Source organism: Triturus cristatus, chromosome 10 (assembly GCF_964204655.1).
Source record: "Triturus cristatus chromosome 10, aTriCri1.1, whole genome shotgun sequence".
Lineage (NCBI taxonomy): Eukaryota > Metazoa > Chordata > Amphibia > Caudata > Salamandridae > Triturus > Triturus cristatus.
The window spans coordinates 233,607,012-233,679,100 of record NC_140593.1 but is presented as its reverse complement, the minus strand read 5'-3'; positions in this window follow the sequence as shown (position 1 = coordinate 233,679,100).

Sequence of the window (72,089 nt, the reverse complement as noted above, 5' to 3'; positions counted from 1 at the left end):
GGTCAGGGAAGTGCCTTTTGCAGGTCTGGTGTCAATCTGTTCAGTATTTCCTGAGAAAATAGTATTTAAAAGCATATAAATATCTATACGCGTGCACCGTGTGCGCACGGTGCGTGCACGTGTGCGCACCGTGCCGTGCGCGAGCGAAATTCTGATTGGTTGTTAGATGTCAGTCAAAATTCGAATCGGTCGAAATCAGGAAGTGTCGGCCGCCATTTTGTATCTCGCACTGAAAAGGAAGGGGGGAAAAAAGGTGGAAAACATGAAAAGGGGGCAGCGAAGAGAGTTCCTGACCCCCTAGCCTTTGTCAGGGGGTCACAGAAGGATCCCCATGGGTAAAATAAACATATTTTTTTTTTTTTATAAAAATCTTGAGGTGCGCGCGCGGTGCGCGCACGGTGTACGGTGCACGCAGAGCAAGGTATGCCCAAAGCGCGCGCACGGTGTGCGAAGCGCACCGTGCACCCACGGTGCGCGCACAGTAAAAAACCTTTAAAAAAATATATATATTAATAAATACATAACTTAGCATTTAAAAAACCGTACAAATTTACTTAAAAAACCATAGGTTTCACACACGTTATAGTTAGGAATTAGCATTTAAAAAACCTTGCAAATTCACTTAAAAAACCATAGGTTTCACACAGGTTATAGTTAGGTGGACATTTCACTCGTAAAAAACCAATGAAATTCCCCCGTTATAGTTAGTTCAGATAACTATAACTCGCGCGACCGCCACTCTATCACAAGGATGATGTCATCAGTGATGTCATGAGTGATGCCACTGACCATGTCATGAGTGATGTAATATGTGATGTCATGAGCAGTGGATCGCGGGCGCGCGAATTATAGTTATCTGAACTAACTATAACGGGGGAATTTCATTGGTTTTTTACGAGTGAAATGTCCACCTAACTATAACCTTTGTGAAACCTATGGTTTTTTAAGTGAATTTGCAAGGTTTTTTAAATGCTAATTCCTAACTATAACATGTGTGAAACCTTTGGATTTTTAAGTGGATATATATATATATATATACATATATATAATGAAAGTAGTTATAGTCAGGATGTAGTTTCCATAGTAAGAATGTTTTTTTATTCTTCAATAACTTTGCCGTTGTTTGATGAATCTACATGAAATTTCCAAAACTAGTTTGACGCTCACTTCAGCTGCAATCTTCAAAGTTACAGGGTGATCTGTTAAGCGAGGGCCAAATAAAGCGGATCCCAAAACACACTTCCAATGTTAATCTCCATAGGAAACTTTAGACACGGCTACAGCCCGAACTGCTGAATGGAATTACACCAAATGTGGCAGAAAGGTAGCTGTTGGTACAGAAAGCAACCTCTTTGGAAAATTGGTGTAAATCCGCTCAGTAGTTGTGGAGTTATTCAAAGAAATTTCCAGTTGTATATATAGGTACGTGAAGGATCCGTGACCCCTCTCGATCTCGTGCTAAGATCTGATTGGCTGACAACACTTCAAACCAGGAAGTGTTGGCAGCCTTCTTGGGGCTCGGCTTGAGCCGAGTCCCAGAAAAAAACATTTAAAAAATAGAAAAGGGGGCAGGGTAGAAATACCCTGCCCCCTAGGCTTATGGTGGGGTCCCACAGGGAATTAAAAAATCCTTAGAAATTTATTGAAAAGAACAAAAGTTACAGGGACACTATAGATAGGCTCAGATTTCACTCGTACAAAACTAGTGAAATTCAGCAGTTCTAGTTACCTGAGCTAACTAGAACTTACGCCCCCGCAATGCACTGCTTATGACGTCACATATTACATCACTCATGACATGGTCAGTAACATCACTCATGACATTGCTATTGACATCTCAAATGACATCACTGATGAGATCATCCACAGAACCACTCACACACCCACTCACACCCCCATACAACCTCTCATATGCCCACTCGCACACCCATACAACCACTGACATACCCATTCACAGACTCATACCAGTACTCACACACATGCACTCACTCCTTCATAGAGCCACTCATATAACTGCTCACTCACTTGTTCAGCCACTCACACAAGCATTATCTCACCCATACAGTCACTGATACAACCAGTCACTCACCCAAACAGCCAGACATATAGCCACACACTCACTCATACACCTACTCACACACCCACTTATTTAACTACACAGTCACTCACACACCCACTCATTCACCCATATACCCTCCTAAAACAGCCACTCACTCACCCATGCAAGCACTCACACACCCACACAACCACCTACGTACCCATTCATGAATCCATACAAGCACTCTCATTTCTGCTTACTCACCCATATTGTCATTCAGACAGACACTCTCCAATACAACCATTTACACACCAATACACTTAACCAAACACTTATTGAAACAGCCACTCACTCACCCATACAGCCATTTACACACCCAGTCAGTCACTCATACAGTCATCCAGGCAACCAGTCACTCACCCACACAATCACTCACATAGCCACTTGCTCACCCATAGAGACACTGACACACCCACTCACTCACCCACAAAGCTACCCACGTACCTACCTATACACCCATACAGCCACTCACATACCCAGACAACAACTCACACCCACAAAACCACTCACACACTCACTCACACATGATGATGATACCCAACTTCTGTTTACCTGGGGTAAATCTGAGTTCTCCACTGTGAAGGCGAAAGAGTGTCTGACAGCTGTTTTTCAATTGCTTCGTGCTGCTCAGCTCAAATGCAATGAGGATAAGTCGGAAATCCTTCTTTACGGAAAGTTTTCCCCTCGGTTCAGAGAACTTCTCTGGCCGTCTGACTATCCTATGCCATCTTCCTCTGGCCTACCAGTAAAAAATCTGGGTGTTTGGTTCGACGAGCAGTTGTCCTTCTCGAACCAGGTTAAAAAAATTGGCTGGGAGCTGCTTTAGGATATTAAAGTCCCTTAAGAAATTCCTTCCATTTCTGCTGAGAACAGCGAAGGAAACAGTGACCGGGGCTCTGATCCTTTCTCGAATAGATTATACCAATGGGTTGTATCTGTGCCTTTCTGATTATATTCTCAAAAAACTGCAGGTGTTCCAGAATGCAGCAGCTAGGCTGGTGCTCAACATTCCCATCAGTAAGAGAATCAAGCAACAACTGCGTATGCTGCACTTGCTACCTGTGTTAAATTCAAGGCCCTGGTCATAGTGCATCGTGCTTTGCAGGCTGGAGGGTCTGTATACCTCAGGAAGTGCTTTTCTTTCTACATGCCTGCTAGACATTTGAGGTCGGCATCTCAGCTGCTTGCACATATCCCTGTGTGCGCCTTCAAAGAATGGGGGGCAGATCCATTGCCGTTAGGGCAACCAGGGCCTGGAATTCCATGCCCTTTTGTGTGCGTAGCATCCAGGATCTGGGACAATTTAAGAAACAACTCAAAACTTTTCTGTTTTAATCACTTCCTCCTCTAGCACCTCATAGGCTCGCGCTGGGACACTCCCAGGAGTAGCTGCGCGCGTTATAAAATCCAATAACATATCATAACACACACCCATACAATCACTCAGATACACACTTCCACACCCATACAACCACTGATACAACCATTCACTCACCTACAGACCTAGTCAGAAATCCACTAACTTAAACTTACCCATAGAGTCACTCATGAATGCACTCACACACCCATACAGCCACTCACATACCTATATAGTCACTCACACTCCCACTCAAACACAAATACAAACAGTCACACACCAATTGACATCACACATATTAGAGATAGTATCACTCGTTAGTAGTACAACTAGTATACTAATCTATCTTTTTTAGTAAGTTAGTATATATGTTTAGCACCCATAAACTCTTAAAACACTTACACTCATTTAATGATGTCATGAGTGATGTCATTTGAGATGTCATCAGTAATGTCACTGACCATGTCATGAGAGATGCAATATTTGAGGTCATAACCATAAGCAGTGCATTGCAGGGGCGTAAGTTATAATTAGCACAGGTAACTACAACTGCTCTAACTATATAGAAGAGTAGTTGTGTGAGTGACTGTGTGGATGAGTGAATAGGTATGTGAGTATTTGTATGGGTGACTGATTCAACATGAGAATGGCTGTATGGGCATAGAAGTGAGTAAGCATGTGTATGCATGTCTGTATGACTGGTTGTGTTAGTGGCTGTATTGGTCAGTGAGTAGGTACATGAGTAGCTCTATATGTGAGCTACTGGTTGTGGTAGTGGCTGTACGGGTGAGTTGATCTGTGAGTGGCTATATGAATCAGTGAGTAGGTCTGCAGGTGTTTGTATGGGTGTGTGAATGGGTATGTTATTGATTGCATAGGTGTGCATGTATGTTTTGTTATATGGGGTGTAAGTGGGTATGTGAGTGATTCTGTGGATGATGTCATCAGTGATGTCATTTGAGATGTCATCAGTGATGTCATCAGTGAAATCCCTGACCATCTCATGAATTATGTAATATGTGAGGTCAAAAGCAGTGCATTGTGGGTCATAAGTTATAGTTAGCTCACTTTCTCTGGTTTTGTATGAGTGAAATGTTAGGCTAACTATAACGTCCCTGTAACCTTTGTATTTTTCAGTAAATTTCTAAAGTTTTTTAAATTCTATTTCCTAACTATACCGTCCCTGTAACCTTTGTTTTTTAAGTGAATTTCTACGTTTTTAAAAGTAAATCATTTTTGTAAGCTTTTTTTTTACTAATTTGCCATAGTTTTTAAAATTATGTTTACAGGGTATTGCCAATTCTCATCTGTGTTTCTGCAGGAGCGATATGAAAAACAGGATGTGAGGTCCCTTCATAACCAAAACCACCCAACAATGTCAAAGCATGTCAAGGTGTGAGGAGGAAGAGAGGGAAAAAAGAGAAGAGAGAGCACCGGTCCCACGGAGCCAACTCAGAGAGGTAAGTAGGGTCCCAGTTATCTCTATGTGTTTCCTGTATATAAAGAAGAAAGAAAAGATATCAGTAGATGTGAACCCTCCCTATATGTATGCAAGACCAAAATACTCTACTCTACTACAAAATACTCTACTTATATATCTATATATTCATCCCCCAACTAGTGGTGCACCAGGAGGCGTGTTTACAGAGTGATAGAGAACGGAGGGTGGTCACCGACAACCTCTCAGCAATCCCACTGTGTGAGGCTTACTGAAGCTAACAGGAGGGGTAGTTGGCCCCCAAGGACACTCAGGAGTAAAGTGGACTTCATTCCCCAACCAGTAGTGTGCCAGCAGGCATATTTGCAGAATTGTGGAGAAAGGGTGCATGGTCTCCAAAGACCTCTCAGCAATCCCACTGTGTGGGACTTACTGGAGGTAACAGAAGTGGTTCCTGGCCCCCAACGATCCTCAGCATCTAAGAGGACTTCATCCAGAACCAGTAGTGCACCAGGTGGTGCATTTGCAGAGTGGTGGAAAAAAATGTAGGGCCTACAATCACCTCTCAATAATTCCCCAGTTTGGGACTTACAGGAGGAAACAGAAGGGGTTCCTGGCCCCCATGAATCCTTGGCATCCAAGGGGATTTCATCTTCCAACCAGTTGGGCCCCAGGAGGCATGTTTGTAGAGTGATGCTGAAAGGGGCGGGACCTCTGGCAAGTTGCAGTCCCGTTTTATTTATTTGGGGAGAGGGGACGCATGACCCCTCTCCCTGGGCCAATTCCAACCCAGATGACCCCATTCCTCAGGGCCCAGCTTTATTTTTAGTTAAAGGGAGGGATGCTGAGCGACCCCGCTTCCAGGCCGATTCCCCTGGGGCCCAGGCTTTTTATTTTATTTTTTGAAACAAATAAGGGGACAGGTCTCTCTTCTGGGTGCCCTGGTCCCACCTAGGGCACTCAATTACAACTGTTGGAGACCGTGGGGATACAGAAGGACCCTGTGGCTCCTGCCAACTCCCTACCTCCTGCGGAAGCCAGCTTTGCTTTTATAGAGAGGGAGCTGCTAAACATGCAGCTCCCTCTCTGTGAAAGCAACTTTGCTCCACTTCCAGCTTTGGAGGGTTCTAGTGTGGAGCTGAAGCTCACTTTGTTACTCACGGGGCAAGGAAGACTACTCGAAGTAATGAAGATTACCGGTAAGTAACCAGGGCATGAGTCTTCAACAAGAATGTTTGGATTTTTAATCGAGTATGTGGATATTGAGAGAACTAAATTAATGGAGGAGATTGAAAAACTAAATAAAAGCCTAGCTAAGGAGGGAGAGCAAGAGCAGATCACAAAAACCTTTACCAGCATGAAGGAGAGACTCATCAAGCTAGAAGGCGCAATCAAGGACAGAAAAGCCCAAACGTCCCTGCGAGATGAAATTGACTATAATAGAGAACAAATCTTTACGTTCGCGAGAAAATACGACAGTTTTCGTAGACAACGTCTTTCTGGAACTACTGTGATGGGTCAGGATAATCGCTCCAAACTGAGCAGAATCGCAAGCTCTTAGGTCGATAAAGATCTGGAAGACGGAGCTGGTACAACACAGCAGCAAAAAGGTGTAGTCCCTTCAGTAATTGATAAGCTGGATTTTTAAAGGCAAGACATGCAGTTCACCCTCCGCCCAAGACAATTTCAGCAAAACAGCAAGCCGCCCAGAGGAAGAGGCAGAGGTGCAAGAGGAGGAACAATGCAAGAGCGGGAAACAGCCAACAATCAAGCCAAGATGAAAATGGGCAAATGGGCCAAGAAATAGAGGAACCAAGCCCTAATGGGGGGGCGGAGCTAGCCGGCGGCTATGGCGGACGCGTAAACGCGGAGCTCCTGCTCTAAGCCCCTAAATATCCGTCCATAGGATCCTGAGCAGCGGCACTGACCGGAGAACTGGCTGGGGGGTTCCCCCCGACACTGGGCTGAGTCGCCCCGGAGGCCCGGCGGCAGCGAGCGAGATTCGGAAAGCTGACGCCGACGGACGTTGAGCGGGGGAGCGGACTGGGCCGTGATCCCCGGGCTGTCCTGTGGCTCTCCCCAACGTGCGTCACGCGACGTGTGGCCGACTGGCAGGGGGAGGACCCGACCGTCCTTGTCCGGCAGCTGAGACCTCGGGAGTCGTCGGAGAGGCGGAGACGGACGCGCCGGACACACAAGCGGAGGGCTGTGGACCTACATGGGGTACGGGGAGGCGGATGCGGTGTCCCCCCCCCCTAGCTGGATTGCTATCTGGGCTCCCGGACCCCCTGACAGAAGCGGCTGCTCACGCCGTGTGAGACCCTAGTCGTCCCTGGGGTTCGGGCCCGGAGGCCCCCCCGTGACACCATTGACTCGGACGGCGGGGGTGACGGGCGTGCTGGTGTGGATTGCCCCCCCCCCTCTGGCTGACCTGGGGAGCAGCGTTGGCCGTGGGGCCACCCTCGAGACGGGAAGCGACAGGGACGCGCACTGGTGCTGCGCCCGGGTGGGCACTTGCGGACTTGGCGCCCCCCACCCCCACCCCCCTGCGCCATCGGAGCTGACCCAGGCCTGCGGAGAACTTGGAGGGATCGCCGTTCGTTCTCCCTAGCTTAAGATCTGTGACTTACTGCGGCGGCGCCCTCCTCTGCTTCCCTCTGCCTGGTGGGAGCCCGACGACTGGGCCGTGGACGGTCCGGTGAGTGACGGCGAAGACCTGGAGGAATAGACTGCGTGTCTGGTGCTGTGACCTGGCTGCGGGTGCTGGAGGGACCACTGGGGCTGTCGTGCGGAGCAGAACGGCCTGCCGCCGCGGCCCTCCGGAGTATAGCCAACGTGAGTAGCAATCACCAGCAGTGGCCCCTGGGGCGCCCTCCCTGTCCCGGATAGCGACGGAACACGTGGAGGAGAGTGGTCCCACTGGCTCGAGCGGGGAGCGCCCCACTCTCACTCGGGCCTGAGGCGGCGGCCGGACACTGGGAGTGGCGCAGGCAGATATATGACTCTGTGATCAGGCTGGGGCTGTAGCTGGGGAGCGACCAGAGTGCGGAACTGCGACACGGGGTGGTCGGCGCCCCGGACATCTGCGAGTCGTGGTGGGGGTGCCCCACAGTGCGGCCCCCCCAGGATCGGGACTTTGACCCGGAGAGACGGGCGCGCGGCGGCCGCTGACCCTCAGCGTCGCCATGGGCAAAAGCGACAAATCCCAGCCCAAACTGTCTTTTGACCCCCGCAAGCCGAAGGGGCCCGACGAAGCACCACCGGCGCGGCCTCCAGATGGAGCGGCTGCGGAGAGCTCTATGTGCGCCGACATCAAGGCAATGCTGGCGGCAATGGAAAAAGGGCTGCAGGGCAGTCTGACCGCATTAGACACCAAGCTCGATGCGCTCACATACCGCATGGACCGCATGTCGGAACGAGTGGATAAGAATGCTGAGCGGCTGGATTTGTCCGAACAGAGAATAAAGCAGGTGGAGGAGGCGCAGACGACGTGGGATTCGGACCGCAGGCAATTTAGTAAGCTGTTACAGGTCATTCAGGACAAGTCCGAAGACTTGGAGGCCCGTTCGAGGAGGTCAAACGTCCGCATCACCGGCGTGGCGGAATCGACGCACACCGGGCGAATGAAACTCTTTGTGGAAAAATTGCTGCGGGCTTTGCTGGGAGAGGACGTGTTCTCCCCGATGTTTGTTGTCGAGAGAGCCCACCGTTCGTTGGGCCCTCGCCCCAAGCCTGGTGCGCCTGCAAGACCCATAATAGCAAAACTACTGAATTATAGAGATAGAGACACAGCCCTGCGAGTGGCGAGGGAAAAGGGGAAACTGCAATACGAAGGGATGGACATCTCCATCTATCCCGACTTCACGGCGAAGGTTCAAGAGGAGCGCAGGCAGTTCGCACCCTACAAAAAGCAACTCCGTGACTTGGGCCTAGACTATGCCATGTTATACCCGGCGAGGCTCCGCATCAACAGGCAGGGGCACTCGCACTTCTTCACGGACCCGAGGGAGCTGCAGCGATCTCTGAAGGAGTGGTCGAAGGAGCAACGGCGAGGGCTGCAGGACGGCGCGGCTGCCCGGGCGGACACATCTGGCCTGGAGGAGCAGGACTAGATCGCTGGTGATGGCCGCTTGATACGCTCTGTCTCCTCGCGGAGGGCCGTCGTGGAGGTAGCCGCTTCCCTGGCGGTATCGCAGCGGCTGGAACATTGTTGTTGTGCAGGAGACGACGACCACCCCGGAGGACTCTGAGGCTGTGGCTGGGTGAGAACTTTCTGATGTATTTGGGGAGAGGCCCGGGTGCTGCGTCCCTGGACTTGGAGGGGAGGCGGGGCAGGTCCCTTTTCATGGTTTGGGCAAGGGCAGGATAGCCCTGCGGACTTAATATCTGCGGGACTCTGGATGGTGTGGCGCCTGGACCTCATTGCACGGGCCGGTCTACGAGACAGATGGGTCATGGCCTAGATGGCGACTTGGGGGCGTTGGGAGGGTGCCTTGCAAGTTTAGATGGGAGGGGTGGCTCGCTGCTGCTGGGAGTGTTGGGGTCCCCCCCTTGCACTAATGGTGGGGAGGCGATAATGACTCGAGCTGCACTGAGACTGGGGGCTTGGAAGTGGGGGCACGGCCATATGGTGGACAGTTGAGAGTTTTAGGGTAGCTGTTCATCGGAAGCCCCTGCCCCAGTGCTGATAGCTTTCGTGGGCCCTCTGAGGGCTGGTTCGGGGATGGTTTTGTATGTTTGTTGCGGGGTAGGGAGGGGGGTGGGACTGGGGATCTGTCTGGCCAGGTTGGGGGTGGTCGGCTGTGGGTGGTGGGCTGGGAAGTTAGGGGGAAGTTCTGCCGTTGGGACCTGTGATCCGCACTGTCTGTTGAGTGGCAAGCTTTTAGACTTACTGTTGTATGGCTGTTTCAGACTTTCTGGAATCGAGTGGTGGGAGGGGACTCCCACTTGGCCTGTGCGCAGCGGTGGTTGCTGTATGTTTCTGCCCGGATGACTGGAATAGGTGAACGGAAGGGGGACACCGGAGAGGGGGCCATTAGAGCACTGACGTGGAATGTCCGGGGGCTGAACGATCATCGCAAACTCAGGAAAGTTTTAAATTATCTCCACCGGTACCACATTGATCTGGCACTGCTTCAGGAGACTCACCTTCCTCTTACAAGTAGACTGTTAGCGGCGAAGGGGCTGGTGGGCACCAGCGCGGCGGCAGGGTTTACATCACATTCCAGAGGGGTGGTTACTTGGGTGAACCCACGATCGAACTTGCGGTTGACGTCGCTGACCTCCGACCCGGACGGGCTTTACTTAATAGCGAGGTGCACTGGTAAGGGCCATGACTTGATCGTAGTCAATGTGTACGGCCCCAATTACGACTCCCCTGAGTTCTATGACACACTGGCGGCACAATGTAGGCTGCACGTACACACTGGCATGGTATGGGGTGGTGACTTTAACTTCACATTCAATCCAGAGCTAGACCGCTCCTCGGGGCCAGCTCGCCGCCCGGCGGCCGCCGCCCAACATATGAAGGCAGAATTAATCAGGCTGGACATGCTAGACATCTGGCGACATCGCCACCCTGGTAAAGGGGAATTCACGCATTATTCGGCATTCCACGACGTACATACCAGAATAGACTATTGGTTGGTGTCGCGGACACTGCTTGCGTGCGTCAAGGACTGCGAGGTGCTGCCGCGCACACTGTCGGACCACTCCCCTCTTCTGCTCGTACTGGTTACCCCGCACAGACGAGTGCCGCCGTTCACGTGGCGGCTGCCGCCTTACTCACTGCTGGATGACGTGTTCCGGGGGGAACTGGCGGACGAAATAGACTCGTACTTTGAGGTGAACGCAGGCTCGGTCCAGAGCTTCCAAACGGTGTGGGATTCGTTCAAGGCTTATATTCGCGGAGTTGCAATGACTAAGCATTCGGGCGTGCTTAAATCCATCCGGCGGCGACTAGGGGCCCTGGAGATGCAGATTGCGCAGCTGGAGGAGCATCAGGGGGCTTCGGCGGACCCCGAGGTGGCTGCGAGGCTGCAGAACCTGGTCACTGAGTTCAACAGTGAGGCGGACCGTGAGGTGCAACATATGGGGAAGTACGCCACGGCTCGCACTTATGGGGAGGGCGAGCGACCGGGATCCTTACTTGCGGGGATACTCCGTAGCTCTAGGCGACCCCTGGTAATAGACGAACTCGTCACAGCCTCGGGCGATGTGATCACAGACGAGGCGGGGATTACAGAAGAATTCAGGGCCTATTATGCGGGACTGTATAAATCCCAGTCCTCTAACATGGAAGAGGAGATAGACGACTACCTCAGTTACATCAAAATGCCGTTTTTGTCCAACTCGCGGCGGGAATTCCTGGCGCTGCCCATACAAAGGGATGAGATCCTGGAGGCTCTGGGAGGAATGAGAGCTGGCACAGCCCCGGGAGCGGACGGGCTGACGGTGGCCTTTTATAAGGCCTTCCAGGACCAGCTCCTCCCGCACCTCATGGCTCTTTTCGATGACATATGTCTTGAAGGCTGCATGCCTGACACGATGTGGGAGGCCCTGCTTGTCACAATTCTAAAGCCTGGGAAGCCTTCCAACTTGTGCGGCTCCTATAGGCCTCTCTCCCTGATTAATGTCGATGCTAAGATATATGCAAAGGTGCTGGCCACGCGTTTGGCGCTTCTGGTGCCGGAGCTCGTGGCGCCGGAGCAGGCAGGATTTGTTCCATCCAGGAATCTTACGTACAATATCCGCACGGTCCTTGGAGTCATGCAGCATGTGCGCCCAGAGAGTAAGGCCATAGCGCTTTTCCTAGATATGGAGAAAGCGTTTGACTCTGTGGAATGGCCGTTTATGGTGCGGGTGCTGAGGAAGCTTGGGCTGGGAGAACCTTTTCTGCAGATGCTTGGTGCTTTGTATTTCGGGCCCACTGCCCGGCTGCGCCTCGGCGACCGAGTCACGGAGGCGTTTGCAATCACTAGGGGGACCAGGCAGGGCTGCCCTCTCTCCCCGCTCCTCTACGCGCTAGTGGCGGAACCTTTAGTGTGCGCAATAAGAGAATACCACAGATTTGAGGGAATCAACTTTCCCTCCTATAAGATCGGTATTTCTACCTACGCGGACGATACGCTGCTGTACGTCCGAGACCCGGAGGAGAATCTCGCTTCCGTCTTGCGGGAGGTGGTCCGGTTTGGGGCGCTGTCGGGCCTCAGGGTCAACTGGAACAAATCGCTAGCGTTCCCGTTGACTCCGGCTACATTGCAATTCCCTATGGAATACCCTTTGCAGTGGACAACGGACTCACTCCGCTACCTGGGAATTCGGCTGCATAGGGACCCGGAGGTCTTGCTGAGGGAAAACTATGGGGTAGCTTATTCAAAACTTGTAGACGAGGTGGAAGAGTGGAACAAGCTCCCTTTGTCGCTGATGGGCAGGATCGCCATCATGAAAATGATCGTCCTACCGCGATTTCTGTTCCTCTTTAACAACATCCCTATAGTGCTCCCCAGGTCTTTCTTTGCGCAGCTGACACAGACCCTTACCCGACTGGCCTGGGGTGGTAAACAACCTAGAGTCTAATGGAAAGTGCTTACACTGCCATACGAGATGGGGGGGCTTGGTGCTCCGGATCTGGAGAGCTACTACAGAGTGGCGCAGGCGTCCCATTTGCATACGTGGATACACGCCGAACCTGACGTACCGCATGTGTTGCTGGAGCGCTTGTTTCCGGATCCGCTCCCACTCCCAGCGACGGTCTTTCTACCCATGGATCGTAGGGTGGGTCTATTGGACTCGCTCGGAACTACTAACCATGCGTGGCACACGATTATGAGAAGGCAAGACCGTGACCTTTTATACTCTCCGTTGATGCCGGTGGAGTGGGCGGTTTGGCTCCCCCCTCTGAGGGAAGCGGGGGTGAAACGGGCACTGGGTGAGTTGGGAATCGTCAGGATGGCGGACCTGTTTCAGGATGGAGGCGCCAAGACGCTGGAGAGTGTGGCCTCGACTCAGCCGGGGATCACGTTACTCCAGCGCTTTCAATTTCACAGGGTACGGGGCGCGTTGCTGTCTCTTTTGGGGCCTTCTGGTGAGGAACCCCCCGAAATCCCAGAGCTTTCCTATGTCATTAAAACTGCGGCGCCGTCCAAAATGGTCTCGACCCTCAAAAACTAGGTGACCAGCAAAGGGAGCACCAGTGTTCTGCAGCGCGGCGAGCCTGGCAGACGGATCTTGAAATGGACATTTCGGATGAGATGTGGAAGTACTGCTGCTCTAGCACCAAAAAGATTTCCTTGAATGGTCGACATCGATTAATACACTTCAAGTTTTTGCAGCGGGTCTACTACACCCCGGAAAGGCTGTATAGGTACGGGTTGCACCCCACGGTGGATTGCGAGCGTTGCCATGTCCCCGTGGCTGACTTCCTACACATGGCCTGGCTTTGCCCAGGAGTTGCCCGGTTTTGGACGGCGGTGTTCCGGGAGTTGAGCCAGATCTTGGAAAAAGAGATCCCCCCAGATCCGGCCCTGGCATTTGTGGTAAATATTCTTTTACCTAGACTGAATTTCATACGGAATCTAAAATAAAGTAAAATAGCTCAGAATAATAAGAGGCAGAATCCGTGGTATAAGAGGTTTTCTGAATGGGCTTTATTCCAAAATGGCCGACTCGAGTGGCGGCCTTCAGGTTCCGTCACCACGAGGGTTCAGGAAGTGAAGTACAATACTTTATTGACAAGAAGTAACTTTTATAGGTCATACATTACAATGAAACGAATGTAGAAGGCGTAACAATTGATAAGAGAAATGACATAGTAAATACGTAATCGAAACTAGGCGTAATAAGGAGCAAAAAGAAACATGATTGGCTCTGATTATCATACATAGGTGGATCTATAAGATAATACTTAACATAGATGCGCGCGCAGCAGCATGACGTGTAATTGACGTGCAACTAGGGGGTGAAGGGGACTTGACATTTAGCTCTACATGTGGAGACGAGAAGTCTGGGGGGTCAAGTCAACCTAATCCCAAATCATATCTAACATCCTATGTTTAGAGAACTATGTTATCCACAAGGAAGGACTCTCGGACAGAATCTATTCTATACTGACTGTGCGTGTGTGTACAAGCGTCTAAGTGTCTACACTGAATGCGAGAGGATGGGAATATTCCATGGTGACAGGGCTATGAATTACTTGCATGAGGACGGAAAGGCCGAGTCCTTTGCTTGGGAGCTAAAGGAAATGTTTACCTAAATCACTAGACAGGAATGCATCGGCTGAAAAGCAAAGTAGATAATTCGAAGGTGAAATACAGCTTCTTGGCAGGCAGGCGAAACTGGCCGAGGCAGGCACCGTTAGCTGCACAGGGAGTAGGACAAAGTTCATGGATACAGATGCGAGCTCAAGCTGAAGCTGTCAGAGACAGAGAGCAGGGAAAGGCTTTGAGGACAGAATCGGGCCTACTTGCCTGAACTGTAAAAATGGAGTAACTTAGCCATATAAAGTCGGTGGCCTTTCATACTTAGGAATCGAATATCCAGCCCATTGATGGCGGATCTGACAGAGAACATGTTGACGGTGGACGCACATATGTTTGCGTCTTGGAAACTGGAACTGGAGGGAACATACATGTACTTGTAACATGCATATAGAACCGTTGGGGTCCAAGATAGGGGACATAACTGATCAGGAAAATCCACATTTCCACACATTGTTGGGCTACTCCAGGCCTCTTCCGCGGGCGCTGAGGCGCCTGACGGACATAGCGTTATTGATCGCGCGACGCGTTGTGGCGGCCTGCTGGATGAGAGGGCCGCTTCCTACTAAGAAACGATGGGTTAGCGATATGCTGTATTGCAGCACGCAGGCGGAAACGTACAGCGAACTGTTACCCCCTAGGAGTCGCCCCAAGAACTTCTGGGCGCTGTATAAAACATACGTGACTGCCGGAGACCCTGAGAAGGTTGGTCAGGAGGAGACACAGCGCGAAGCCCCGGGGGCGTGCAGTGGGGAGGTGGGCGGAGTGCAACAAGAATAGGACTCTATTGCGGTGTGCATGTCAGTGAACCGTCGGTGACGGTGGCCGGGTTGCGGGAGGGGGTCTGGGGTGTCCTCTGTCTGCAGCGTGTGCTTCTCAGCAGTGTGCTTGCGGGACGGAAACGAGAACGGCAGGATTGGAATGGCCTGGAAGCAAGGAGCGCAGTGTCTGGTTGGAGTTCAGTGCCTGGGTTTGCGACAGCGTGTGCATGTAGAAACAATAAAGGAGGAGACAGTGGCATGGTGGCGGACGGGGGGGGGGTTGGGTGTTGAGATATGGTTCACGAAACCTCAGAGGTCTGATCACACTAGCGGCAGGTTGGCCATGCGGGGAAGTTAGGCTACTGTGCACGCTGGGGGCGAATACGTGTTTCACGCATCGGTAGTGATTCGATCTGGTCTGCTTGATGTAGAATTGCAACGCCGCCGGTCCTCAGGGATGTCGGCTAAATGGCTGTGTGAGACATACTGGACCGGTTCAGTAGAGCTCGTTGGAGCAACCCATTGTATTAGGAGCCTATGGCAGCCTGACACGGCTATTTACCATGTCTCAATAAAGGTTTTCCAAAAAAAAAAAAAACCAAGCCCTAATGCAGAGAATTCCACCATAAACTTTACAAATGTAAGTATGACATCTAAAGAAGTGAAAATCCTTAAGATTGGTGTCTCCTTCAGCCCAAAACAAAATATGGACTATACACAGACCAGAATTGACCTATTTAAATTGATAAGATCAATGAAATTAAAGATATTCTTCATGACCCAGCTAAGAGAAATAAATGGAAAACTGGAATGAACTTAGGGGATCATCCTAATGTAATACAGGTTGAAGATACGAACCTGCTGTTAGAGCTCAGAGAATTAGAACTGGAAAATAAGAGCATTCTAGGGCAATTGAATGAGGAATCCCTGATGGGAGATCAAGGATTTTAAACATATAGTGGGGTTAAGACGATCTTAAAGACGAAGTCAAAATTCTTACCTTTGATGGCACAAGACTCGATTGATATCTTCAGTGACTTGGTGATGAATGAATTACCTGTAGGAGCAGGTAATTATTGCCAATTATATGGAAGAGGTAGAAAATCATGTAGTACATTGGAGTCTTTTAATAGACGACCTCTTCATTATATGGAGAGGGACAGAGAAAAGTGCCAACCTCTTTTTGCAGAGAATAGGGTGAATAATCTTAATCTCCATTTTACTAATACTGTTAGAAGGACGGAGGTGAACTTTTTAGATGTGACAGTATATGTACCTAAAAATTGCATCCAAACAAAACTCTTTGAGAAACCTACTGTGGGAAACACGTTGTTACATGCGACAAGCTTCCACCCATGCAATTTAGTAGAAAGCATCCCCTATGGGGAGTGCTTAAGAGTTAGACAACACTGCACTGACATAGGAGAAGAAGAAAAGGCAATCACCAAGCTGAAAGTGAGATTCAAAGCGAGGGGATATACAGAAGATTGCATTCAGACTTCCATCTCCAAAGCAGTATCTAAACCTAGGGAACAAATTCTCTTCAAGAACAAGTATGGTGAGAAAAGAGAAGGTAAAAGCTTTGATCCACACTTTAGGCTTATTACTACCTTCAATGCACAAGAGGGACCCATTAGAAACATCATCCAGAAAAACTGGTACCTGATCAGGAATGATACCATACTAAGCACTGTAGCCCCACATAGGCCAGGTATTACCTTGAGGTGGGCTAGATCGATGAGGCAGAAATTGGTGAGCAGTAGCCCTAAGAATAGAAAGGAGGTAAAAACTACTTGGCTGTCCAATACAAAGGGCATCCAGAAGTGTGGGAGATGTAAGGCATATCAACATGGAAAGAACGTCACACAATACATCTCTTTACTTATGACTCACACAACATTGATCAATGGGCAAAATATATATATATATATTCACTGAAAAAACCATAGGTTTCACACATGTTATAGTTAGCTGGACATTTCACTCATACAAAACCATTGAAATTCCCCGTTATAGTTAGTTCAGCTAACTATAACTCGCGCGCCCGCAATCCACTGCTGATGACGTCACATATTACATCACTCATGACATGGTCAGTGACATCACTCATGACATCACTGATGACATCTCAAATGACATCACTGATGACATCACTGATGACATCATCCATTGAGTATGTGTTTCTGAACAATTTTAATATGTTTAATATATATAGGGAAAGGCCTGTTGAAGAATAAGTGGGTGTACAAGTGTGTAAATGGATGATTTTCTGTGGTGCGTAACTGACTCTATAAGTGAGTCATTAAATGTATCTTACTGCAGACTACTGACTAAACTGTGTAAATGTCTGTATGTGTCTGTATGTTGGTGTATAAGTGGCTGCATGGTTTTGTGAATAGCTATATGAGTGTCTATATGAGTTATTGATTGCTTGTCTGAGTATCTGTATGGGTTCCCGAGTGTTTGTGTGGGTAGGGTGTGTGTTACTCTGTGACTAGAAGTGTGAGTGGGTGATTCAGTGGGTGCATGGTTTTAAGAGTGCATCTGTCATGAACTGTATGGTTGAGTGAGTGTATGTATGGGTGTATTAGGGATTTAATGTATATCTCAGTGGTACATTTGTGACTAACTATATATGTGAAAGGCAGTATATATGCGTGTAAGAGTATATACGTGGGTAGATGTGAGAGTGTGTGATTGTGAGAGTGACTGTATGGATGATTCTATAAGAGCGTAAGAATGTGGTACTATTTTTATGAGTAAGTGAACTTGAGTGTGTATAACTGCATAGGTGAGTAAATGGGAGTGTGATTATTTGCATGACTGACTAGGTGTGAGAGTACCTCAATGGATGATTGGTGGTGTGTGAGTGTCTATATAGGTGTATAAATGCATATGATAGTCTTGTAGGGAGTGACTGTATGTATGAGTGACTGTACAGGTGAATGAGTGGAGGTGTGTGTAGACCTAAGAGTTAATAAGTGGGTATGTAGTTATTGGTATTGGAGTATGTATGGTTTTGAGAATGGAACTCTGAAATTTTGAGTCAGTGTATCAAAGGTTATATTAGGGTGTGAGAAGATGTGGTAATTTATCAAATGGATGACGTCATCAGTGATGTCATCAGTGATGTCATTTGAGATGTCATCAGTGATGTCATGAGTGATGTCACTGACCATGTCATGAGTGATGTAATATGTGACGTAATCAGCAGTGGATTGCAGGTGCGCGAGTTCTAGTTAGCTGAACTAACTATAACGGGGGAATTTCAATGGTTTTGTACGAGTGAAATGTGTAGCTACTATAACATGTGTGAAACCTATGGTTTTTTCAGTGAATTTTCAAGGTTTTCTAAATGCTAATTCCTAACTATAACGTGTGTGAAACCTATGGTTTTTTCAGTGAATTTGCAAGGTTTTTTAAATGCTAATTCCTAACTATAACGTGTGTGAAACCTATGGTTTTTTCAGTGAATTTCAAAGGTTTTTTAAATGCTAATTCCTAACTTTAACGCGTGTGAAACCTATGTTTTTTTTACTGAATTTGCTAATTTTTTTAAATGCTAATATATGTATGTATTATTATATTTTTTATATATTTATTCTACAATAAACTACCTATATATATAGTTATAGATTGACTGTATCCTGTAATATGGAATGGCTCAGCTCTTTCTTGGATTTGGATAAAGTTGAACAGCATAGTTAATATCTTCCATAAACTTATAAACATTTTTTTTTTTTAGGGTTTTTTACGGTGCGTGCACCGTCTCCGTGTGCGCATGCGTGCGTGCTCCGTGTGCGCATGCGTGTGTGCTCCGTGCGTGCTCCGTGTGCGCATGCGTGCATGCTCCGTGCGTGTTCCGTGTGCGCATGCGTGCGTTTTCTGTGCGCGCACGGTGCACACACGGCAAGTCATGTGATTACGAAACAACACTTTTCATTGGTTCATAGTAGTTTCAGTTCCAGAATCTTCAAACACCACACCCACTCCCCTCATTATTTCTTCTTATTTCCTGGGAGAAGGAGCTGGAGAGCTTTTCCACTACGTGAGAATGGCAGAACAGCAATCTTCTACAGAGAGTGAAGAGGAGACCTTTGTGTCACCAAGGCACAGATAACAAAAGGACTCATTCATCTGGAAGTTCTTTACTTTTCCAGAGGGGCAGAAGAAGGTGAATGCCCAAAAAGTCACCTGCACTGTTTGTGGAGTTGTCCTTTCTAGAGGAGATCCCAAAAAAAATTACTCCTTTAGCATTTATACTATGCTGAGGCACTTTCAAAAAGTGCATCCTGTGGCTTATGCCCGTGAATCTACAAGAGCCACAAGAGACAACTCTCCAGGAGCTCAGCCGAGCACATCATCTGCGGCGCAGATTCACCTGCATCAAGACCTCTGGATATCCACCCTCTGTTCCAGAAGGTTCATATATCGGTGCAATGTGTGCAATGTTGTTCTCTGTTATGGTGAGAGCAGCATCAACTTAATAGAGAACAAAATCCAGCAGCACACATGCTCCACCCTATAATTTTTTCCATTTTTTGTTGTTGTTCCCGTTGAACACTTTTTCATTCGCTGTTTTTTTTTGCTGCTCTAAAAAACCAAAAAAAATACAAAATTGTTAAAAAAAAAAAAATACAAAACAAAAAAGACAAAAAAACAGTTATTTTCAGAACTCACTTCACTTCTCCAAGAAGAGCTATATTCCTAATATACTGTGTTGTAATTTTATTGAATGAATGTGTAGTGTATACATGAATGATTGAAATGACTGAGTGAAGAGGAGGAAAGGACTGACAGAATGAGTGAGAAAGGGAAAGTATAATCAGTCATGAAAGGGAAGTGAAAGTCTTGCTGCAACAAAAGGACTAAGGGTAGAGGATACAGGTAAGAAGAGTAAATGAGTAAGGGAATGGCAGTGAGTAATGGAGAGAGAGGGAGTGGGGAGTGAGAAAAGGAGAGTAAGGGACAGAGATAGGAAAAGGGAGTAACAGACGAAGCGGATGAAGTACAGCAGGGTAAAGGGATTGAAAGTAAGAGAACTGGAGTGATGGTGAGATAACAGGTATGAGGATTAAAAAAGGGGGTAAGAGAAAGTGAGAGATGGGGAGTGAGGGGATGGAGGGATTTAGGAAACTGGAGTGAGAGAAAGGGAGTCAGGATTTCAATGAGCAAAGCAGAGTGAGGGAGAGTGAAGGAAAGAATGCGAAAAGGTGAAGGGGTGTGAGATACAGACAGGAGGAAGTGAAGTAGGAGAATAGGAGTGACTATGAGTAAAGGATAGTGACAGTTAGGGAAGGTGATAGAAGGAGAATGACGGAGAAGGTTAAAAAATTAACATAGATGGAAAATGAGTGATGGAGAGAGGAAGAGTGGTAGAAACAGAGGGGCAGATTCATAACAAACTAACGCAGCACGGTGCAGCAAGTAATTTTGCTGCGCCGTGCTGCGTTAGTTTCGAAGCACAGAAATGCGACATATTTACAAGATTATATCGCATCTCTATGCTTCCCCTGCGCTGGCGCACAAACTGCAGCCATGCACCGGCGCAGGCTCCCTTGCACCATGCTGCAAGGATGCCTGCGTGGTGGGGAGATTGTTCTTCTGCAGGAAGGGACACCTTCCTGCACAAAAACAATCACAAGAGGCTTTTTCCTCTTTCAATGCGTGCTGTAGCATGCAGCACACACTGAAAGAGGAAAAAACGAGGAGGAATGAAAACATTTCTCCTCGTTGTGCCTCGCTACGCCACCTCTAGGGTAGCGTAGCATTCACACGCATCTCCAGAGTTACTATTTCTCGTAAATCTGGAGATGTGTCTAGTTCTATGGGTGTTGCGTGGGAACACCCACAACAACACCCATTGAACGCCCTTTCAACGCACAGTGCTGCATGTGAATTGGCTGTATTTACAAGGAGAGGAAAAGTCACGCAGGGTGGCTTTTCCTCTCCTTGTAAATATGGAGGAGCCCCCTGCGCCACCAGTACGTCATGAAAAGTGACGTAGTGGTGGCGCAGGGGGCTTGGAAATCTGCCCCAGAGATATTAAGGAAATTAAGGGTAAGACAGATAAAGGGAGAGAGACAGAAACAGAGACAGAGAGCAAGGAACTGAGAAGGACTAAGGCAGTTAGAATGACTGAGACATATGGAGACAGGGTGAGAAACATGGTTGAAAAAATAGTGATCGAGGCAGTAAACCTAGGGGAGTAGTAGAGAAGGATTGAGGGAGTTACGAAAGAGCAGTAAAGGAAGAAGAGAGAGAGAAGGGGAATGAGAAAAGCAGAGTGAGGAGAAGTGAACAAAAGGGAGCATGAAAGTGAAGGGGTGAGAAATACAGATATTTTAAACTTACCTGACCAACAAAATAACTTAATTAGAAATAAATGTTTTTTTTAATTGCAAGAAAAAAGGATTCAATTTCCTAAATTTTCTTTATCGATCTGAAAAAAAAGAAAAAAAGTAGTTATATTTAACAATACATTTTAGAATACAGTCCACATATTTCATATTTAACTAAGTAATTTTGTTGCCCTTTTTTTGCTGTTTTCAGAATATATTGAATTTCACTGAAAATAGTGATATCAATTACATTCATCACAAAAAAATAACCAATCTGAAAGATTGTTTAAAAAAGCCCTGAATCTATCTTCAGTAAAACATACCTTGATAGAAATGTAACATATATATTAAAAATATCTTCTAAGAACAATAACTATTTGCAATAAATAACGTCTGTAAATCTTGTTGCTTAAGCACATACACCAAAATAATATCTGTCAAAGAAGTCCACAATAGAAACATTTACCTTTCCATGAGGCCAAATGGTAATTTTTAAACCCTTTTTAGGTGAAATATCCAATGATAATCTTATAAAATCGAAATAATGGTTTCTTCAGATGCTGCAATTTGTATCTAAAATTTTGGTTTCAGAAAAATTAAGTAGGAATTTGGTCATTCTGCAGGCAAACGTTGCTTGAAAATCAATTGAGAATCATTACACAGAGTCCAGCCTTTTTCACATTTTAGATAAACTGTGTAATGACCAGAAGTTATAGAAGGTCCATCATGGAAAATTATTGCAACTGCAACAAAAGTCTTTACTGATATTGATAATTGATTTCCTATAAACTTCTTTATTAAAGTGTCCAATTTTGTTCCATCAGCTCTACAACGTTGCATCATTAAAATTATATACTGTCCAGATTTCTTTAAAAATAACGTTGATAACATTTCTGATTTACATTGAGAACATTCCATGTTGTGATTTGCATCTTTAACTAATTTACTAAAAGTCCCTGCTTTACTCTCTGGTAATGTTAAATGTATGAACCTTTCAGAATCAACATTAGTGCTGCATGTGTTCATACAGTTTTCACAACAATGTTCCCATTTATAAGAGAGACCAAACATATTTTCTATTTCTACCCCTTCATCTTCCAGTACCATAAGCATATACATTACGAATTCCTGTGCATCTTGCTGGACATTTTCAGTAAACTGTGTACATCCAGAACATACATCTAAAAGATTTATAACATCAGAAGTACTTTCTATTTTAGTTTTATCATTACTCAGCTTCTCATAAAGGAAACGCTGCAGAGAACAAAATCTTTTTTCATGATTTAGTATTATCTGTTCTTGCAAACTTTCAAGATAAAATACAACATTCAGCACTACATTAGCGTAGCAGTTGACACCAGAGCTAGTTTCAAAATGACAACCAACAACCTCTTAAACATTGACCTTTTTCTTTTTGCTTGCAATCACATCACTCTCCTTTTGTTTTCTCTACTGTACATCCTCATTACAGATATTCTCAATTCTCCTTTTCCGACAAACAACACGTTTTTCAAACACAGGAAACTGACCTAAATGAGGAGCATAGCTTCTTCTTAATCTATTATACTCCTTTACACAATTTGCATCAGCACTAACATTTGAGTCATCAAAGTCTATCATGAATAAACCAGATAATTTTTTCACTCGTGACAAAGCAACATATGCCATACCTTCTTTAAACACACTAGATCCAATGTTTACAAAAGCACTATCTACAGTTAATCCTTGAGATTTGTGAATAGTTACAGGATATGCTAGAGAAAATGGAAACTGCTTCCTACGTACATATAAGTCTTTCACAAGCAAAAAACAAACTGAACAACGACTACTTGTCTTTAACCTCTTCAATCTGATCAAATTTTATTTTTAAAAATTCAATTCCATCTTTTTTCTGGTAGTTAACAAAACCCACAACTTTACCTATAGCTCCATTCACTAAACCTTTTTCTACATTCAAATTACGTCTTAAAATTACTCGACAGTTCATACATACATAAAGATTCTTTTCTAAACCAGCTGTTTTCGATATGTTTTTCTCTAGAGCAGCGGTACTCAAAGTACGGCCCGCGGGCCAGTTGCGGCCCGCCAGCCCTTTCCATGCGGCCCTCGTTGGCAATCAACTGCAATTCCGCCTGTTATTCCTCGGGGGCCGCATTCACTGGGTAAAGAAGCATCCGCAAAACCAGTGCCTTGCAAGCAGAGGCGCAACTAGAGCTAAATTTCGGCGGCGGGGGGAGGGGGGGGGCTTGAATCTTTAAGCTTTAGGCAGAGTGGAGCTGATTTCGGGGGAGGGGGGGGCCTGAATCTTTAAGCAATAGGCAGAGTGGCGCTGCAGGGCCTCTTAGAAGGGGTGAAACAGCGAGGCCTCATTAACATGCAAATGGTCTTTTAAAGACCTGTGAAGTGCTCGGGTGCGGCTGTGTGTGCGCAGCGAGGCTGTCTCATCCCGGCTGCCACACGCGACGGGGGTGGGGGGGGGGGGGGCTGAAGCCCTTTGAGTCCAATGGGTGTTGCGCGCCTGTTGGCCTGTGTTACCCAAGCAACCTCTCGCAGATCCTCTGCCCTTAAAACTCGATGGGAGATAAGACGAGTGAACAGCAACGCAAGGACCTGCTTTTTCAGCAGTCTCTCCTCTGCGGGCCGCACACCACCGTAGGCATCTCTTATGCCTCTCACCAGGGCCCACGAGCCTCGATTTGCTCCTACCCCTCTGTGGCGAACAGGCTAGCATCGCTGGTGCTGCCCTACCTGCGGCCTCACAATGCGGCCTCCCCAAACCCACCCAAGCCCGGGAAGCTGTCTCATCCCGAGCTGCCACACAGAGAGAGGGAGGGAGACAGCGAGAGGGAGGGAGACAGCGAGAGGGAGGGAGACAGCGAGAGGGAGGGAGACAGCGAGAGGGAGGGAGACAGAGAGAGAGAGAGACCGAGAGGGAGGGAGACAGAGGGAGGGAGAGAGGGAGGGAGAGAGAGGGGGAGGGAGACAGAGGGACACAGAGGGAGACAGGGTGACAGAAAGAGGGAGACAGGGAGAGAGAGAGGGAGACAGGGAGAGAGAGAGGGAGACAGGGAGAGAGAGAGGGAGAGAGAGAGGGAAACAGGGAGAGAGAGAGGGAGGGAAACAGGGAGAGAGAGAGGGAGACAAAGGGAGGGAGATGGAGGGAGACAGAGGGAGACAGAGGGAGACAAAGGGAGGGAGACAGAGGGAGGGGGAGACAGAGGGAGGGGGAGACAGAGGGAGGGGGAGACAGAGAGGGAGACAGAGAGTGAGGGAGTGAGACAGGGAGGGAGGGAGACAGAGAGGGAGGGAGACAAAGGGACACAGACAGAGGGAGACAGAGAGAGAGAGACCGGGAGAGAGAGAGTGAGACCAGGAGAGAGAGAGTCCCTGTTTGGCAGTATGTCGTATGACCAAATGGGCTGCTCTATATGAGACAGCACGTTGCGTACGATATACTGCCAAACAAGGACTCGGGGAACTTTCATTCGCATACTACTGACTGTGTGAGCCTCTGAGGAAGAGAGTCATCGAAACGCGTCGGGCTCAGTCAGGTGTGAATAATTACAGGCAAGCGCGACGAACCATACCTAATAAAAGCTTGTGGGGAAAAGCAGCTTGTGTTCAAGTGCGGTTCTTCTGATGGACAAATCCCCAATGAACTGTATACATATGTGTGTGTGTGTATGCTGGGTCTGGTGGCTCAGTGGACGATTGCGTCCGCTGCAGGGGTCTGTGTTCAACCTCATGGTCAGTTTTTTTTAGTTGCTCTAGCCCCGCCCCCTCCACCACTGACCCCGCCCCCACAGGTGCGGCCCTCGGCCACAAACCACACTGTAAATTTGGCCCCCGAGAGAAAGTTTGTGAGTACCCCTGCTCTAGAGAATCCAATTTAGTTTTCAATTTGCCTGTCAATGTAATAGTTATTCCTTCATGCTGTATTTTATCCACGGCTTCCATTTTCATAATCTCTTCATTTTCCAATTTCAAAAGTTCTTCATTGAATATAGAGCATTCATGAAGTGTTGGCATTAAGCAGATTACAGTATTTTTTTCTGCAATTTTCTTGTATATTTTCTCTGGAACTCTTTGTTCTGTTAGAAACAAATTACATAGCAATTGACTCTGTAAAGCTTTTCTGCCATTTTCTGTGAGTAGTCCAATTCTGATATCTTTGAGAATACTTGCATAATCATCATCATTTGCTTGCCGCATATTGGTAATGAGTTTTTTGTACTCAAAGTATGACCAAATATTCACATTACCTATACTTCCTAATGACTTTTTTGTGTCTTCGTGTGTAAGAGTATTAAATACTGGTTGTCCTTTAACTGGAGTGAGCTGCAGTAGATCCCCAAAGACTGTAAAATGTTTTCCTCCAAATAACATGCCATAGTCTGTCTTAGAATTTGCTGCATTCTTAAATGCACAAAGGCAAGCATTAAGTTTGATACCATGCTTACCTCATCAATAATGAGAACTTTCATTTTATTCAACAGTCTTGAAACTTCAAAGCATGCTTCTCCTGTTAGCTTGTGGTATTCTATTTTGTTCTCATGCTCTACTGGTAACATTAGCAAACGATGTAAGGTAATTCCTTTTATGTTATATGCTGCTAACCCAGTTGGAGCAGTAACAACAAAAGACAAAGCTGAATCAGTTTTTTTCTGTAGTTAGCTTCTAATTACTTTAATTAAGACACTTTTTCCAGTTCCAGCATGTCCATTCACATACATTCTGATTGGTCCAAATGCTGTGCATGAGCACTCTTTATTTTCATGTAGTAATCCATGATCAATTTGTTTTGTGACTTCTTCATAAATTTGTTGTTGTTCATCATTCAGTTGTTGTTCCAAATTTGGTAAGTCTATTAAATCTTCCTGAGCTTGATTAATAGCTGTTTCCACTTCAGTCATGGCTATTGCAGCGTCATTTTCTACGATTGGTTGTCCTAGAGGATCTTGACTGAGCATACCAGAACTTTGACTGTCTTGAGAACTGTCTCTAGCTACTTCAGCTGCAATTGTAGCTTCTTGTTCAATTTCTTCATTTAACATTTGTACATAATTTGAGAAAGTTCTGCATTCTATGTTATCTTTGCATGCATTAAAGGAATCTTCATAGCTCTGAAAATCTCCAAGTAATTCATCCTCTGAACGCCATGGTTTAAACAGTTGTAAATGTGCTAAGTAGTAAAACTGCTTTTTGTCAGTAGTGTCGCAACTCAGCTTCCTGTGATTAATCAAACTTCCTTTTGTTTGTTTCACCAAATATCCTTCCTCACCAATGACTTTATATTTTCCATTGTTGATGTCTTCTGTGGCATTCCGTTTATAAATGTAGTTCTGCAGCACTTCATAGAGACACATGTTCTCAAGATGATGACTTCTGTTTGGGTAATATGTGTCCAACATATTTGTTTTCAAAATGTTTGTACTTTCTGGTTCGTTCTCTGCTAAACTTTCAATTTCTCGAATAGATTTCAGCACCCGATATCGCATTCCTGCAAGGCCTAAACTTACCCAAATTATTCTTCTGGATTTGGAGTACAGACTTGCAGATGATAACCTATCTGAGCATTCGTATGACCCAATTTCTCGATGCGATAACATCTTTAAACTGAAACTGTATAGCTTTTTACTGACAGTCTTCTCGTGAGAAATCTCTTCCCACATTTCTTTCAATTCCGTTTTCTCAGATTTAGTGATGTAAGATGTGACATACCGAGCAACAGCAATAGAATTGTCAGCTACATACTGAATATCCATGTTAGCATTCCACATGGATAAAATGACTGGCTTGTAGTCATTTATATATTTTGACTCTTCTTTTCTTCTTAGGTTGTAGGTATTTTTCGGAGATTTTCTTGTAATGGTATGTCGCACAGCTGACATAAAACTGTTTACTCTTCCTTTTGAAAGAACAAGTCGTGGAAATCCAAATCGACATTTTGTGTAGAATTTATCTTTACTCTTGTACTTTCGTCGACAGTATTTTCCACACCGATGACTTTGGAAACGTAAAACTTGCTCTTTTAAGTTTTTTTCTTCTGTGCTTTTAGGTATAGCACATGTTGCATATTCTTCAATGAAAGATAAAACTGCATCATCAGAATCTGTTCCAAATTTTGGGGCATCCTTGATCCATAACAGCATATGAATATGAGGAGCACCTCTTGCTTGGTACTCTTTTCTCCAAAAGAAATCCACAACTTCTCCAAGAGGTGGATTTTTTTATTGCAGATGAAGGACATCATAGCCTCAAATCTATGATTGAAATATCTGCAAACATTAACCGGATCCAATGAGCACAATTCTCCTGCTGTCTTGTATTGGATGTTTTCAATATTTTAATTTGCCTCTCGAAGAAAATCCAATAAATCATCCCAAGCGTACTCAGCACAGCTTAGGGTAAGGAACCATGTATGTGTTTCTAAATTCCGTAACATACATTTCAATTCTCCATGGCGTCGGTACCAATATTCATTAGTTCCACGCTGACAAGCCATCAGATTAATCAATTGAGATTCCAAATGATCATCGCGCTGTTGCACTTTGTTCATAAAATCCTTTGCAGACACATTATGTTGATGTACTCCAGTTTGTAAAATGTGATTTACTGCATAAGATAGTGCAGACCAGTCACTTTCAAATAAAAGATGGAACAAATAAGGAATACTTTGACGAAATCTTGGATCTTCTGCATATAATCTTGTAGTCCGATACTCAGAAGCAGGAATCTGTACTGGACGTTCATCATATATTCCACCTTTTCCTGTAGGAAACAGCTGGGGAAAACAACGAGCTTCCAAGCTCTCCTCCCATACACTCACGGGAGTTCCTTTTGCTTTTTTCATCTGAATCAGATCAATAGTGTTTCCCATAACTTCTTTAGAATGAAGAGGATGTATGCTGAAATGTTCATAAATTTCTTCTTCTTTTGACTTATCCACTTTTTCAATTTGCCCAGTTGGTATTCCTGTGTCTGCTAGTAAAACTTCTTCATCTTCATCCATATAAATTGATTCATAGTACTTATTCTTTTCAAATATAAATTTGCTCTTTGTACTTTTCGTACATCTACTAGCTCCTGCCAAATTTTCTTATTCTTTGTAGGTACACCATTAACCAGAATAAATAATGGTTCAGTTTCCAAACTATCTGCATCAATTGTTTCAATATTTTTTTTTCAAATCTAATGGCAAATAGACAACTCTTCCTTTTAAACCTCTTTGTAAATCTGAAGGAGGTAATTTACCTGTTTTGGGCTCCATACGAACTATAGTCTGAAACGGATGGACACATTGAATGAGTATAGACTCATACGTATTTACATCACTAAGTTCTGCAGGAATATCAACCAATTCTAAATTATTATGTACAGCTCTAGCTGGCATTTTATTTTCTTCTAACTTGTTATAACAGTATTTACAAATACGCTGATCTTCACCCAAATCAAAACAATTTTCCAGAAACAAATATGTAGCAAAATCCTTCCACTCATAATTATTTTCTTTTTCACTCTTTTTATAGAGATCAACATTCCTTGTTTGAGTTTTATAATGGCTTCTCCGGCAACAAATACAAGGAATATTTAGTCTTTCATTAGAGATGATAGTAAATTTTGTCATTTAATCTTCAAATTTTTTACTAACAGTGAGTTCTACATTCTCTTCCACATTTTCCTCAATAACTGTGTCAATTCCTGCACTTTCTTGCTCTGGACCAAAGTAACAAAACTGAATATCATTAATAACCTTCTCTACATATGATACAGATCCACGGAACAGAGCACTATTCAACTCATTTAACTTTAGTGCTGGACTTTTAGCAAAATAAAATCTTCTCACAAACTTTCTCATTTCAGTATGATGTACTGCCAGCATCCTAAAATGGTGAAAAACACTTTGACAAACTTTCCTAGAAAGACAAGCCAGAGAATGTCCTTGCAAACCAGTATTCTTTCTCATTCTGCATGGATCTAGTGTTTGAAGCACCTTAATCTTCTGTTTAACACTTTTTTTACTATATTCTCTTAGAAAGTCACGTAATTTATCAATAGATTCTTGTCGTACAGTACAAATACTACTACAATTCCAAGTGTACACTGGGGCTTTAGGATGTTTCCCCATAACCTCATCAGCTAACACTTCTTCCTCATTTCTTGGAACCATTTTCTCCTTTTCCATTACACAACCATCTTTAACTTCATAAGCTCGACCACTGGTGTCAACTGCATGCAGCAAACTATTACTTTGAAGATAACTCTCTTCATTAAAAAATGGTTCAGTTCTTGAACTATGCTTCCATTCTCCAAAGAACACTTTACAAAAGTTATTGTTTTTCACTACTCTTTTCCTTTTGCTTTTTGACTTCATTACATTGACTATTTTATCTAATGTACGGATCCTGTTCAAAATTAAAATGAATAGTTTTCTTTTTAATTCCAAAGCCTTTGCAACAATTGATTCAATATGTTTCTTTTTCTTATAAAATTTTGCTTTCTTCCTATATTTTTTCACATCCTTTAGCAAATTGAACATCTTTTCTACGAATGTTTTGAAATTCTGTTTTTCTTTTTAAGTCATTCTTTCTTGCTTCTGATTGTACATTAGCATTTAGTATTTTCTTTCTATTGTCTTGTTGTTTTCTACTTGAAACACTATTTGCAGTGGATATATTTTTTAAATTTTTTCTACGTTTGAAGATATTTTAAAAAAAATCCTTAGCCTGCTTACCAGAAGACGTTTTCTTTTTTCCAACATGAGGTTCTTCAACTAATTTGTGTTGTCCAGTTGTCTTCAAATATAGATGTTTTTGCTGTTCTTTTCTCTTTCTTGATTTTATAGGCATGTTTAATTTATTTCAGTGTTGTTCACCAATACCTAAAAGAAACTAAAAAAAAATACCTTTATGTAATTTAAATATATTACTATATTTTTTTTGAGCTTTTCAAATCCTATCATATGAGCTGCCCCTTTCCTACGAGTGCAAGTCTTACAGAACAAGAGCAACACAAATTAAATCTCTGACAACAATTCGTGTGTGCACACAGACTCATGGTGTGATTCTAGGCAGAAAACGATATTTGATTGGCAATTTCAAAGCACATTTACTACTGTGGTAGAGCAATTGATAATTACTGTAACAGCCTGACACATTTTCCTTATAGTTTAGAGGCAGAAAAGAGCACATGTCCTAACAGCTACTTGAGACCATGAGCATGTGGAACCTGGGTGAGTGATTAGACTAGAGAAAAGGAAATGAGCCTTGGTGACGTTGAATGTGTTAGCGTTACACACTGCTATCTGAAATACCACACAGTGCTGAATATTAAGCATGGGAGTGCAGGACAAGCAGCTGCCTGTGTGCTAAGAGTGTCTTTCTGGAGACTGTGTATTGTCAGGTGCAAGAGAGATCTGCATGGACGCTTGCACAACTGCATTAAGACTGCAGAGATGTATGTAAGAGTACATGTGTGATAAGGGTTAATTGGAGTTTTGAACATGTAGGATCTACCTCACCCATTGTAGGAGTGGAAGGAAAATCTACCATGTTGATTTCAAATGTGTTAGCATTTGCCTCTCATTTGTGAGATAGTGATTTGTGCTGAATGCTAACCATCACAGTTCAAGAAAACAAGCTGCCCCTTTCCTGCGAGTGCAAGTCTTACAGAACAAGAGCAATACGAATTAAATCTCTGACAACAATTCCTGTGTGCAGACAGACTCATGGTGTGATTCTAGGCAGAAAACGATATTTGATTGGCAATTTCAAAGCACATTTACTACTGTGGTAGAGCAAGTGATAATTACTGTAACAGCCTGACACATTTTCCTTATAGTTTAGAGAGGCAGAAAAGAGCACATGTCCTAACAACTACTTGACACCATGAGCATGTGGAACCTGGGTGAGTGATTAGACTAGAGCAAAGGAAATGAGCCTTGGTGACGTTGAATGTGTTAGTGTTACACTCTGCTACCTGAAATACCACAGAGTACTGAATAGTAAGCATGGGAGTGCAGGAAAATCAGCTGCCTGTTTGCTAAGAGTGTGCTTCTGGAGACTGTGTATTGTCAGGTGCAAGAGAGATCTGCATGGACGCTTGCACAACTGCATGAAGACTGCAGAGATGTATGTAAGAGTACATGTGTGGTAAGGGTTAATTGGAGTTTTGAACATGTAGGATCTACCTCACCCATTGCAGGAGTGGAACGAAAATCTACCATGTTGATTTCAAATGTGTTAGCATTTGCCTCTCATTTGTGAGATAGTGATTTGTGCTAAATGCTAACCATCACAGTTCAAGAAAACAAGATGCCCCTTTCCTGCGAGTGCAAGTCTTACAGAACAAGAGCGTACGAATTAAATCTCTTACAACAATTCCTGTGTACACACAGACTCATGATGTGATTCTAGGCAGAAAACGATATTTGATAAGCAATTTCAAAGCACATTTACTACTGTGGTAGAGCAAGTGATAATAACTGTAACAGCCTGACACATTTTCCTTATAGTTTAGAGAGGCAGAAAAGAGCACATGTCCCAACAGCTACTTGAGACCATGAGCATGTGGAACCTGGGTGAGTGATTAGACTAGAGCAAAGGAAATGAGCCTTGGTGACATTGAATGTGTTAGCATTACACACTGCTATCTGAAATACCACACAGTGCTGAATAGTAAGCATGGGAGTGCAGGAAAATCAGCTGCCTGTGTGCTAAGAGTGTGCTTCTGGAGACTGTGTATTGTCAGGTGCAAGAGAGATCTGCATGGACGCTTGCACAACTGCATGAAGACTGCAGAGATGTATGTAAGAGTACATGTGTGGTAAGGGTTAATTGGAGTTTTGAACATGTAGGATCTACCTCACCCATTGCAGGAGTGGAACGAAAATCTACCATGTTGATTTCAAATGTGTTAGCATTTGCCTCTCATTTGTGAGATAGTGATTTGTGCTGAATGCTAACCATCACAGTTCAAGAAAACAAGCTGCCCCTTTCCAGCGAGTGCAAGTCTTACAGAACAAGAGCAACACAAATTAAATCTCTGACAACAATTCCTGTGTGCAGACAGACTCATGGTGTGATTCTAGGCAGAAAACGATATTTGATTGGCAATTTCAAAGCACATTTACTACTGTGGTAGAGCAAGTGATAATTACTGTAACAGCCTGACACATTTTCCTTATAGTTTAGAGAGGCAGAAAAAAGCACATGTCCTAACAGCTACTTGAGACCATGAGCATGTGGAACCTGGGTGAGTGATTAGACTAGAGCAAAGGAAATGAGCCTTGGTGACATTGAATGTGTTAGCGTTACACACTGCTATCTGAAATACCACACAGTGCTGAATAGTGAGCATGGGAGTGCATGAAAATCAGCTGTCTGTGTGCTAAGAGTGTGCATCTGGAGACTGTGTATTGTCAGGTGCAAGAGAGATCTGCACGGATGCTTGCACAACGCATGAAGACTGCAGAGATGTATGTAAGAGTACATGTGTGGTATGGGTTAATTGGAGTTTTGAACATGTAGGATCTACCTCACCCATTGCAGGAGTGGAACGAAAATCTACCATGTTGATTTCAAATGTGTTAGCATTTGCCTCTCATTTGTGAGATATTGATTTGTGCTGAATGCTAACCATCACAGTTCAAGAAAACAAGCTGCCCCTTTCTTGCGAGTGCAAGTCTTACAGAACAAAAACAACCTGAATAAAATCTCTGACAACAATTCCTGTGTGCACACAGACTCATGGTGTGATTCTAGGCAGAAAACGATATTTGATTGGCAATTTCAAAGCACATTTACTACTGTGGTAGAGCAAGTGATAATTACTGTAACAGCCTGACACATTTTCCTTATAGTTTAGAGAGGCAGAAAAAAGCACATGTCCTAACAGCTACTTGAAACCATGAGCATGTGGAACCTGGGTGAGTGATTAGACTAGAGCAAAGGAAATGAGCCTTGGTGACATTGAATGTGTTAGCATTACACACTGCTATCTGAAATACCACACAGTGCTGAATAGTAAGCATGGGAGTGCAGGAAAATCAGCTGCCTGTGTGCTGAGAGTGTGCTTCTAGAGACTGTGTATTGTCAGGTGCAAGAGAGATCTGCATGGATGCTTGCACAACTGCATTAAGACTGCAGAGATGTATGTAAGAGTACATGTGTGGTAAAGGTTAATTGGAGTTTTGAACATGTAGGAACTACCTCACCCATTGCAGGAGTGGAAGGAAAAAAAATCTACCATGTTGATTTCAAATGTGTTAGCATTTGCCTCTCATTTGTGAGATATTGATTTGTGCTGAATGCTAACCATCACAGTTCAAGAAAACAAGCTGCCCCTTTCTTGCGAGTGCAAGTCTTACAGAACAAGAACAACATGAATAAAATCTCTGACAACAATTCCTGTGTGCACACAGACTCATGGTGTGATTCTAGGCAGAAAACGATATTTGATTGGCAATTTCAAAGCACATTTACTACCGTGGTAAAGCAAGTGATAATTACTGTAACAGCCTGACACATTTTCCTTATAGTTTAGAGAGGCAGAAAAGAGCACATGTCCCAACAGCTACTTGAAATCATGAGCATGTGGAACCTGGGTGAGTGATTAGACTAGAGCAAAGGAAATGAGCCTTGGTGACATTGAATGTGTTAGCGTTACACACTGCTATCTGAAATACCACACAGTGCTGAATAGTGAGCATGGGAGTGCAGGAAAATCGGCTGTCTGTGTGCTAAGAGTGTGCATCTGGAGACTGTGTATTGTCAGGTTCAAGAGAGATCTGCACGGATGCTTGGACAACTGCATGAAGACTGCAGAGATGTATGTAAGAGTACATGTGTGGTATGGGTTAATTGGAGTTTTGAACATGTAGGATCTACCTCACCCATTGCAGGAGTGGAACGAAAATCTACCATGTTGATTTCAAATGTGTTAGCATTTGCCTCTCATTTGTGAGATAGTGATTTGTGCTGAATGCTAAATATCAAAGTTCAAGAAAACAAGCTGCCCCTTTACTGCGAGTGCAAGTCTTACAGAACAAGAGCAATACAAATTAAATCTCTGACAACAATTCCTGTGTGCACACAGACTCATGGTGTGATTCTAAGCAGAAAACGATATTCGATTGGCAATTTCAAAGCACATTTACTACTGTGGTAGAGCAAGTGATAATTACTGTAACAGCCCGACACATTTTCCTAATAGTTTAGAGAGGCAGAAAAGAGCAAATGTCCCAACAGCTACTTGAGACCATGAGCATGTGGAACCTGGGTGAGTGATTAGACTAGAGCAAAGGAAATGAGCCTTGGTGACGTTGAATGTGTTAGCGTTACACACTGCTATCTGAAATACCACACAGTACTGAATAGTAAGCATGGGAGTGCAGGAATATCAGCTGCCTGTGTGCTAAGAGTGTGCTTCTGGAGACTGTGTATTGTCAGGTGCAAGAGAGATCTGCATGGATGCTTGCGCAACTGCATAAAGATTGCAGAGATGTATGTAAGAGTACATGTGTGGTAAGGGTTAATTGGAGTTTTGAACATGTAGGATCTACCTCACCCATTGCAGGAGTGGAACGAAAATCTACCATGTTGATTTCAAATGTGTTAGCATTTGCCTCTCATTTGTGAGATAGTGATTTGTGCCGAATGCTAACCATCACAGTTCAAGAAAACAAGCTGCCCCTTTCCTGCGAGTGCAAGTCTTACAGAACAAGAGCTACACAAATTAAATCTCTGACAACAATTCCTGTGTGCAGACAGACTCATCGTGTGATTCTAGGCAGAAAACGATATTTGATTGGCAATTTCAAAGCACATTTACTACTGTGGTAGAGTAAGTGATAATTACTGTAACAGCCTGACACATTTTCCTTACAGTTTAGAGAGGCAGAAAAGAGCACATGTCCCAACAGCTACTTGAGACCATGAGCATGTGGAACCTGGGTGAGTGATTAGACTAGAGCAAAGGAAATGTGCCTTGGTGACGTTGAATGTGTTAGCGTTACACACTGCTATCTGAAATACCACACAATACTGAATAGTAAGCATGGGAGTGCAGGAATATCAGCTGCCTGTGTGCTAAGAGTGTGCTTCTGGAGACTGTGTATTGTCAGGTGCAAGAGAGATCTGCATGGACGCTTGCACAACTGCATGAAGACTGCAGAGATGTATGTAAGAGTACATGTGTGGTAAAGGTTAATTGGAGTTTTGAACATGTAGGAACTACCTCACCCGTTGCAGGAGTGGAAGGAAAATCTACCATGTTGATTTCAAATGTGTTAGCATTTGCCTCTCATTTGTGAGATATTGATTTGTGCTGAATGCTAACCATCACAGTTCAAGAAAACAAGCTGCCCCTTTCTTGCGAGTGCAAGGCTTACAGAACAAGAACAACATGAATAAAATCTCCGACAACAATTCCTGTGTGCACAGAGACTCATGGTGTGATTCTAGGCAGAAAACGATATTTGATTGGCAATTTCAAAGCACATTTACTACCGTGGTAAAGCAAGTGATAATTACTGTAACAGCCTGACACATTTTCCTTATAGTTTAGAGAGGCAGAAAAGAGCACATGTCCCAACAGCTACTTGAAATCATGAGCATGTGGAACCTGGGTGAGTGATTAGACTAGAGCAAAGGAAATGAGCCTTGGTGACATTGAATGTGTTAGCGTTACACACTGCTATCTGAAATACCACACAGTGCTGAATAGTGAGCATGGGAGTGCAGGAAAATCGGCTGTCTGTGTGCTAAGAGTGTGCATCTGGAGACTGTGTATTGTCAGGTTCAAGAGAGATCTGCACGGATGCTTGGACAACTGCATGAAGACTGCAGAGATGTATGTAAGAGTACATGTGTGGTATGGGTTAATTGGAGTTTTGAACATGTAGGATCTACCTCACCCATTGCAGGAGTGGAACGAAAATCTACCATGTTGATTTCAAATGTGTTAGCATTTGCCTCTCTTTTGTGAGATAGTGATTTGTGCTGAATGCTAAATATCAAAGTTCAAGAAAACAAGCTGCCCCTTTCCTGCGAGTGCAAGTCTTACAGAACAAGAGCAATACAAATTAAATCTCTGACAACAATTCCTGTGTGCACACAGACTCATGGTGTGATTCTAGGCAGAAAACAATATTTGATTGGCAATTTCAAAGCACATTTACTACTGTGGTAGAGCAAGTGATAATTACTGTAACAGCCCGACACATTTTCCTAATAGTTTAGAGAGGCAGAAAAGAGCAAATGTCCCAACAGCTACTTGAGACCATGAGCATGTGGAACCTGGGTGAGTGATTAGACTAGAGCAAAGGAAATGAGCCTTGGTGACGTTGAATGTGTTAGCGTTACACACTGCTATCTGAAATTTATTTTTTATTTTATTTTATTTATTTTAGCAACTTGTAGAGCGCCTGGTGACCCGAGGGCATCCCCGCGCTGTGAAGATTAAAACCTGCTGAGGGGGATAAGGGCGAAGGGTTTATTTAGGAAATAGGAGGGTTTTAAGTTTTTTCCTGAACGTCAGGTAGTTGGGCTCCAGTCTGAGGGAGCGTGGGAGGGAGTTCCAACCAGTGGACGCTTTTACAGAGAAACGTCGGCCTCCGGTACGTGTTCTCTTGAATTTGGGGATGTTGGCCAGGTGCTCGTTCTCAGACCGTAGAGCTCTCGGTGCTATGTAGGGGGTGACCAAGCCGCTGAGAATCGCAGGTCCCGATCCATTGATTAGTTTATGGGCCGTGCACATGGCTTTAAATTCCACCCTTTGGCGGACTGGGAGCCAGTGCAGAGCCTTAATAGCGGGTTTGGCGGATACTCTGGGAGGTACGCTCATGATTAGGCGAGCTGCTGCGTTCTGGGCTCTTTGCAGTCTCGCTAAGGTAGCTTCCGGCGCACCTAGGTAGACCATATTGCTGTAGTCTAACCGTGACATTATGAGGCCCTGAACTAGTAGTTTCCTGGACACGGGCGGTAGGAGGGGGAAGATTTTGCGGATAGTCCGCAGAAGCCCAAGACAGGTCCCGGCCGTTTTGGCCGCTTGGGTCTTCATTGAGAGGTCGGGTTCTAGCCAGACTCCGAGGGTCTTGATTTCGTGTTTCGGGGAGGGGATTTCCCCGAACACGTCTGGCCAGATCGCCGGGGGGATGGTCGCCCATTGTTTGCCCATGAGCATCACTTCGGTTTTGGAACCGTTGAGTTTCAATGACGATTCTCACATCCACCCGTGAATTTCGGTGAGACAGTTTGGTAATTTGTCTGGGTGGTCGTCTAGTTGGGATAGGGAGACGACCAATTGTGTGTCGTCAGCGTAGCTCACGATTTTTATCCCGAATGGTGATACCACATCTTCCAAAGGGGCCATATACACATTAAAAAGTGTGGGGCTCAGGGAGGAGCCCTGAGGAACCCCGCTGGTAAGTGGAAGTGTGGACGAGTGGAATTCCCCGTCCCAGACCTGGAACGTGCGTCCAGTAAGAAAGGACTCTATCCAGCTGAGTGCCATCCCGGTGAGCCCTGCTGTCGCCAATCGATGAAGAAGGACACGGTGGTTGACCGTGTCGAAGGCGGCACTCAGATCCAGAAGGATCACTGCCACTGATCCTCCTGAGTCTAGAATGCGCCTTGCTTCCTCGATGACGGCAAGCAGGGCGGTGTCTGTACCGTGTCCCGGACGGAACCCGGTTTGGGATTGCCGTAGGATGTTATTTGTCTCGAGAAATCGGGAGAGTTGACTATTCACCAGTTTCTCGGTGATCTTGCTAATCCCCGGGAGGAGGGATATGGGTCGGTAGTTTGCCATATCAGTTGGATCGAGCTGGGGTTTTTTAAGGAGTGCCTTCACCACTGCACTTTTCCAGCTGTCGGGAACTGATCCTTGTGCAAGTGAGCAGTTGATAAGCTCCGTGAGTGTAGGGGTGATAGCGGGGGCCACGTTTTTGAGAAATCTCAGGGGTGCAGGGTCTAAAGGAGATCCGCTTTTTATTTTATTCAGGGTAGCGTCCACCTCGTTATGCGTTACTGGCCTGAATGTCTCGAGTTGGGGACGTATTCCCGTCTGATCGGGGGGCTGAGTAATGTTTCTGCGGGTGGGGAGGCTAGGGGGAGGGAGGGATGTGAGGATACGGGCGATTTTATTGTTGAAATATGCGGCTAGGTCATTGCTTCTGTCTACCTGGGGGGTGGTGGGCAAGGGAGAGATGGGAACTTTTAATAGCTCCTTCACGATGAGGTAGGATTCCCTAGAGGAGTTTGAGGCTTCCTTTATCCGGGTGTCATAGTGGGAGGCTTTGGAGAGCTTAATTGCAGTTTTATAGATTTTGACTGAGGAGTGGTAGGCCTCTTTGCTGGCATTATGCCAGTCTTTTCTCCAAAGCCGTTCGGCTCTTTTACAGTTTTTGCGGAGCTGACGAAGTTCTGGGGTGTACCACGGTGCAGAGCCCGTGTTGTTGGTTTTGTCTTCGCGCATTCTGAGTGGGAGCACAGAGTCAAGGGAGGTCGTGATCCAATTTCTGAAGTTGCTATCGGCGTTGTCCGGGATATCTTCATGAGTCGGGGTAGTAGATATCAGGGTATTGGCCCATTCTTCAATGGGGAGTTTGGACCAAGTCCTGCCTCTAGTGAAGGTGGGCAGTTTCTGAGGTTTCCTAAGGGATCCTGGAAGTTGGAATAGGACCAAGAAGTGGTCCGTCCAAGGAAGGGGGATGGAGTCTATTGCTTGCATCGCGGGGGTGCTGGTGAACACTGGGTCTAGCAGGTGGCCTTTGATGTGAGTGGCTCCTGAGTTAAGGAGACGGAGGTCCGAGGTCGCTAGTTCAGTGATCAGGTCGACTACTCCAGAATCTGAAGTGTCTTCGAAGTGGATGTTCAAGTCTCCCACTAAAAATACCACACAGTACTGAATAGTAAGCATGGGAGTGCAGGAATATCAGCTGCCTGTGTGCTAAGAGTGTGCTTCTGGAGACTGTGTATTGTCAGGTGCAAGAGAGATCTGCATGGATGCTTGCGCAACTGCATAAAGATTGCAGAGATGTATGTAAGAGTACATGTGTGGTAAGGGTTAATTGGAGTTTTGAACATGTAGGATCTACCTCACCCATTGCAGGAGTGGAACGAAAATCTACCATGTTGATTTCAAATGTGTTAGCATTTGCCTCTCATTTGTGAGATAGTGATTTGTGCCGAATGCTAACCATCACAGTTCAAGAAAACAAGCTGCCCCTTTCCTACGAGTGCAAGTCTTACAGAACAAGAGCAACACAAATTAAATCTCTGACAACAATTCCTGTGTGCAGACAGACTCTTGGTGTGATTCTAAGCAGAAAGCGATATTTGATTGGCAATTTCAAAGCACATTTACTAATGTGGTAGAGCAAGTGATAATTACTGTAACAGCCTGACACATTTTCCTTTTAGTTTAGAGAGGTAGAAAAGAGCACATGTCCTAACAGCTACTTGAGACCATGAGCATGTGGAACCTGGGTGAGTGATTAGACTAGAGCAAAGGAAATGAGCCTTGGTGACGTCGAATGTGTTAGCGTTACACACTGCTATCTGAAATAAAACACAGTGCTGAATAGTAAGCATGGGAGTGCAGGAAAATCAGCTGCCTGTGTGCTAAAAGTGTGCTTCTGGAGACTGTGTCTTGTCAGGTGCAAGAGAGATCTGCATGGATGCTTGCACAACTGCATGAAGACTGCAGAGATGTATGTAAGAGTCCATGTGTGGTATGGGTTAATTGGAGTTTTGAACATGTAGGATCTACCTCACCCATTGCAGGAGTGGAACGAAAATCTACCATGTTGATTTCAAATGTGTTAGCATTTGCCTCTCATTTGTGAGATAGTGATTTGTGCTGAATGCTAACCATCACAGTTCAAGAAAACAAGCTGCCCCTTTCCTGCGAGTGCAAGTCTTACAGAACAAGAGCAATACAAATTAAATCTCTGACTACAATTCCTGTGTGCACACAGACTCATGGTGTGATTCTAGGCAGAAAACGATATTTGATTGGCAATTTCAAAGCACATTTACTACTGTGGTAGAGCAAGTGATAATTACTGTAACAGCCTGACACATTTTCCTTATAGTTTAGAGAGGCAGAAAAGAGCACATGTCCCAACAGCTACTTGAGACCATGAGCATGTGGAACCTGGGTGAGTGATTAGACTAGAGCAAAAGAAATGAGCCTTGGTGACATTGAATGTGTTAGCATTACACACTGCTATCTGAAATACCACACAGTGCTGAATAGTAAGCATGGGAGTGCAGGAAAATCAGCTGCCTGTGTGCTGAGAGTGTGCTTCTGGAGACTGTGTATTGTCAGGTGCAAGAGAGATCTGCATGGATGCTTGCACAACTGCATTAAGACTGCAGAGATGTATGTAAGAGTACATGTGTGGTAAAGGTTAATTGGAGTTTTGAACATGTAGGAACTACCTCACCCATTGCAGGAGTGGAAGGAAAATCTACCATGTTGATTTCAAATGTGTTAGCATTTGCCTCTCATTTGTGAGATATTGATTTGTGCTGAATGCTAACCATCACAGTTCAAGAAAACAAGCTGCCCCTTTCTTACGAGTGCAAGTCTTACAGAACAAGAGCAACACGAATTAAATCTCTGACAACAATTCCTGTGTGCACACAGACTCATGGTGTGATTCTAGGCAGAAAACGATATTTGATTGGCAATTTCAAAGCACATTTACCACTGTGGTAAAGCAAGTGATAATTACTATAACAGCCTGACACATTTTCCTAATAGTTTAGAGAGGCAGAAAAGAGCACACGTACCAACAGCTACTTGAGACCATGAGCATGTGGAACCTGGGTGAGTGATTAGACTAGAGCAAAGGAAATGAGCCTTGGTGACGTTGAATGTGTTAGCATTACACACTGCTATCTGAAATACCACACAGTGCTGAAAAGTAAGCATGGGAGTGCAGGAAAATCAGCTGCCTGTGTGCTAAGAGTGTGCTTCTGGAGAATGTGTATTGTCAGGTGCAAGAGAGATCTGCATGGATGCTTGCACAACTGCCTGAAGACTGCAGAGATGTATGTAAGAGTACATGTGTGCTAAAGGTTAATTGGAGTTTTGAACATGTAGGAACTACCTCACCCATTGCAGGAGTGGAAGGAAAATCTACCATGTTGATTTCAAATGTGTTAGCATTTGCCTCTCATTTGTGAGATATTGATTTGTGCTGAATGCTAACCATCACAGTTCAAGAAAACAAGCTGCCCCTTTCTTGCGAGTGCAAGTCTTAGAGAACTAGAGCAACACAAATTAAATCTCTGACAACAATTCCTGTGTGCACACAGACTCATGGTGTGATTCTAGGCAGAAAACGATATTTGATTGGCAATTTCAAAGCACATTTACTACTGTGGTAAAGCAAGTGATAATTACTGTAACAGCCTGACACATTTTCCTTATAGTTTAGAGAGGCAGAAAAGAGCACACGTCCCAACAGCTACTTGAGACCATGAGCATGTGGAACCTGGGTGAGTGATTAGACTAGAGCAAAGGAAATGAGCCTTGGTGACGTTGAATGTGTTAGCGTTACACACTGCTATCTGAAATACCACACAGTGCTGAATAGTAAGCATGGGAGTGCAGGAAAATCAGCTGCCTGTGTGCTAAGAGTGTGCTTCTGGAGAATGTGTATTGTCAGGTGCAAGAGAGATCTGCATGGATGCTTGCACAACTGCAGGAAGACTGCAGAGATGTATGTAAGAGTACATGTGTGGTAAGGGTTAATTGGAGTTTTGAACATGTAGGAACTATCTCACCCATTGCAGGAGTAGAAGGAAAATCTACCATGTTGATTTCAAATGTGTTAGCATTTGCCTCTCATCTGTGAGATAGTGATTTGTGCTGAATGCTAACCATCACAGTTCAAGAAAACAAGCTGCCCCTTTCCTACGAGTGCAAGTCTTACAGAACAAGAGCAGCACAAATTAAATCTCTGACAACAATTCCTGTGTGCAGACAGACTCATGGTGTGATTCTAGGCAGAAAGCGATATTTGATTGGCAATTTCAAAGCACATTTACTACTGTGGTAGAGCAAGCGATAATTACTGTAACAGCCTGACACATTTTCCTTATAGTTTAGAGAGGCAGAAAAGAGCACATGTCCTAACAGCTACTTGAGACCATGAGCATGTGGAACCTGGGTGAGTGATTAGACTAGAGCAAAGGAAATGAGCCTTGGTGACGTTGAATGTGTTAGCGTTACACACTGCTATCTGAAATACCACACAGTGCTGAATAGTAAGCATGGGAGTGCAGGAAAATCAGCTGCCTGTGTGCTAAGAGTGTGCTTCTGGAGACTGTGTATTGTCAGGTGCAAGAGAGATCTGCATGGATGCTTGCACAACTGCATGAAGACTGCAGAGATGTATGTAAGAGTCCATGTGTGGTATGGGTTAATTGGAGTTTTGAACATGTAGGATCTACCTCACCCATTGCAGGAATGGAACTAAAAATCTACCATGTTGATTTCAAATGTGTTAGCATTTGCCTCTCATTTGTGAGATAGTGATTTGTGCTGAATGCTAACCATCACAGTTCAAGAAAACAAGCTGCCCCTTCCATGCGAGTGCAAGTCTTACAGAACAAGAGCAATACAAATTAAATCTCTGACAACAATTCCTGTGTGCGCACAGACTCATGGTGTGATTCTAGGCAGAAAACGATATTTGATTGGCAATTTCAAAGCACATTTATTACTGTGGTAGAGCAAGTGATAATTACTGTAACAGCCTGACACATTTTCCTTATAGTTTAGAGAGGCAGAAAAGAGCACATGTCCCAACAGCTACTTGAGACCATGAGCATGTGGAACCTGGGTGAGTGATTAGACTAGAGAAAAGGAAATGAGCCTTGGTGACATTGAATGTGTTAGCATTACACACTGCTATCTGAAATACCACACAGTGCAGAATAGTAAGCATGGGAGTGCAGGAAAATCAGCTGCCTGTGTGCTAAAAGTGTGCTTCTGGAGACTGTGTCTTGTCAGGTGCAAGAGAGATCTGCATGGATGCTTGCACAACTGCATGAAGACTGCAGAGATGTATGTAAGAGTCCATGTGTGGTATGGGTTAATTGGAGTTTTGAACATGTAGGATCTACCTCACCCATTGCAGGAGTGGAACGAAAATCTACCATGTTGATTTCAAATGTGTTAGCATTTGCCTCTCATTTGTGAGATAGTGATTTGTGCTGAATGCTAACCATCACAGTTCAAGAAAACAAGCTGCCCCTTTCCTGCGAGTGCAAGTCTTACAGAACAAGAGCAATACAAATTAAATCTCTGACTACAATTCCTGTGTGCACACAGACTCATGGTGTGATTCTAGGCAGAAAACGATATTTGATTGGCAATTTCAAAGCACATTTACTACTGTGGTAGAGCAAGTGATAATTACTGTAACAGCCTGACACATTTTCCTTATAGTTTAGAGAGGCAGAAAAGAGCACATGTCCCAACAGCTACTTGAGACCATGAGCATGTGGAACCTGGGTGAGTGATTAGACTAGAGCAAAAGAAATGAGCCTTGGTGACATTGAATGTGTTAGCATTACACACTGCTATCTGAAATACCACACAGTGCTGAATAGTAAGCATGGGAGTGCAGGAAAATCAGCTGCCTGTGTGCTGAGAGTGTGCTTCTGGAGACTGTGTATTGTCAGGTGCAAGAGAGATCTGCATGGATGCTTGCACAACTGCATTAAGACTGCAGAGATGTATGTAAGGGTACATGTGTGGTAAAGGTTAATTGGAGTTTTGAACATGTAGGAACTACCTCACCCATTGCAGGAGTGGAAGGAAAATCTACCATGTTGATTTCAAATGTGTTAGCATTTGCCTCTCATTTGTGAGATATTGATTTGTGCTGAATGCTAACCATCACAGTTCAAGAAAACAAGCTGCCCCTTTCTTACGAGTGCAAGTCTTACAGAACAAGAGCAACACGAATTAAATCTCTGACAACAATTCCTGTGTGCACACAGACTCATGGTGTGATTCTAGGCAGAAAACGATATTTGATTGACAATTTCAAAGCACATTTACCACTGTGGTAAAGCAAGTGATAATTACTGTAACAGCCTGACACATTTTCCTAATAGTTTAGAGAGGCAGAAAAGAGCACACGTCCCAACAGCTACTTGAGACCATGAGCATGTGGAACCTGGGTGAGTGATTAGACTAGAGCAAAGGAAATGAGCCTTGGTGACGTTGAATGTGTTAGCATTACACACTGCTATCTGAAATACCACACAGTGCTGAAAAGTAAGCATGGGAGTGCAGGAAAATCAGCTGCCTGTGTGCTAAGAGTGTGCTTCTGGAGAATGTGTATTGTCAGGTGCAAGAGAGATCTGCATGGATGCTTGCACAACTGCATTAAGACTGCAGAGATGTATGTAAGAGTACATGTGTGGTAAAGGTTAATTGGAGTTTTGAACATGTAGGAACTACCTCACCCATTGCAGGAGTGGAAGGAAAATCTACCATGTTGATTTCAAATGTGTTAGCATTTGCCTCTCATTTGTGAGATATTGATTTGTGCTGAATGCTAACCATCACAGTTCAAGAAAACAAGCTGCCCCTTTCTTACGAGTGCAAGTCTTACAGAACAAGAGCAACACGAATTAAATCTCTGACAACAATTCCTGTGTGCACACAGACTCATGGTGTGATTCTAGGCAGAAAACGATATTTGATTGGCAATTTCAAAGCACATTTACTACTGTGGTAAAGCAAGTGATAATTACTGTAACAGCCTGACACATTTTCCTTATAGTTTAGAGAGGCAGAAAAGAGCACACGTCCCAACAGCTACTTGAGACCATGAGCATGTGGAACCTGGGTGAGTGATTAGACTAGAGCAAAGGAAATGAGCCTTGGTGACGTTGAATGTGTTAGCATTACACACTGCTATCTGAAATACCACACAGTGCTGAATAGTAAGCATGGGAGTGCAGGAAAATCAGCTGCCTGTGTGCTAAGAGTGTGCTTCTGGAGAATGTGTCTTGTCAGGTGCAAGAGAGATCTGCATGGATGCTTGCACAACTGCATGAAGACTGCAGAGATGTATGTGAGAGTACATGTGTGGTAAGGGTTAATTGGAGTTTTGAACATGTAGGAACTACCTCACCCATTGCAGGAGTAGAAGGGAAATCTACCATGTTGATTTCAAATGTGTTAGCATTTGCCTCTCATCTGTGAGATGGTGATTTGTGCTGAATGCTAACCATCACAGTTCAAGAAAACAAGCTGCCCCTTTCCTACGAGTGCAAGTCTTACAGAACAAGAGCAACACAAATTAAATCTCTGACAACAATTCCTGTGTGCACACAGACTCATGGTGTGATTCTAGGCAGAAAACGATATTTGATTGGCAATTTCAAAGCACATTTACTATTGTGGTAGAGCAAGTGATAATTACTGTAACAGCCTGACACATTTTCCTTATAGTTTAGAGAGGCAGAAAAGAGCACATGTCCCAACAGCTACTTGAGACCATGAGCATGTGGAACCTGGGTGAGTGATTAGACTAGAGCAAAAGAAATGAGCCTTGGTGACATTGAATGTGTTAGCATTACACACTGCTATCTGAAATACCACACAGTGCTGAATAGTAAGAATGGGAGTGCAGGAAAATCAGCTGCCTGTGTGCTGAGAGTGTGCTTCTGGAGACTGTGTATTGTCAGGTGCAAGAGAGATCTGCATGGATGCTTGCACAACTGCATTAAGACTGCAGAGATGTATGTAAGAGTACATGTGTGGTAAAGGTTAATTGGAGTTTTGAACATGTAGGAACTACCTCACCCATTGCAGGAGTGGAAGGAAAATCTACCATGTTGATTTCAAATGTGTTAGCATTTGCCTCTCATTTGTGAGATATTGATTTGTGCTGAATGCTAACCATCACAGTTCAAGAAAACAAGCTGCCCCTTTCTTACGAGTGCAAGTCTTACAGAACAAGAGCAACACGAATTAAATCTCTGACAACAATTCCTGTGTGCACACAGACTCATGGTGTGATTCTAGGCAGAAAACGATATTTGATTGGCAATTTCAAAGCACAGTTACCACTGTGGTAAAGCAAGTGATAATTACTGTAACAGCCTGACACATTTTCCTAATAGTTTAGAGAGGCAGAAAAGAGCACACTTCCCAACAGCTACTTGAGACCATGAGCATGTGGAACCTGGGTGAGTGATTAGACTAGAGCAAAGGAAATGAGCCTTGGTGACGTTGAATGTGTTAGCATTACACACTGCTATCTGAAATACCACACAGTGCTGAAAAGTAAGCATGGGAGTGCAGGAAAATCAGCTGCCTGTGTGCTAAGAGTGTGCTTCTGGAGAATGTGTATTGTCAGGTGCAAGAGAGATCTGCATGGATGCTTGCACAACTGCATTAAGACTGCAGAGATGTATGTAAGAGTACATGTGTGGTAAAGGTTAATTGGAGTTTTGAACATGTAGGAACTACCTCACCCATTGCAGGAGTGGAAGGAAAATCTACCATGTTGATTTCAAATGTGTTAGCATTTGCCTCTCATTTGTGAGATATTGATTTGTGCTGAATGCTAACCATCACAGTTCAAGAAAACAAGCTGCCCCTTTCTTACAAGTGCAAGTCTTACAGAACAAGAGCAACACGAATTAAATCTCTGACAACAATTCCTGTGTGCACACAGACTCATGGTGTGATTCTAGGCAGAAAACGATATTTGATTGGCAATTTCAAAGCACATTTACTACTGTGGTAAAGCAAGTGATAATTACTGTAACAGCCTGACACATTTTCCTTATAGTTTAGAGAGGCAGAAAAGAGCACACGTCCCAACAGCTACTTGAGACCATGAGCATGTGGAACCTGGGTGAGTGATTAGACTAGAGCAAAGGAAATGAGCCTTGGTGATGTTGAATGTGTTAGCATTACACACTGCTATCTGAAATACCACACAGTGCTGAATAGTAAGCATGGGAGTGCAGGAAAATCAGCTGCCTGTGTGCTAAGAGTGTGCTTCTGGAGAATGTGTATTGTCAGGTGCAAGAGAGATCTGCATGGATGCTTGCACAACTGCATGAAGACTGCAGAGATGTATGTGAGAGTACATGTGTGGTAAGGGTTAATTGGAGTTTTGAACATGTAGGAACTACCTCACCCATTGCAGGAGTAGAAGGGAAATCTACCATGTTGATTTCAAATGTGTTAGCATTTGCCTCTCATCTGTGAGATGGTGATTTGTGCTGAATGCTAACCATCACAGTTCAAGAAAACAAGCTGCCCCTTTCCTACGAGTGCAAGTCTTACAGAACAAGAGCAACACAAATTAAATCTCTGACAACCATTCCTGTGTGCAGACAGACTCATGGTGTGATTCTAAGCAGAAAGCGATATTTGATTGGCAATTTCAAAGCACATTTACTAATGTGGTAGAGCAAGTGATAATTACTGTAACAGCCTGACACATTTTCCTTATAGTTTAGAGAGGCAGAAAAGAGCACATGTCCTACCAGCTACTTGAGACCATGAGCATGTGGAACCTGGGTGAGTGATTAGACTAGAGCAAAGGAAATGAGCCTTGGTGACGTTGAATGTGTAAGCGTTACACACTGCTATCTGAAATACCACACAGTGCTGAATAGTAAGCATGGGAGTGCAGGAAAATCAGCTGCCTGTGTGCTGAGTGTGCTTCTGGAGACTGTGTATTGTCAGGTGCAAGAGAGATCTGCATGGATGCTTGCACAACTGCATGAAGACTGCAGAGATGTATGTGAGAGTACATGTGTGGTAAGGGTTAATTGGAGTTTTGAACATGTAGGAACTACCTCACCCATTGCAGGAGTAGAAGGAAAATCTACCATGTTGATTTCAAATGTGTTAGCATTTGCCTCTCATCTGTGAGATAGTGATTTGTGCTGAATGCTAACCATCACAGTTCAAGAAAACAAGCTGCCCCTTTCCTACGAGTGCAAGTCTTACAGAACAAGAGCAACACAAATTAAATCTCTGACAACAATTCCTGTGTGCAGACAGACTCAAGGTGTGATTCTAGGCAGAAAACGATATTTGATTGGCAATTTCAAAGCACATTTACTACTGTGGTAGAGCAAGTGATAATTACTGTAACGGCCTGACACATTTTCCTTATAGTTTAGAGAGGCAGAAAAGAGCACATGTCCTAACAGCTACTTGAGACCATGAGCATGTGGAACCTGGGTGAGTGATTAGACTAGAGCAAAGGAAATGAGCCTTGGTGACGTTGAATGTGTAAGCGTTACACACTGCTATCTGAAATACCACACAGTGCTGAATAGTAAGCATGGGAGTGCAGGAAAATCAGCAGCCTGTGTGATGAGTGTGCTTCTGGAGACTGTGTATTGTCAGGTGCAAGAGAGATCTGCATGGATGCTTGCACAACTGCATGAAGACTGCAGAGATGTATGTAAGAGTACATGTGTGCTAAAGGTTAATTGGAGTTTTGAACATGTAGGAACTACCTCACCCATTGCAGGAGTGGAAGGAAAATCTACCATGTTGATTTCAAATGTGTTAGCATTTGCCTCTCATTTGTGAGATATTGATTTGTGCTGAATGCTAACCATCACAGTTCAAGAAAACAAGCTGCCCCTTTCTTGCGAGTGCAAGTCTTAGAGAACAAGAGCAACACGAATTAAATCTCTGACAACAATTCCTGTGTGCACACAGACTCATGGTGTGATTCTAGGCAGAAAACGATATTTGATTGGCAATTTCAAAGCACATTTACTACTGTGGTAAAGCAAGTGATAATTACTGTAACAGCCTGACACATTTTCCTTATAGTTTAGAGAGGCAGAAAAGAGCACACGTCCCAACAGCTACTTGAGACCATGAGCATGTGGAACCTGGGTGAGTGATTAGACTAGAGCAAAGGAAATGAGCCTTGGTGACGTTGAATGTGTTAGTGTTACACACTGCTATCTGAAATACCACACAGTGCTGAATAGTAAGCATGGGAGTGCAGGAAAATCAGCTGCCTGTGTGCTAAGAGTGTGCTTCTGGAGAATGTGTATTGTCAGGTGCAAGAGAGATCTGCATGGATGCTTGCACAACTGCAGGAAGACTGCAGAGATGTATGTAAGAGTACATGTGTGGTAAGGGTTAATTGGAGTTTTGAACATGTAGGAACTATCTCACCCATTGCAGGAGTAGAAGGAAAATCTACCATGTTGATTTCAAATGTGTTAGCATTTGCCTCTCATCTGTGAGATAGTGATTTGTGCTGAATGCTAACCATCACAGTTCAAGAAAACAAGCTGCCCCTTTCCTACGAGTGCAAGTCTTACAGAACAAGAGCAGCACAAATTAAATCTCTGACAACAATTCCTGTGTGCAGACAGACTCATGGTGTGATTCTAGGCAGAAAGCGATATTTGATTGGCAATTTCAAAGCACATTTACTACTGTGGTAGAGCAAGCGATAATTACTGTAACAGCCTGACACATTTTCCTTATAGTTTAGAGAGGCAGAAAAGAGCACATGTCCTAACAGCTACTTGAGACCATGAGCATGTGGAACCTGGGTGAGTGATTAGACTAGAGCAAAGGAAATGAGCCTTGGTGACGTTGAATGTGTTAGCGTTACACACTGCTATCTGAAATACCACACAGTGCTGAATAGTAAGCATGGGAGTGCAGGAAAATCAGCTGCCTGTGTGCTAAGAGTGTGCTTCTGGAGACTGTGTATTGTCAGGTGCAAGAGACATCTGCATGGATGCTTGCACAACTGCATGAAGACTGCAGAGATGTATGTAAGAGTCCATGTGTGGTATGGGTTAATTGGAGTTTTGAACATGTAGGATCTACCTCACCCATTGCAGGAGTGGAACATAAAATCTACAATGTTGATTTCAAATGTGTTAGCATTTGCCTCTCATTTGTGAGATAGTGATTTGTGCTGAATGCTACCCATCACAGTTCAAGAAAACCAGCTGCCCCTTCCATGCGAGTGCAAGTCTTACAGAACAAGAGCAATACAAATTAAATCTCTGACAACAATTCCTGTGTGCACACAGACTCATGGTGTGATTCTAGGCAGAAAACGATATTTGATTGGCAATTTCAAAGCACATTTACTACTGTGGTAGAGCAAGTGATAATTACTGTAACAGCCTGACACATTTTCCTTATAGTTTAGAGAGGCAGAAAAGAGCACATGTCCCAACAGCTACTTGAGACCATGAGCATGTGGAACCTGGGTGAGTTATTAGACTAGAGAAAAGGAAATGAGCCTTGGTGACATTGAATGTGTTAGCATTACACACTGCTATCTGAAATACCACACAGTGCAGAATAGTAAGCATTGAAGTGCAGGTAAATCAGCTGCCTGTGTGCTAAGAGTGTGCTTCTGGAGACTGTGTATTGTCAGGTGCAAGAGAGATCTGCATGGATGCTTGCACAACTGCATGAAGATTGCAAAGATGTATGTAAGAGTATATGTGGGGTAAGGGTTAATTGGAGTTTTGAACATGTAGGATCTACCTCACCCATTGCAGGAGTGGAACGAAAATCTACCATGTTGATTTCAAATGTGTTAGCATTTGCCTCTCATTTGTGAGATAGTGATTTGTGCCGAATGCTAACCATCACAGTTCAAGAAAACAAGCTGCTCCTTTCCTACGAGTGCAAGTCTTACAGAACAAGAGCAACACAAATTAAATCTCTGACAACAATTCCTGTGTGCAGACAGACTCTTGGTGTGATTCTAAGCAGAAAGCGATATTTGATTGGCAATTTCAAAGCACATTTACTAATGTGGTAGAGCAAGTGATAATTAATACTGTAACAGCCTGACACATTTTCCTTTTAGTTTAGAGAGGTAGAAAAGAGCACATGTCCTAACAGCTACTTGAGACCATGAGCATGTGGAACCTGGGTGAGTGATTAGACTAGAGCAAAGGAAATGAGCCTTGGTGACGTCGAATGTGTTAGCGTTACACACTGCTATCTGAAATAAAACACAGTGCTGAATAGTAAGCATGGGAGTGCAGGAAAATCAGCTGCCTGTGTGCTAAAAGTGTGCTTCTGGAGACTGTGTCTTGTCAGGTGCAAGAGAGATCTGCATGGATGCTTGCACAACTGCATGAAGACTGCAGAGATGTATGTAAGAGTCCATGTGTGGTATGGGTTAATTGGAGTTTTGAACATGTAGGATCTACCTCACCCATTGCAGGAGTGGAACGAAAATCTACCATGTTGATTTCAAATGTGTTAGCATTTGCCTCTCATTTGTGAGATAGTGATTTGTGCTGAATGCTAACCATCACAGTTCAAGAAAACAAGCTGCCCCTTTCCTGCGAGTGCAAGTCTTACAGAACAAGAGCAATACAAATTAAATCTCTGACTACAATTCCTGTGTGCACACAGACTCATGGTGTGATTCTAGGCAGAAACCGATATTTGATTGGCAATTTCAAAGCACATTTACTACTGTGGTAGAGCAAGTGATAATTACTGTAACAGCCTGACACATTTTCCTTATAGTTTAGAGAGGCAGAAAAGAGCACATGTCCCAACAGCTACTTGAGACCATGAGCATGTGGAACCTGGGTGAGTGATTAGACTAGAGCAAAAGAAATGAGCCTTGGTGACGTTGAATGTGTTAGCATTACACACTGCTATCTGAAATACCACACAGTGCTGAAAAGTAAGCATGGGAGTGCAGGAAAATCAGCTGCCTGTGTGCTAAGAGTGTGCTTCTGGAGAATGTGTATTGTCAGGTGCAAGAGAGATCTGCATGGATGCTTGCACAACTGCATTAAGACTGCAGAGATGTATGTAAGAGTACATGTGTGGTAAAGGTTAATTGGAGTTTTGAACATGTAGGAACTACCTCACCCATTGCAGGAGTGGAAGGAAAATCTACCATGTTGATTTCAAATGTGTTAGCATTTGCCTCTCATCTGTGAGATAGTGATTTGTGCTGAATGCTAACCATCACAGTTCAAGAAAACAAGCTGCCCCTTTCTTACGAGTGCAAGTCTTACAGAACAAGAGCAACACAAATTAAATCTCTGACAACAATTCCTGTGTGCACACAGACTCATGGTGTGATTCTAGGCAGAAAACGATATTTGATTGGCAATTTCAAAGCACATTTACTACTGTGGTAAAGCAAGTGATAATTACTGTAACAGCCTGACACATTTTCCTTATAGTTTAGAGAGGCAGAAAAGAGCACATGTCCTACCAGCTACTTGAGACCATGAGCATGTGGAACCTGGGTGAGTGATTAGACTAGAGCAAAGGAAATGAGCCTTGGTGACGTTGAATGTGTAAGCGTTACACACTGCTATCTGAAATACCACACAGTGCTGAATAGTAAGCATGGGAGTGCAGGAAAATCAGCTGCCTGTGTGCTAAGAGTGTGCTTCTGGAGAATGTGTATTGTCAGGTGCAAGAGAGATCTGCATGGATGCTTGCACAACTGCATGAAGACTGCAGAGATGTATGTGAGAGTACATGTGTGGTAAGGGTTAATTGGAGTTTTGAACATGTAGGAACTACCTCACCCATTGCAGGAGTAGAAGGGAAATCTACCATGTTGATTTCAAATGTGTTAGCATTTGCCTCTCATCTGTGAGATGGTGATTTGTGCTGAATGCTAACCATCACAGTTCAAGAAAACAAGCTGCCCCTTTCCTACGAGTGCAAGTCTTACAGAACAAGAGCAACACAAATTAAATCTCTGACAACCATTCCTGTGTGCAGACAGACTCATGGTGTGATTCTAAGCAGAAAGCGATTTTTGATTGGCAATTTCAAAGCACATTTACTAATGTGGTAGAGCAAGTGATAATTACTGTAACAGCCTGACACATTTTCCTTATAGTTTAGAGAGGCAGAAAAGAGCACATGTCCTACCAGCTACTTGAGACCATGAGCATGTGGAACCTGGGTGAGTGATTAGACTAGAGCAAAGGAAATGAGCCTTGGTGACGTTGAATGTGTAAGCGTTACACACTGCTATCTGAAATACCACACAGTGCTGAATAGTAAGCATGGGAGTGCAGGAAAATCAGCTGCCTGTGTGCTGAGTGTGCTTCTGGAGACTGTGTATTGTCAGGTGCAAGAGAGATCTGCATGGATGCTTGCACAACTGCATGAAGACTGCAGAGATGTATGTGAGAGTACATGTGTGGTAAGGGTTAATTGGAGTTTTGAACATGTAGGATCTACCTCACCCATTGCAGGAGTGGAACTAAAAATCTACCATGTTGATTTCAAATGTGTTAGCATTTGCCTCTCATCTGTGAGATAGTGATTTGTGCTGAATGCTAACCATCACAGTTCAAGAAAACAAGCTGCCCCTTTCCTACGAGTGCAAGTCTTACAGAACAAGAGCAACACAAATTAAATCTCTGACAACAATTCCTGTGTGCAGACAGACTCATGGTGTGATTCTAAGCAGAAAGCGATATTTGATTGGCAATTTCAAAGCACATTTACTAATGTGGTAGAGCAAGTGATAATTACTGTAACAGCCTGACACATTTTCCTTATAGTTTAGAGAGGCAGAAAAGAGCACATGTCCTAACAGCTACTTGAGACCATGAGCATGTGGAACCTGGGTGAGTGATTAGACTAGAGCAAAGGAAATGAGCCTTGGTGACGTTGAATGTGTTAGCATTACACACTGCTATCTGAAATACCACACAGTGCTGAATAGTAAGCATGGGAGTGCAGGAAAATCAGCGGCCTGTGTGCTGAGAGTGTGCTTCTGGAGACTGTGTATTGTCAGGTGCAAGAGAGATCTGCATGGATGCTTGCACAACTGCATTAAGACTGCAGAGATGTATGTAAGAGTACATGTGTGGTAAAGGTTAATTGGAGTTTTGAACATGTAGGAACTACCTCACCCATTGCAGGAGTGGAAGGAAAATCTACCATGTTGATTTCAAATGTGTTAGCATTTGCCTCTCATTTGTGAGATATTGATTTGTGCTGAATGCTAACCATCACAGTTCAAGAAAACAAGCTGCCCCTTTCTTACGAGTGCAAGTCTTACAGAACAGGAGCAACACGAATTAAATCTCTGACAACAATTCCTGTGTGCACACAGACTCATGGTGTGATTCTAGGCAGAAAACGATATTTGATTGGCAATTTCAAAGCACATTTACTACTGTGGTAAAGCAAGTGATAATTACTGTAACAGCCTGACACATTTTCCTAATAGTTTAGAGAGGCAGAAAAGAGCACACGTCCCAACAGCTACTTGAGACCATGAGCATGTGGAACCTGGGTGAATGATTAGACTAGAGCAAAGGAAATGAGCCTTGGTGACGTTGAATGTGTTAGCATTACACACTGCTATCTGAAATACCACACAGTGCTGAAAAGTAAGCATGGGAGTGCAGGAAAATCAGCTGCCTGTGTGCTAAGAATGTGCTTCTGGAGAATGTGTATTGTCAGGTGCAAGAGAGATCTGCATGGATGCTTGCACAACTGCATTAAGACTGCAGAGATGTATGTAAGAGTACATATGTGGTAAAGGTTAATTGGAGTTTTGAACATGTAGGAACTACCTCACCCATTGCAGGAGTGGAAGGAAAATCTACCATGTTGATTTCAAATGTGTTAGCATTTGCCTCTCATTTGTGAGATATTGATTTGTGCTGAATGCTAACCATCACAGTTCAAGAAAACAAGCTGCCCCTTTCTTACGAGTGCAAGTCTTACAGAACAAGAGCAACACAAATTAAATCTCTGACAACAAATCCTGTGTGCACACAGACTCATGGTGTGATTCTAGGCAGAAAACGATATTTGATTGGCAATTTCAAAGCACATTTACTACTGTGGTAAAGCAAGTGATAATTACTGTAACAGCCTGACACATTTTCCTAATAGTTTAGAGAGGCAGAAAAGAGCACACGTCCCAACAGCTACTTGAGACCATGAGCATGTGGAACCTGGGTGAGTGATTAGACTAGAGCAAAGGAAATGAGCCTTGGTGACGTTGAATGTGTTAGCATTACACACTGCTATCTGAAATACCACACAGTGCTGAAAAGTAAGCATGGGAGTGCAGGAAAATCAGCTGCCTGTGTGTTAAGAGTGTGCTTATGGAGAATGTTTATTGTCAGGTGCAAGAGAGATCTGCATGGATGCTTGCACAACTGCATGAAGACTGCAGAGATGTATGTGAGAGTACATGTGTGGTAAGGGTTAATTGGAGTTTTGAACATGTAGGAACTACCTCACCCATTGCAGGAGTAGAAGGAAAATCTACCATGTTGATTTCAAATGTGTTAGCATTTGCCTCTCATCTGTGAGATAGTGATTTGTGCTGAATGCTAACCATCACAGTTCAAGAAAACAAGCTGCCCCTTTCCTACGAGTGCAAGTCTTACAGAACAAGAGCAACACAAATTAAATCTCTGACAACAATTCCTGTGTGCAGACAGACTCATGGTGTGATTCTAAGCAGAAAGCGATATTTGATTGGCAATTTCAAAGCACATTTACTAATGTGGTAGAGCAAGTGATAATTACTGTAACAGCCTGACACATTTTCCTTATAGTTTAGAGAGGCAGAAAAGAGCACATGTCCTAACAGCTACTTGAGACCATGAGCATGTGGAACCTTGGTGAGTGATTAGACTAGAGCAAAGGAAATGAGCCTTGGTGACGTTGAATGTGTAAGCGTTACACACTGCTATCTGAAATACCACACAGTGCTGAATAGTAAGCATGGGAGTGCAGGAAAATCAGCTGCCTGTGTGCTGAGTGTGCTTCTGGAGACTGTGTATTGTCAGGTGCAAGAGAGATCTGCATGGATGCTTGCACAACTGCATGAAGACTGCAGAGATGTATGTGAGAGTACATGTGTGGTAAGGGTTAATTGGAGTTTTGAACATGTAGGAACTACCTCACCCATTGCAGGAGTAGAAGGAAAATCTACCATGTTGATTTCAAATGTGTTAGCATTTGCCTCTCATCTGTGAGATAGTTATTTGTGCTGAATGCTAACCATCACAGTTCAAGAAAACAAGCTGCCCCTTTCCTATGAGTGCAAGTCTTACAGAACAAGAGCAACACAAATTAAATCTCTGACAACAATTCCTGTGTGGAGACAGACTCATGGTGTGATTCTAAGCAGAAAGCGATATTTGATTGGCAATTTCAAAGCACATTTACTAATGTGGTAGAGCAAGTGATAATTACTGTAACAGCCTGACACATTTTCCTTATAGTTTAGAGAGGCAGAAAAGAGCACATGTCCTAACAGCTACTTGAGACCATGAGCATGTGGAACCTGGGTGAGTGATTAGACTAGAGCAAAGGAAATGAGCCTTGGTGACGTTGAATGTGTTAGCGTTACACACTGCTATCTGAAATACCACACAGTGCTGAATAGTAAGCATGGGAGTGCAGGAAAATCAGCTGCCTGTGTGCTAAAAGTGTGCTTTTGGAGACTGTGTCTTGTCAGGTGCAAGAGAGATCTGCATGGATGCTTGCACAACTGCATGAAGACTGCAGAGATGTATGTAAGAGTCCATGTGTGGTATGGGTTAATTGGAGTTTTGAACATGTAGGATCTACCTCACCCATTGCAGGAGTGGAACGAAAATCTACCATGTTGATTTCAAATGTGTTAGCATTTGCCTCTCATTTGTGAGATAGTGATTTGTGCTGAATGCTAACCATCACAGTTCAAGAAAACAAGCTGCCCCTTTCCTGCGAGTGCAAGTCTTACAGAACAAGAGCAACACAAATTAAATCTCTGACAACAATTCCTGTGTGCAGACAGACTCATGGTGTGATTCTAGGCAGAAAACGATATTTGATTGGCAATTTCAAAGCACATTTACTACTGTGGTAGAGCAAGTGATAATTACTGTAACAGCCTGACACATTTTCCTTATAGTTTAGAGAGGCAGAAAAGAGCACATGTCCTAACAGCTACTTGAGACCATGAGCATGTGGAACCTGGGTGAGTGATTAGACTAGAGCAAAAGAAATGAGCCTTGGTGACGTTGAATGTGTAAGCGTTACACACTGCTATCTGAAATACCACACAGTGCTGAATAGTAAGCATGGGAGTGCTGGAAAATCAGCTGCCTGTGTGCTGAGTGTGCTTATGGAGACTGTTTATTGTTAGGTGCAAGAGAGATCTGCATGGATGCTTGCACAACTGCATTAAGACTGCAGAGATGTATGTAAGAGTACATGTGTGGTAAAGGTTAATTGGAGTTTTGAACATGTAGGAACTACCTCACCCATTGCAGGAGTAGAAGGAAAATCGACCATGTTGATTTCAAATGTGTTAGCATTTGCCTCTCATCTGTGAGATAGTGATTTGTGCTGAATGCTAACCATCACAGTTCAAGAAAACAAGCTGCCCCTTTCCTACGATTGCAAGTCTTACAGAACAAGAGCAACACAAATTAAATCTCTGACAACAATTCCTGTGTGCAGACAGACTCATGGTGTGATTCTAAGCAGAAAGCGATATTTGATTGGCAATTTCATAGCACATTTACTAATGTGGTAGAGCAAGTGATAATTACTGTAACAGCCTGACACATTTTCCTTATAGTTTAGAGAGGTAGAAAAGAGCACATGTCCTAACAGCTACTTGAGACCATGAGCATGTGGAACCTGGGTGAGTGATTAGACTAGAGCAAAGGAAATGAGCCTTGGTGACTTTGAATGTGTTAGCGTTACACACTGCTATCTGAAATACCACACAGTGCTGAATAGTAAGCATGGGAGTGCAGGAAAATCAGCTGCCTGTGTGCTAAAAGTGTGCTTCTGGAGACTGTGTCTTGTGAGGTGCAAGAGAGATCTGCATGGATGCTTGCACAACTGCATGAAGACTGCAGAGATGTATGTAAGAGTCCATGTGTGGTATGGGTTAATTGGAGTTTTGAACATGTAGGATCTACCTCACCCATTGCAGGAGTGGAACGAAAATCTACCATGTTGATTTCAAATGTGTTAGCATTTGCCTCTCATTTGTGAGATAGTGATTTGTGCTGAATGCTAACCATCACAGTTCAAGAAAACAAGCTGCCCCTTTCCTGCGAGTGCAAGTCTTACAGAACAAGAGCAATACAAATTAAATCTCTGACAACAATTCCTGTGTGCACACAGACTCATGGTGTGATTCTAGGCAGAAAACGATATTTGATTGGCAATTTCAAAGCACATTTACTACTGTGGTAGAGCAAGTGATAATTACTGTAACAGCCTGACACATTTTCCTTATAGTTTTGAGAGGCAGAAAAGAGCACATGTCCCAACAGCTACTTGAGACCATGAGCATGTGGAACCTGGGTGAGTGATTAGACTAGAGCAAAAGAAATGAGCCTTGGTGACATTGAATGTGTTAGCATTACACACTGCTATCTGAAATACCACACAGTGCTGAATAGTAAGCATGGGAGTGCAGGAAAATCAGCTGCCTGTGTGCTGAGAGTGTGCTTCTGGAGACTGTGTATTGTCAGGTGCAAGAGAGATCTGCATGGATGCTTGCACAACTGCATTAAGACTGCAGAGATGTATGTAAGAGTACATGTGTGGTAAAGGTTAATTCGAGTTTTGAACATGTAGGAACTACCTCACCCATTGCAGGAGTGGAAGGAAAATCTACCATGTTGATTTCAAATGTGTTAGCATTTGCCTCTCATTTGTGAGATATTGATTTGTGCTGAATGCTAACCATCACAGTTCAAGAAAACAAGCTGCCCCTTTCTTACGAGTGCAAGTCTTACAGAACAAGAGCAACACGAATTAAATCTCTGACAACAATTCCTGTGTGCACACAGACTCATGGTGTGATTCTAGGCAGAAAGCGATATTTGATTGGCAATTTCAAAGCACATTTACTACTGTGGTAGAGCAAGCGATAATTACTGTAACAGCCTGACACATTTTCCTTATAGTTTAGAGAGGCAGAAAAGAGCACATGTCCTAACAGCTATTTGAGACCATGAGCATGTGGAACCTGGGTGAGTGATTAGACTAGAGCAAAGGAAATGAGCCTTGGTGACGTTGAATGTGTTAGCGTTACACACTGCTATCTGAAATACCACACAGTGCTGAATAGTAAGCATGGGAGTGCAGGAAAATCAGCTGCCTGTGTGCTAAGAGTGTGCTTCTGGAGACTGTGTATTGTCAGGTGCAAGAGAGATCTGCATGGATGCTTGCACAACTGCATGAAGACTGCAGAGATGTATGTAAGAGTACATGTGTGGTAAAGGTTAATTCGAGTTTTGAACATGTAGGAACTACCTCACCCATTGCAGGAGTGGAAGGAAAATCTACCATGTTGATTTCAAATGTGTTAGCATTTGCCTCTCATTTGTGAGATATTGATTTGTGCTGAATGCTAACCATCACAGTTCAAGAAAACAAGCTGCCCCTTTCTTACGAGTGCAAGTCTTACAGAACAAGAGCAACACGAATTAAATCTCTGACAACAATTCCTGTGTGCACACAGACTCATGGTGTGATTCTAGGCAGAAAACGATATTTGATTGGCAATTTCAAAGCACTTTTACTACTGTGGAAAAGCAAGTGATAATTACTGTAACAGCCTGACACATTTTCCTTATAGTTTAGAGAGGCAGAAAAGAGCACACGTCCCAACAGCTACTTGAGACAATGAGCATGTGGAACCTGGGTGAGTGATTAGACTAGAGCAAAGGAAATGAGCCTTGGTGACGTTGAATGTGTTAGCGTTACACACTGCTATCTGAAATACCACACAGTGCTGAATAGTAAGCATGGGAGTGCAGGAAAATCAGCTGCCTGTGTGCTAAGAGTGTGCTTCTGGAGAATGTGTATTGTCAGGTGCAAGAGAGATCTGCATGGATGCTTGCACAACTGCAGGAAGACTACAGAGATGTATGTAAGAGTACATGTGTGGTAAGGGTTAATTGGAGTTTTGAACATGTAGGAACTACCTCACCCATTGCAGGAGTAGAAGGAAAATCTACCATGTTGATTTCAAATGTGTTAGCATTTGCCTCTCATCTGTGAGATAGTGATTTGTGCTGAATGCTAACCATCACAGTTCAAGAAAACAAGCTGCCCCTTTCCTACGAGTGCAAGTCTTACAGAACAAGAGCAGCACAAATTAAATCTCTGACAACAATTCCTGTGTGCAGACAGACTCATGGTGTGATTCTAGGCAGAAAGCGATATTTGATTGGCAATTTCAAAGCACATTTACTACTGTGGTAGAGCAAGCGATAATTACTGTAACAGCCTGACACATTTTCCTTATAGTTTAGAGAGGCAGAAAAGAGCACATGTCCTAACAGCTATTTGAGACCATGAGCATGTGGAACCTGGGTGAGTGATTAGACTAGAGCAAAGGAAATGAGCCTTGGTGACGTTGAATGTGTTAGCGTTACACACTGCTATCTGAAATACCACACAGTGCTGAATAGTAAGCATGGGAGTGCAGGAAAATCAGCTGCCTGTGTGCTAAGAGTGTGCTTCTGGAGACTGTGTATTGTCAGGTGCAAGAGAGATCTGCATGGATGCTTGCACAACTGCATGAAGACTGCAGAGATGTATGTAAGAGTCCATGTGTGGTATGGGTTAATTGGAGTTTTGAACATGTAGGATCTACCTCACCCATTGCAGGAGTGGAACGAAAATCTACCATGTTGATTTCAAATGTGTTAGCATTTGCCTCTCATTTGTGAGATAGTGATTTGTGCTGAATGCTAACCATCACAGTTCAAGAAAACAAGCTGCCCCTTTCCTGCGAGTGCAAGTCTTACAGAACAAGAGCAATACAAATTAAATCTCTGACTACAATTCCTGTGTGCACACAGACTCATGGTGTGATTCTAGGCAGAAACCGATATTTGATTGGCAATTTCAAAGCACATTTACTACTGTGGTAGAGCAAGTGATAATTACTGTAACAGCCTGACACATTTTCCTTATAGTTTAGAGAGGCAGAAAAGAGCACATGTCCCAACAGCTACTTGAGACCATGAGCATGTGGAACCTGGGTGAGTGATTAGACTAGAGCAAAAGAAATGAGCCTTGGTGACGTTGAATGTGTTAGCATTACACACTGCTATCTGAAATACCACACAGTGCTGAAAAGTAAGCATGGGAGTGCAGGAAAATCAGCTGCCTGTGTGCTAAGAGTGTGCTTCTGGAGAATGTGTATTGTCAGGTGCAAGAGAGATCTGCATGGATGCTTGCACAACTGCATTAAGACTGCAGAGATGTATGTAAGAGTACATGTGTGGTAAAGGTTAATTGGAGTTTTGAACATGTAGGAACTACCTCACCCATTGCAGGAGTGGAAGGAAAATCTACCATGTTGATTTCAAATGTGTTAGCATTTGCCTCTCATCTGTGAGATAGTGATTTGTGCTGAATGCTAACCATCACAGTTCAAGAAAACAAGCTGCCCCTTTCTTACGAGTGCAAGTCTTACAGAACAAGAGCAACACAAATTAAATCTCTGACAACAATTCCTGTGTGCACACAGACTCATGGTGTGATTCTAGGCAGAAAACGATATTTGATTGGCAATTTCAAAGCACATTTACTACTGTGGTAAAGCAAGTGATAATTACTGTAACAGCCTGACACATTTTCCTTATAGTTTAGAGAGGCAGAAAAGAGCACATGTCCTACCAGCTACTTGAGACCATGAGCATGTGGAACCTGGGTGAGTGATTAGACTAGAGCAAAGGAAATGAGCCTTGGTGACGTTGAATGTGTAAGCGTTACACACTGCTATCTGAAATACCACACAGTGCTGAATAGTAAGCATGGGAGTGCAGGAAAATCAGCTGCCTGTGTGCTAAGAGTGTTAATTGGAGTTTTGAACATGTAGGATCTACCTCACCCATTGCAGGAGTGGAACTAAAAATCTACCATGTTGATTTCAAATGTGTTAGCATTTGCCTCTCATTTGTGAGATAGTGATTTGTGCTGAATGCTAACCATCACAGTTCAAGAAAACAAGCTGCCCCTTCCATGCGAGTGCAAGTCTTACAGAACAAGAGTGTTAGACGGACCGGGAGGGTCGGCCGAGGACAATGGGAGAGGTCTCCGGGGAGAGCCGTCTCCAGCGATCGTACAGATAAATAACTTCCCCCCCACAGACAGACACCACACAAGGAGAAGATTCAGCGTTCTTTATAGGCAATTTCTTACGGTACGATGAAATGGTACAAGGAGGTCTGGACTCAGGGGTCCCCTCGATTCAAGTCTCTCAAGGTGGGGAAAGGGGGTAGCGGGACAGTCTGGTTACCAGTCTGGTAGTTGAGGTGGTATGGTGGTTAGCTCACAATCCTCGAGCTCGGTGTTCTAGCTGGGACGGGCCGCGGCAGCGCCAGCAGGTCCCGGTGAAGATGGTCGATACACGGTCCGCGGCAGCGCCAGCAGGTCCCGGTGAAGATGGTCGGTACACGGTCCGCGGCAGCGCCAGCAGGTCCCGGTGAAGATGGTCGTTACAACGGGCCGCGGCAGCGCCAGCAGGTCCCGACGAGGATGGATGTTGCAGAAGGCCGCGGCAGCGCCAGCAGGCAGGACGATAGTTCACAAGGTAGGGCTACGGCAGCGCCAGTAGTCCGTCAAGGCTGAGTTCTCTCGGTGTCTCTCGACTCCAGGATCCAACTGTCGTCCTGCTACGGAGCTGCCCTAGTTATAGGTCTGGCGCCCTTTGATGTCCGGACCCTCGCACTTGGAGGTCGGAGGGCCCGGGATGAAGGTGTCCAGACACCCAGCAGGGGGTGGAGCCAGTGCCTGGGGGAGCTGGAGGCGATCGGCACCTGGCGGGGGAGAGCCCTTGACGCTTCGTTCTCCCATTGACCTGCCAAGTGGTCCGCTCACCTCCTGGGTGGATGGTGGTGCCGGGATGTCGGGGCCGGCCAGGCCCAGGGTTAGGGTCGGGTGGAGGCCACGCGGCCTCGTGGTGCAGGGCCCAAGATGGCGGCTTGAGCCGGCCGGGGGAGCCGGTGGTGGCTCGGTCCCGTGATACATGGAGGTCCGGGGGCAGGAGTTCCGTCGGGGGACGGGGTGCGGGTGATTCTTGTGGGTCACGCCTGGCGGGCCGGGGCTTGGGCCCTGTCGTGCGGGGAGGGAGCAAGCCCTTTGTGTGGCCTGTCCAACATGCGTCCCCCCCAGCTGAAGGCGGGGAGAGTCACCCATCTTCCTGGGGACTCTCCTCGTCGAGGCGGAAAAAGCGTGACAGGCCATCTGCGTTGGCGTGGTCTTGGCCCGGTCGATGTTCCACGGTGAAGTCCATTCCCTGCAGGGAGATGGACCAGTGCAATAGTTTTGGGTTCTCCCCCCGCATCTGCATCAGCCACTGCAGGGGTCGATGGTCAGTTTGTACCCGGAAGTGGGTACCGAAGAGATAGGGCCGGAGCTTTTTGAGGGCCCACACCACTGCGAAGGCCTCCCTCTCGATTGTGCTCCAGCGCTGTTCTCGGGCCAGGAGACGTCTGCTGATGAAGGCCACCGGCTGGTCATGACCCTCGGGGTTCAGCTGGGAAAGAACCGCTCCGATGCCGTGGTCGGAGGCGTCTGTCTGTACAATGAATTCCCGACTGTAATCGGGGGCCTGGAGCACAGGGGCAGTGCACAGGGCGGCCTTCAGCTTTTCGAAGGCCGCTTGACAGTCGGGGGTCCAGTTAATCCGCTTCGGCTGGTTTTTGGACGTGAGACCCGTGAGGGGCCCCACAATGCTGCCGTAGTCCCTCACGAACCGCCGGTAGTAGCCGGTGAGCCCCAAGAAGGCTCGGACCTCAGTCTGGGTGACGGGGGGCTGCCAGGACTGGATGGCAGTAATTTTAAGTTGCAGCGGGGCCACCAGCCCGCTTCCCACCTGGTGCCCGAGGTAGGTCACAGACCCTTGACCAATTTGGCATTTGCCGGCCTTAATCGTGAGGCCGGCCCGCTGGAGGGCCTGCAGGACCTCTTGGAGGTGGAGGAGGTGGTCGGACCAGTGGCGGCTGTACACAGCGATATCGTCCAGGTAGGCGGCGCTGAACTCTTCGAGCCCCGCCAAGACCTGGTTCACTAGACGTTGAAAAGTAGCGGGGGCATTCTTCATGCCGAAGGGCATGACCTTGAAGTGGTAGTGGCCATCGGGGGTAGAGAAGGCGGACCGTTCCTGAGCCCGGGGTGTGAGACCGATCTGCCAGTAGCCCGCTGTTAGGTCGAAGATGCTGAGGTAGCGGGCGGCCCCCAGCCGGTCGATCAATTCATCCGCTCGGGGGATAGGATGAGCGTCGGTCCGGGTGACAGCGTTCAAGCCCCGGTAGTCGACGCAGAATCTCAGTTCAGGTGTGGTGCCGGGGGCAGCGGCTTTGGGGACCAGTACAACCGGGCTGGCCCAGGGGCTGTCCGAGGGCTCGATGACCCCGATCGTGAGCATTTTGGCCACTTCCTCTTGGATGCAGGCCCGTACCTGATCTGGCACGCGGTAGGCCCGGTGTCGGATAGGGGGACTGTCCCCGGTGTCCACGTCATGCAAGCACCAAGGGGTGATCCCGGGGGTGAGGGAGAACAGTGTAGTGAACTGCAGCAGGAGGTCCCGGCAGCCCTGGCGTTGCTCTGGGGTGAGGGCATCGGAGAGCCGGACCCCGTTCACGGAGCCGTCGTTCTCCTGAGTCTTCAGGAGATCCGGGAGGGGTTCGCAGTCTTCTTCCGCCCCACTGTCCGTAGCCATCAGGAGGCTGAGTTCTGAGCGCACAAAGTGTGGTTTGAGTCTGTTGGTGTGGAGGACCCGGAGGGGGTTCCGGGGGGTCCCCATGTCGATGAGGTAAGTGACGGGGCTTTTGCGCTCAACCACTTTGAAGGGCCCCGTCCACTTATCTTGTAAGGCACATGGTTCGGTGGGGGACATCACCCACACTTGTTGACCAGGTTCGAACTCGACGGAGGAGGCATTGTGATCGTACCATTTTTTCATGTCCTCCTGACTGGCCTCGAGGTTCGCCTTGGCCATCTCCCTGAAGCGCCGGGTCTGATTGCGTAGGGCCAGGAGGTACTTGAAGACGTCTGGAGGGGTCTTTAGGCGGGCCATCTCCCAACCTTCTTTGACCAGGCTGAGGGGCCCTCGCACAGGGTGCCCGTACAGGAGTTCGAAAGGGCTAAAGCCGAGGGACTTCTGGGGAACTTCTCGATTGGCGAAGAGGAGGAACGGGAGTAGTACATCCCACTGGCGACGGAGGGGCTCTTCCAATCCCCCAATCATCCCCTTGAGGGTGCGGTTGAATCGCTCCACTAGTCCGTTCCCTTGGGGGTGATAGGGGGTCGTGAATCGGTAGGTAACCCCGCACTGTTGCCAGAGGGACTTCATATATTTTGAGATAAAGTTCTTGCCTCGGTCGCTGACGACTTCTCGGGGGAAGCCCACCCGGGAGAAGATCCCCATTAGGGCCCGGCCAACCACCGGAGCTGTTACAGTTCGTAGGGGCACCGCCTCGGGGTAGCGGGTGGCGTGGTCCACCAGTACCAGAATGAACCTATGTCCTTGTGCCGTGCGGGGGTCCAGGGGCCCCACAATGTCTATTCCTACCCTCTCGAACGGGGTGGTGACCACTGGGAAGGGTTGCAGAGGGGCTTTCAGCTTACGGCCGCTCTTCCCACTGGCCTGGCACGTGGGGCAGGACCGGCAGTGGTTAAGGACGTCGTTCCGCATCTTCGGCCAGAAAAAGTGAGTCACTAGGCGACTGTAGGTTTTGTCCTGGCCCAGGTGTCCAGCCAGGGGGACATCGTGGGCCAGAGTTAGTAGGAAGTCTCTGAAGCGGAGAGGTACCACCAGCAGTCGACTGGCCCCTAGCTCTGCGATTCTTTGTTCGCTGTATAGCAGGTCGTTATCCCAATAGACCCAATGAGTTCCGGTGGAGTCCCCTGCGCTCTGGGCGCTGGCTTGCCGGCGGAGTCCCTCGAGGGAGGGGCAGGTCTTTTGCTCCTGGCGGAACTGTTCTTGGGTGGGCCCCCCTTCTTGACGCCACTGAGCCAGGCCGGGAAGGTCCGGGGGTTGCGCGACCCCTTCGGCCGTTGGTTCTGGGGGGTTGGCCTCGTTGTTGTCCTCTACTGGGGCGACCGGGGGCGGAGGTGCTGGCCATTCTGGTTCTTCTGATCGGGGGACGGCACGGGCGGCCATGGACCGGGTGGTTACGCAGGCCCAGTCCGGGAGGCCCAGCATCCCCAGGTGCTCTCTTCTTTCGACGGTGGCCCACGGGGAACTCTCAAGGTCATTCCCCAGGAGGCAGTCCACGGGGGCATCATCCCGGACCGTCACCTTCAACAGGCCGGAGACCCCTCCCCATTCGAAGGGGACGCAGGCCATCTGACACAGACTTTCGGAATTGTCGGCGGAGCGGACGGGGCAGAGAATGTTCGGAATGATCTGCTCGGGCTTCACCAGGTGACAGCGGACGGCCGTCACACTGGCGCCTGTGTCACGTAAGGCCTCGGCCCGACGTCCATTAATGGTCACCCACTGGCCATATTTCCGGGTGTTGGCGGGTAGGGGAGCCCGCGGGACCATGTCTTTTCCCCCTAGGCACGCTAGGACCATGGCGGCCGGTTCCCACTCCTGCTGGGCCGGCTCATATTCTTCCTGTTCCTCTGATAGTCGTTCTCCCCCCAGGGCGGCGGCAGCTACCTGGCGGGGCTTTGGTGTTTGGTTCTGCGGGCAGCTCAGGTCATTGGCGTAGTGGCCGACTCGCTGGCATCGGTGGCACATGACGTTGGCTCGGAACCCCGGGCGCATCGGGGGGTTGCCCCGGCCGGCCGGGGGCGTGGTGCTGGCCACGGGTGTTGCCGGGATGGTGTCTCTCCCTCGCCCCTGGACTCCTCCTCCTCCCCGGGGACGGTGCTGGCCTGGGTTGTTTCGGTTTTGCTCGTGTGGTCCTCTCCGGCCCACTCGGGTGCTTTCCCATCGGTCAGCTTCGGCGGCGAGTTGCCGGGGGTCAGTCAACTTACTGTCGAGGAGGTGCTGCCTGAGCTCGACGAAGCAGTTGTTCGACAGGTGCTCCCATACCATAAGGTTAAAGAGTTGCTCGTAGGTCGTTACATGGCTCCCCTTTATCCAACCCTCGAAGGCTCGGCTGAAATAGTTGACGTACTCCACCCAAGTTGTACCCGGGATCCGGGTGCAGTCTCTGAACCTCTGGCGGTACATCTCGGGCGTGAGGCCGTAGCGGGTGAGGAGGGCAGCCTTCATGTGGTCGTAGGACGACATCTGGTGATCTGGGAGCTGCAATAGGGCATCGCGGCCTTCGTTGACGAACCTCCCCCATAGTCCGGCTCCCCAATCACTCCGGTCGATCCGGTGGGAGGTCATGGCGATCTCGTAGGCTTTGAACCACTGTTGTATGTCGTCTTCTCGGACATATTCTCGGACAACATCCTTGGGGATGTGGACTTTTTTCTCGGTTGCTCCCAGGGTGTGCGGTCGTTCAGGCACCCCCGGTTCTTTATTCTGTTTCCGAAGTTCTATTTCCGCCAGTTTGCGCTCGTGTTCGAGTGTTATTCTTTTTTCCTCGAGCTCTCTCTGTCTCTGTTTTTCTTCTCGTTCTTCTCGGAGCCGCAGATGTTCTAGATTTAGTTTCTGCTCGGCTAACTTTAGTTCACCGTCCATCTTGAGTCGTGCCATTTCCAACTCATGTAATCTGGTTCTTTCTCTTTCTTGGATCTCCTCCTGCGAGAGGCCCGTTCCCCGCTCCTCGGGAGCCGTGGCGTTCCCCTCTGGTGCGACACTGTTTTGGTCGGGTGATCCGGTGACCCCAGTTTCTGCCCACGACTCAAGGGCGCGCTTCAAATCGTCTTTGGTACTCAGGCCGGTGGTAGCAATGCCTAGTTCCATGCAGAATTGTTTAAGTTCGCGGTGGCTATATTGTTCCAACTTATCCATTTGGAACTTGTCAGTGGAACCGCTATCTTTGGCTGACATCGTGGTTTTGTCGTGGGGTGAGCGTACGATTACGCGTTGATTCGGATCGCGCCGCTGGCCACCAATGTTAGACGGACCGGGAGGGTCGGCCGAGGACAATGGGAGAGGTCTCCGGGGAGAGCCGTCTCCAGCGATCGTACAGATAAATAACTTCCCCCCCACAGACAGACACCACACAAGGAGAAGATTCAGCGTTCTTTATAGGCAATTTCTTACGGTACGATGAAATGGTACAAGGAGGTCTGGACTCAGGGGTCCCCTCGATTCAAGTCTCTCAAGGTGGGGAAAGGGGGTAGCGGGACAGTCTGGTTACCAGTCTGGTAGTTGAGGTGGTATGGTGGTTAGCTCACAATCCTCGAGCTCGGTGTTCTAGCTGGGACGGGCCGCGGCAGCGCCAGCAGGTCCCGGTGAAGATGGTCGATACACGGTCCGCGGCAGCGCCAGCTTGTCCCGGTGAAGATGGTCGTTACAACGGGCCGCGGCAGCGCCAGCAGGTCCCGACGAGGATGGATGTTGCAGAGGGCCGCGGCAGCGCCAGCAGGCAGGACGATAGTTCACAAGGTAGGGCTACGGCAGCGCCAGTAGTCCGTCAAGGCTGAGTTCTCTCGGTGTCTCTCGACTCCAGGATAAAACTGTCGTCCTGCTCCGGAGCTGCCCTAGTTATAGGTCTGGCGCCCTTTGATGTCCGGACCCTCGCACTTGGAGGTCGGAGGGCCCGGGATGAAGGTGTCCAGACACCCAGCAGGGGGTGGAGCCAGTGCCTGGGGGAGCTGGAGGCGATCGGCACCTGGCGGGGGAGAGCCCTTGACGCTTCGTTCTCCCATTGACCTGCCAAGTGGTCCGCTCACCTCCTGGGTGGATGGTGGTGCCGGGATGTCGGGGCCGGCCAGGCCCAGGGTTAGGGTCGGGTGGAGGCCACGCGGCCTCGTGGTGCAGGGCCCAAGATGGCGGCTTGAGCCGGCCGGGGGAGCCGGTGGTGGCTCGGTCCCGTGATACATGGAGGTCCGGGGGCAGGAGTTCCGTCGGGGGACGGGGTGCGGGTGATTCTTGTGGGTCACGCCTGGCGGGCCGGGGCTTGGGCCCTGTCGTGCGGGGAGGGAGCAAGCCCTTCGTGTGGCCTGTCCAACAAAGAGCAATACAAATTAAATCTCTGACAACAATTCCTGTGTGCACACAGACTCATGGTGTGATTCTAGGCAGAAAACGATATTTGATTGGCAATTTCAAAGCACATTTACTACTGTGGTAGAGCAAGTGATAATTACTGTAACAGCCTGACACATTTTCCTTATAGTTTAGAGAGGCAGAAAAGAGCACATGTCCCAACAGCTACTTGAGACCATGAGCATGTGGAACCTGGGTGAGTGATTAGACTAGAGAAAAGGAAATGAGCCTTGGTGACATTGAATGTGTTAGCATTACACACTGCTATCTGAAATACCACACAGTGCAGAATAGTAAGCATTGGAGTGCAGGAAAATCAGCTGCCTGTGTGCTAAGAGTGTGCTTCTGGAGACTGTGTATTGTCAGGTGCAAGAGAGATCTGCATGGATGCTTGCACAACTGCATGAAGATTGCAAAGATGTATGTAAGAGTATATGTGTGGTAAGGGTTAATTGGAGTGTTGAACATGTAGGATCTACCTCACCCATTGCAGGAGTGGAACGAAAATCTACCATGTTGATTTCAAATGTCTTAGCATTTGCCTCTCATTTGTGAGATAGTGATTTGTGCCGAATGCTAACCATCACAGTTCAAGAAAACAAGCTGCCCCTTTCCTACGAGTGCAAGTCTTACAGAACAAGAGCAACACAAATTAAATCTCTGACAACAATTCCTGTGTGCAGACAGACTCATGGTGTGATTCTAAGCAGAAAGTGATATTTGATTGGCAATTTCAAAGCACATTTACTGATGTGGTAGAGCAAGTGATAATTACTGTAACAGCCTGACACATTTTCCTTTTAGTTTAGAGAGGTAGAAAAGAGCACATGTCCTAACAGCTACTTGAGACCATGAGCATGTGGAACCTGGGTGAGTGATTAGACTAGAGAAAAGGAAATGAGCCTTGGTGACGTTGAATGTGTTAGCGTTACACACTGCTATCTGAAATAAAACACAGTGCTGAATAGTAAGCATGGGAGTGCAGGAAAATCAGCTGCCTGTGTGCTAAAAGTGTGCTTCTGGAGACTGTGTCTTGTCAGGTGCAAGAGAGATCTGCATGGATGCTTGCACAACTGCATGAAGACTGCAGAGATGTATGTAAGAGTCCATGTGTGGTATGGGTTAATTGGAGTTTTGAACATGTAGGATCTACCTCACCCATTGCAGGAGTGGAACGAAAATCTACCATGTTGATTTCAAATGTGTTAGCATTTGCCTCTCATTTGTGAGATAGTGATTTGTGCTGAATGCTAACCATCACAGTTCAAGAAAACAAGCTGCCCCTTTCCTGCGAGTGCAAGTCTTATAGAACAAGAGCAATACAAATTAAATCTCTGACAACAATTCCTGTGTGCACACAGACTCATGGTGTGATTCTAGGCAGAAAACGATATTTGATTGGCAATTTCAAAGCACATTTACTACTGTGGTAGAGCAAGTGATAATTACTGTAACAGCCTGACACATTTTCCTTATAGTTTAGAGAGGCAGAAAAGAGCACATGTCCCAACAGCTACTTGAGACCATGAGCATGTGGAACCTGGGTGAGTGATTAGACTAGAGCAAAAGAAATGAGCCTTGGTGACATTGAATGTGTTAGCATTACACACTGCTATCTGAAATACCACACAGTGCTGAATAGTAAGCATGGGAGTGCAGGAAAATCAGCTGCCTGTGTGCTACGAGTGTGCTTCTGGAGAATGTGTATTGTCAGGTGCAAGAGAGATCTGCATGGATGCTTGCACAACTGCATGAAGACTGCAGAGATGTATGTGAGAGTACATGTGTGGTAAGGGTTAATTGGAGTTTTGAACATGTAGGAACTACCTCACCCATTGCAGGAGTAGAAGGGAAATCTACCATGTTGATTTCAAATGTGTTAGCATTTGCCTCTCATCTGTGAGATAGTGATTTGTGCTGAATGCTAACCATCACAGTTCAAGAAAACAAGCTGCCCCTTTCCTACGAGTGCAAGTCTTACAGTTCAAGAGCAACACAAATTAAATCTCTGACAACAATTCCTGTGTGCAGACAGACTCATGGTGTGATTCTAAGCAGAAAGCGATATTTGATTGGCAATTTCAAAGCACATTTACTAATGTGGTAGAGCAAGTGATAATTACTGTAACAGCCTGACACATTTTCCTTATAGTTTAGAGAGGCAGAAAAGAGCACATGTCCTAACAGCTACTTGAGACCATGAGCATGTGGAACCTGGGTGAGTGATTAGACTAGAGCAAAGGAAATGAGCCTTGGTGACGTTGAATGTGTAAGCGTTACACACTGCTATCTGAAATACCACACAGTGCTGAATAGTAAGCATGGGAGTGCAGGAAAATCAGCTGCCTGTGTGCTGAGTGTGCTTCTGGAGACTGTGTATTGTCAGGTGCAAGAGAGATCTGCATGGATGCTTGCACAACTGCATGAAGACTGCAGAGATGTATGTGAGAGTACATGTGTGGTAAAAGTTAATTGGAGTTTTGAACATGTAGGAACTACCTCACCCATTGCAGGAGTAGAAGGAAAATCTACCATGTTGATTTCAAATGTGTTAGCATTTGCCTCTCATCTGTGAGATAGTGATTTGTGCTGAATGCTAACCATCACAGTTCAAGAAAACAAGCTGCCCCTTTCCTACGAGTGCAAGTCTTACAGAACAAGAGCAACACAAATTAAATCTCTGACAACAATTCCT